Raw genomic sequence first — 72,089 nt, 5'->3', positions numbered from 1 at the left:
CCCCTCCCCTTTCCAGGTGGCTTCGTTAACATTGGAATTTCCTGAGCCAGAGAGTAAACTGCTCTGCGTTTTTTCCTTCTTTCGTTTTCTTTTTGTCTTTTCCTAACCCATTCTCCTGGCCTGAGAGAAGCAACTACAAAAAACCCAGGGACCAAAAATCCTTCCCTAACTGGACTGAAAACACAGAACCAGCTCCAGCCAAGCATATATGTCTTGGGCTTTCATCCCTACAGGGAACAAGGTGGCTATTATAATGCAAAGGCTTTCCTGATAGGGATCTGACTGCAATTATTTTAGTGGATTTACTGGAAAGACAAGATTCCCAGGTCTGAAATCTCTGTGTATTCAACAGAGACCTCACTGACCCACAACAGGGAACTGAGGACTGAAGCTCCCCCTAGACCACCTAGCCTCCTGCCTTAGGGGTCTAAGGAGGGTGACACCTACCAATCTGTAGAGGTACTTGCACTGGGGGCCTAAGGTACAGCTACAGAGCCCTCCCACCAAGGTGCTTTAGGAATAGAGACACACCTACCTTACTGACATTTGGGGGAAGCCTGTCAGCATCCTGCTCCCCCTGGAGTGTGAACCCCAGCTGCTACCAGAATCTGGTGCACACAACTATCACCACTACTTCTCGAGGTGGATAGGTGACATTCTGCATCACACACTTGATGACGCGAAATCAGATTCTACTCAAGAATAGTGAATGGACTCAGGCTTATATATCTGGTAACAGCCCAAACCAGCTGGTAAAAGGACTTAAGTGAGTCAAGGGCTACAACACTCAAGACAGTGCAATCTAGTAGCCCATCTACGTATATTGAAAGAAAACAAAACAAGATAAGATTCAGTGAGCAAATATAGAATAAATCACTACAATATCTTAGTGATGGCTCGGAGACAGCAGTCGATATCAAACCACGTAAAGAAGCAGACTATGACTGCTTTTACAACTCCCCAAACTAAAGAATCAAAATCTTTCCCAAATGAAGATACAATCCTGGAATTGCCAGATACAGACTATAAAAAACTAATTTACAAAATGCTTCAAGACATCAGGGATGACCTCAGAAATGAAATAAGGCAATCTACAGAAAAAGCCAAGGAACACACTGATAAAGCAGTTGAAGAACTCAAAAAGATTATTCAAGAACATAGTGGAAAAATTAATAAGTTGTAAGAATCCATAGAGAGACAGCATGTAGAAATCCAAAAGTTTAACAATAAAATGACAGAATTAGACAACACAATAGGAAGTCAGAGGAGCAGTCTCGAGCAATTAGAATGCAGACTGGGAAATTTGGAGGACCAGGGAATTAATACCAAGATAGCTGAAAAAAAAATCAGATAAAAGAATTAAAAAAAATGAAGAAACCCTAAGAATCATGTGGGACTCTATCAAGAAGAATAACCTGCATGTGATTGGAGTCCCAGAACAGGGAGGGACAACAGAAAACACAGAGAGAATAGTTGAAGATCTGTTGGCAGAAAACTTCCCTGACATCATGAAAGACGAAAGGATATCTATCCGAGATGCTCATCGAACCCCATTTAAGATTGACCCAAAAAGAAAAACACCAAGACACATTATCATCAAACTTGCCAAAACCAAAGATAAAGAGAAAATTTTAAAAGCAGCCAGGGATAAAAGAAAGGTCTCCTACAATGGAGAATCAATAAGAATAAGTTCAGACTACTCAGCAGAAACCATGCAGTCAAGAAGGCAATGGGATGACATATACAGAGCACTGAAGGAGAAAAACTGCCAGCCAAGGATCGTATATCCAGCAAAACTCTCTCTGAAATATGAAGGTGAAATTAAAACATTTACAGATAAACATAAGCTTAGAGAATTTGCAAAAATCAAACCAAAGCTACAAGAAATAATAAAGGAAATTGTTTGGTCAGAAAACCAATAATATTAGATACCAGCACAACAAAAGGTCACAGAACAGAGCATCCTGATATCAACTCAAATAGCGAAATCACGAAAACAAATTAAGATTAATTAAAAAAAAAAAAACGCTCGAAACAGGGAATCATTGAAGTAAATATGTAAAAGATCGCAATAATCAAAAAGAGGGACTAAATACAGGAGGCATAGAACTGCCATATGGAGAGGGATACAAGGCGATATAGGACTATACCAGTTAGGTTTTTACCTAGAAAAATAGGGGTAAATATTAAGGTAACCACAAAGAGGTATAACAACTCCATAACTCAAAATAAAAACCAAGAAAAACATAACGACTCAGCAAACATAAAGTCAGAGGAACACACAATTTACAAAGAAGAAGTCTCAGCACAAAAAAGTAAGTAGAAAAATGAAATTATCAACAACACACATAAAAAGGCATCAAAATAACAGCACTAAACACATACTTATCTATAATTACGCTGAATGTAAATGGACTAAGCACACCAGTAAAGAGACAGAGAGTCTCAGACTGGATAAAGAAACATGACTCGTCCATATGCTGCCTACAAGAGACACACCTTAGACTTAGAGATACAAACTAAAACTCAAAGGATGGAAAAAAATATATCAAAGAAACAATAAGCAAAAAAGAGCAGGAGTAGCAATATCAATTTCTGACAAAATAGACTTTAAAGTTAAATCTAACACAAAGGATAAAGAAGGACACTACATAATGATAAAAGGGACAGTTGACCAGAAAGATATAACCATATTAAATATTTATGCACCCAATGACAGGGCTGCAAGATATATAAAACAAATTTTAACAAAACTGAAAAGTGAGATAGACACCTCCACAATTATAGTAGGAGACTTCAACACACCACTTTCGGAGAAGGACAGGACATCCAGTAAGAAGCTCAATAGAGACACGGAAGACCTAATTACTACAATCAACCGACTTGATCTCATTGACTTATACAGCACTCTCCACCCAACTGCTGCACAGTATACTTTTTTTTCTAGTGCACATGGAACATTCTCTAGAATAGACCACATATTAGGTCATAAAACAAACCTCTGCAGAATCCAAAACATCAAAATATACAAAGCATCTTCTCAGATCACAAGGCCATAAAAATGCAATCAATAACAGAAAAATTAGGGAAAAGAAATCAAATACTTGGAAACTGAACAATACCCTCCTCAAAAAAGACTGGGTTATAGAAGACATTAAGGAGGGAATAAAGAAATTCATAGAATGCAACGAGAATGAAAATAGTTCCTATCAAAACCTCTGGGACACAGCAAAAGCAGTGCTCAGAGGCCAATTTATATCGATAAATGCACACATACAAAAAGAAGAAAGAGCCAAAATCAGAGAACCGTCCCGACAACTTGAACAAATAGAAACTGAGCAAGAAAAGAATCCATCAGGCACCAGAAGAAAACAAATAATAAAAATTAGAGCTGAACTAAATGAATTAGAGAACAGAAAAACAATTGAAAGAATTAACAAAGCCAAAAGCTGGTTCTTTGAAAAAATTAACAAAATTGATAAACCACTGGCCAGACTGACTAAAGAAATACAGGTAAGGAAACAAATAATCCGAATAAGAAACAAGATGGGCCACATCACAACAGAGCCAACTGAAATTAAAAGAATCATATCAGATTATTACCAGAAATTGTACTCTAACAAATTTGCAAACCTAGAAGAAATGGATGAATTAAAAACACTACCTACCTAAACTAACACAATCAGAAGTAGAACAACTAAATAGACACATAAAAAAAAAAAAAAGAGATTGAAACAGTAATTAAAAAAACTCCCAACAAAAAAAACCCTGGCCCAGATGGCTTTACTACAGAGTTCTACCAAACTTTCAGAGAAGAGTTAACACCACAACTACTAAAGGTATTTCAAAGCCTAGAAAATGATGGAATACTGCCTAACTCATTCTATGAAGCCAACATATCCCTGATACCAAAACCAGGTTAAGACATCACAAAAAAAGAAAATTACACATCTATATCCCTCATGAACATAGATGCAAAAATCCTCAACAAAATTCTAGCCAATAGAATTCAACAGTGTATCAAAAAAATAATCCACCAGGACCAAGTGGGATTTATACCAGGTATGTTTTATGCAGGCTGCTTTAATATTAGAAAAACCATTAATGTAATCCATCACATAAATAAAACAAAAGACAAAAACCACATGATCTTATCAATTGATGCAGAAAAGGCATTTGACAAAGTCCAACACCCATTTATGATAAAAACTCTCACCAAAATAGGAACTGAAGGAAAATTCCTCAACATAATAAAGGGCATATGTACAAAACCAACAGCCAACATCACTCTAAATGGAGAGAGCCTGAAAGCATTTCCCTTGAGAACAGGAACCAGACAAGGATGCCCTTTATCACTGCTCTTATTCAACATTGTGCTAGAGGTCCTAGCCAGAGCAATTAGGCTAGACACAGAAATAAAGGGCATCCGGATTGGCAAGGAGGTAGTTAAATTATCTCTATTTGCAGATGACATGATCTTATGCACAGAAAACACTAAGGAATCCTCCAGAAAACTACTGAAACTAATAGAACAGTTTGGCAGAGTCTCAGGTTATAAGATAAACATACAAAAATCACTTGGATTCCTCTACATCAACAAAAAGAACATCGAAGAGGAAATAACCAAATCAATACCATTCACAGCAGTCCCCAAGAACATAAAATACTTAGGAATAAATCTTACCAAAGATGTAAAAGACCTATACAAAGAAAGCTACAAAGTACTACTACAAGAAACTAAAAAGGACCTACTTAAGTGGAAAAACATACCTTACTCATGGATAGGAAGACTTAACATAGTAAAAATGTTTATTCTACCAAAAGCCATCTATACATACAATGCACTTCCGATCCAAATTCCAATGACATTCTTTAATGTGATGGAGAAACAAATCACCAACTTCATATGGAAGGGACAGAAGCCTCGGATAAGCAAAGCATTACTGAAAAAGAAGAAGAAAGTGGGAGGCCTCACTCTACCTGATTTTAGAACATATTATACAGCCACGGTAGTCAAAACAGCCTGGTGCTGGTATAACAACAGGCACATAGACCAATGGAACAGAATTGAGAACCCGGATATAAAGCCATCCACATATGAGCAGCTGATATTTGACTAAGGCCCGGTGTCAGTTAATTGGGGAAAAGATAGTCTTTTTAACAAATGGTGCTGGCATAACTGGATATCCATTTTCAAAAGTATGAAACAGGACCCATACCTCACACCATGCACAAAAACTAACTCCAAGTGGATCAAAGACCTAAACATAAAGACTAAAACGATAAAGATCATGGAAGAAAAAATAGGGACAATATTAGGAGCCCTAATACAAGGCATAAACAGAATACAAAACATTACCAAAAATGACAAAGAGAAACCAGATAACTGGTAGCTCCTAAAAATCATACACCTATGCTCATCTAAAGACTTCATCAAAAGAGTCAAAAGACCACCTACAGACTGGGAAAGAATTTTCAGCTATGACATCTCTGACCAGCGCCGGATCTCTAAAATCTATATGATTCTGTTAAAACTCAACAACAAAAAGACAAACAACCGAATCAAGAAATGGGCAAAGGATATGAACACACACTTCACTAAAGAAGATATTCAGGCAGCTAACAGATACATGAGAAAATGCTCTCGATCATTAGCCATTAGAGAAATGCAAATTAAAACTACGATGAGATTCCATCTCACTCCAATAAGGCTGGCATTAATCCAAAAAACACAAAATAATAAATGTTGGAGAGGCTGCAGAGAGATTGGAACTCTTATATACTGCTGGTGGGAATGTAAAATGGTACAACCACTTTGGAAGTCTATCTGGTGTTATCTTAGACAGTTAGAAATAGAACTACCATACAACCCAGAAATCCCACTCCTCGGAACAAACCCTAGAGAAATAAGAGCCTTCACATGAACAGATATATGCACACCATGTTTATTGAAGCTCTGTTTACAATAGCAAAAAGCTGGAAGCAACCAAGGTGTCCATCAATGGATGAATGGCTAAAAAAATTGTGGTATATTCACACAATGGAATACTACACATCGAAAAAGAACAGTGATGAATCTGTGAAATAGTTCATAACGTGGAGGAACATGGAAGGCATTATGCTGCGTGAAATTAGTCAGAGGCAAAAGGACAAATATTGTGTAAGACCACTATTATAAGATCTTGAGAAATGGTGTAAACTGAGAAGAACCACATACTTTTGTGGTTACCAGGGGGGGAGAGAGGGAGGGTGGGAGAGGTTTATTTACTGATTAGTTAGTAGATAAGAACTACTTTAGGTGAAGGGAAGGACAATACTCAATACACAGAAGGTCAGCTCAACTGGACTGGACCAAAAGCAAAGAAGTTTCCAGGATAAACTGAATGCTTCAAAGGTCAGCGGAGCAAGGGCAGGGGTTTGGGGACTATGGCCCAAGGGGACTTCTAAGTCAATTGGCAAAATAATTCTATTATGAAAACATTCTGCATCCCACTTTGAAATGTGGCATCTGGGGTCTTAAATGCTAACAAGCGGCCGTCTAAGATGCATCAATTGGTCTCAACTCACCTGGAGCAAAGAAGAATGAAGAACACCAAGGTCACACGATAACTAAGAGCCCAACAGACAGAAAGGGCCACAGGAACCAGAGACTTACATCATCCTGAGACCAGAAGAACTAGATGGTGCCTGGCCACAATCGATGACTGCCCTGACAGGGAGCACAACAGAGAACTCCTGAGGGAGCAGGAGATCAGTGGGATGCAGACCCCAAATTCTCATAAAAAGACCAGACTTAATGGTCTGACTGAGACTAGAGGAATCCCGGCGGTCATGGTCCCCAAACCTTCTGTTGGCCCAGGACGGGAACTATTTCCGAAGACGACTCATCAGATGTGGAAGGGACTGGACAATGGGTAGAAGAGAGATGCTGATGAAGAGTGAGCTACTTGTATCAGGTAGACACTTGAGACTGTGTTGGCATCTCCTGTCTGGAGGGGAGATGGGAGGGTAGAGAAGGTTAGAAACTGGCAAAATTGTCCCAAAAGGAGAAAGTGGAAGGGCTGACTCATTAGGGGGAGAGTAAGTGGGAGTATGGAGTAAGGTGTATATAAGCTTATATGTGACAGACTGACTTGATTTGTAAACGTTCACTTAAAGCTCAATAAAAATTATTAAAAAAAAGTACACTATATGCTGTATAAGAAGACAAACATTTGAATAACTGATGTTAGATAAGAAATGTACCTAACTGTTCTGACTTATTTACAAATTCGACTTAAAGACAGATTTAGGAATGGAACTCGTTTGCAATCCTGGGATTGCCTGTATTCCATTAAGGCAAGAGACATCCCTTGTACCCATGATGGATAGACTTCAGCAGAGTTCGTAGACTAAGACTACGAAGAAAGGTGACCTGTTTCTGAATATCAGCCAAGGAACTCCTTATGGATTACAGCAGAGTATTGTCTGACTCGCATGCTTTAGACATGTCATCAGGAGGGTTCGATAAAGGAAGAGAACATCACGTTTGGTGAAGTAGAGGGCCAGCAAGGATGAGGAAGACCCTTGGTGAGATGGACTGACAAAATAATCACAACAATGGACTCAAACATGTTTACAATTGTGAGGATGATGCAGGACTAGGCAATATTTTGTTCCATTGTATATAAGGTCTCTATGAGTGGAGTGAATACAGCAGTAGTTATTTATCTACCTCTACAGTCTTCTTTCGGGTTGGCTGCTTATGGGTGATGGGATACATGGTAATATCTACAAAGACTGAGATCACAAGAACAATCTCACACATCCGTTGTTCACAAATAAGTGTTATGTCCTAAGCAATGTTTATGGGATACCATGTCAATGGATGGCTTAGTTTATAAGCCTCAAACACTGTTGGAGGCACTGTAGACACAGAAGGCACAATCTATATCTGAAGAAATAATAATTTCCATTAAGTATCTATAATTAACTTTCAATAGGGATACTATCCTGCATTAACCAGGTAAAATGAATGTAATCACAACTATCCTTAAAGGTGGAAGAGAGAGGCAGAAGAGAAAGGCGGATATAGTAATGGGAGAATTGTCAAATATATGCAGTGTGGCTAACTTTGAAGATTTAGAAAGGGGGTCATGAGCCTTGGAATGTGGGTGACCTCTAGAATCTGGAAAAGCCTAGAGCCTCCAAAAGAAACACAACCATATGACACCTTGATTTTAGCTCAGTGAGACCTATGTCAGACTTCCAACCTAGAGGCACTTAAGACAATAAATTTGCGTTGTTATAAGCCACTACATTTGTGGCAATATGTTACAGCAGAGGTAGCTAACTAGTACAAGACCTTAAAACATATATTTAAAGAGTCAACTACAGATGCCCTTGGCAGAACACCAAATCTCAAATTATTGGTGAATTCCCTCATGTCAAAAATTTTTCAATTTTCATGCTTATACTCTGTCGTCATGTGCTAACGCCGCCAAGATAAACTCCCACAGTAAAGTGTCTCCTCATTTCTCACCATGTGTGTTAGCTAGTTACTGCAATTCCCCCATGCATATCATTTCTAAAAGAGCAAGGATTTTACTTTACTGCTTTGGCTTCGCTGAGACTTGCCCCTAGTTACCGTTTGGAAGTAATTAGATCTAGGAGGAAGCTCTGGGGGAGAAAAAATACCTTTGTATGACAACTGCTTCAGATGAGGTAATTGCATGGGATCAGGGGAAGGGAAGATTATTCTCTCGCATAGGGTAGCCAACCAAGAAATAGAGAATAATTTTCGGGTTCATGGTAATTACTTTTCTCTATAAAATTTTAGCTCTCAGTGTCCTTTTCTTTCTCTTTCAGGACACTGCATCCAACAAAGGAAATTCTTGTGTCTGCATCATCAGTATTCTTTGCACTTCTGCCATGTTTATTATAAAATTCTGACTCTGATCTAGAGCACAATGCCTGCAAGAGACTTGGTGGCAGTGGTAGCAGGGGTTCTATATAAAAAGCATGTCCAGAAGACATAATAGATGGAGTGTTTCTGAGGAGACACCTACCTTGGATTAAATGCACACTCCCTTTTTATCTTTTCCTTACCGTGAAATAGAAGAAGACATCAGCTAAAATTCAGCCAACTGAAAAATATTATTATGCAAATCTTTCAATATTTAAATCAAACTGTAGCTTCTGTAATCAGTGGTAAACTACCTGGGATAGATTTTACCTTGAAATTCACAGAAACTAAAAATTTAAAAAAGTATGTGTATATGGCACTATAGTTCATTATAGAATCTACAGTTCCTTATCTACACAGAAAAAAGAGATACGTATTTTCTCAAGCTAAAGAAATGTCAAAGCTCTTCGTACATAAAACTGACACAAATTTAGTAACTTTAATACAATTTACTACAAAAAAATCAATATAGAATTCTCAAATAAAAATTTCTGTATGGATAAAAATATAAATAAGAAATTAGATTCTTAATGATTATGTAACTACAGACTGTAATGTCAGATGGATAGTGACAAAGTGGCATACATTCCCACTGCAGAAACATACGTTTCATATACATGTTTCAATACTCTCTATTCAAGTTAGTCTCTTATCTGGATTGTATTGAAAACTCACTAAAATTTTCCATCTGTAACACGACGAATTTGTTTCAAAGCCCAAAATTCCTCCACTGGACTAAAACATTCAGTTTTGAGAAGAGAAATTCCACCAGGATAGGAATTTAAGCATATAGAGGACTAACTGTAATCATAATAAAATAAACTAACAAAAAATCTATTGTCTTCAAGTTGATACCCACTCATGGCAACCTCACGTGCTACTAAGGAGAATTTTTCCACAGGGATTTTTGGCTGTAATCTTTATGGAAGTGATTCGCTAGGCCTTTCTTCTGTAGTGCTACTGAGTAGATTTGAATGTAAGTCTTAGGGTAATAGGGGAGCAACACCAGAAATCAACATGAAGGAGGATAGAAAAAATACCAGATCAAAACCACAAGTGGTTCTAGTTATCCAAGAGAGGTAGAGAGACAGTAGTGAAAAATCTAAATTGGCCTGGCATATCTGTTTGTACCTGCTTTTGTTTCAACACTAACTGACTCAGCACTAACCAGCATATGTGTTCATTTTACCCAGTTTCCTGAAGAAAGTAGCACTTATTCCCCAAGTTAAGTTTCTATGAAATTCACAGTAAGACTATTATATGCTTTCTAGAATTATGCTCGGTCAACGTAAACTATGAAGAAGGATTTGAAATTTCCATTTATCTTTGGTCTTCTGAGATCAGTTTTTTTTCCATAGCTTCCTCATGGCATTTTTCACCTCAGCATTTCTCAGTGTATAAATCAGAGGGTTAAGCAAGGGTGTTCCAATTGTATAAAACACAGTTATCATTTTATCCATGGGGAAGGTGGTTGCGGGGCGTGTGTATGCAAATATACAAGGAACAAAGAACAAGATGACTACGATGATATGCGAGATGCAGGTGGAAAGGGCTTTTTTCCTCCCTTCAGCACTGTGATTTCTCAGAGAATGCAAGATGATAACATAGGAGAACATCAGCATTACAAAACTCATTATGGAAATGGCCCCACTATTGGACACCAGCAGCAGATTGGCCACATAGGTGTTTGTACAGGCAAGTTTCAACAAGGGGTGCAAGTCACATAAATAGTGATCAATCACATTGGGACCCCAGAAAGGTAAACTCAAGGTCAGAAAAATCTGAACTGAAGAATGCACACAGGACGCTACCCAGGCTAGAGCTACCAACACACTGCAGACCCGCCGGTTCATCATGCTCATGTAGTGCAGGGGTTTACAGATGGCCACATAGTGGTCAATGGCCATCAGAATAAAGATCAAGATCTCCATGCAGCCAAAGAAATGAAATGAAAAGATGTGGATAATGTACTCACTAGAAGAGATAGTGATGTTCTTCTGAAGGATATCCACAATCATTCTAGGGGCTATGGCAGTACAGAAGCGAGTATCAGATAAGGATAAGTAGAAGAGGAAAAAGTACATTGGACTCCCAAGTGCCCGACTAGTCTTAAGGGTGATGATAATCAACGAGTTGCCCAACAATGTCCCTAAGTAGGAAAGCAAGAAACGGATAAGCACTATTTTCTTTTTAACAGGATCTTGTGTCAACCCAAGCAGAATGAACTCAGTCACATTATTATTCAGCAGCATCATTTCGTGAATGAGGAGAAGGCACAAGTGTGAAATCGTTTATCTGAAAAAAATAAAAAATACAGGAATTAATGTATGGTGCTGTGCAACAGTGTGAAATGTCTTATGCAAATTAATTTGTGGTGCTATGTGATGTTATGGGATATTTTGAGTAAAAAAATTTTTCCTCATCAGGGACATTCTAGCTGTTGTCTTAATGAGTCACTTCATTTCTTTGTCCCTCAATTTTTAATAACCACTTCATAAGGTCATTTTAAATCTCAAATAAGTTAGGAAGGATACTTCCTATATCACTCTTAAAATGCAACTTCTTGTTAATTTGACATATTTCTGCTCTTATTAATTTGATTTATTTGATAAATAAAAAATCAGTGGATATGATGCCAGTATATTATTTACTTAATAGTTTTCACATTCAATAGACCTTGGGACCCATCCTTTGAAGTGTTGGTTTATCAGGCAGCATTTAGGATATATTTGTCTTCTTTTTGATTTTAAGGTTATAGATATAAAGTCACACACTGTTCCTGTCAATATAATGTCTTATTTCTTCATCTATTTATGTATTACATATTTATGATACATATGTATATGAATGTATTTTACTTATAAATACATAATAAACAAACAAACAAAAACATTGCCACAAAGTGGATTCTACTCATGGAGACCACATGTGTTACAGAGTAGAACTGCTCCACAGGGTTTTTTTTTTTGGAGATAATTTTTATGGAAACATCACCAGGGCTTTCTTCCTCAATGGTGGTGAGTAGGTTTGAATCCTAAATCTTTAGTTTACTAGTTGAGTACAAACCATTTACACCACCCAGGGACCAACAAATATACGACCCAGTAATTACTGAACACTCATTTCCAGATATTCCAGCTTGAAAAAGGGAGCAAGAAACACTTATTTACCCCATTGCTGTGGAGCCAGTTCTGAACATAGCAACCCTATAAACACCGCCTTTTAAATAATCTGCTTTTACCTCAAACACCTTAATGATATTTAGTACTTGATATATTTTAAAAAATATAAAAGAATGTTCTTCGATAATTTGCAAAAGATACCTAGTTGTCCCAATGGTACATGGTTAAAGCACTCCTCTGCTACCCAAAAGATCAGTGTTTCAAATCCACTAGCCACTCTGTGGGAGAAAGATGTGGTAGTCAGCTTCCATAAAGGTTTACAGCCTTGGATACCCTATGGGTCAGTTCTCCTCTGTCTTACAAGGTCATTATGAGTTGGAATTGACTGAATGGCAGTGAGTTTGGAAGGAGGTATTTCAAATATCTCTATTTCTATTTTTTTCTTCCAATTTCTGAAAAGCACCTCTTAGAGCACTCAAAGTCCCTGAGGTTACATTTTGAAATTACAAGTGGAAGATGATAGCTTGATAGTTCATGTTTCACAATAAAGGTTTTTTGCTTAAACATTTTAGATCGGGGGCAATAGGAGTGGGGGTGTCACCAGACATACCAGGCACCTGGTATAGAATCAGACGGTCAACAAACACAAGTATAAATATTGGAAAAATTTTCTGTTTTAGTTGACGTTTCTTATTAATGTGAAATAGTGGACTTTTCAGTAACTGATGTTAGGAATTTGAATCTCCATCTGAAAAAAAAAATATTACCTCATTATTCAAAAAGATATATATTCCAGATGGTTGAAAGGTACAAATGTATCAAACCAAATTAGAAAAAAAATTTGGAAGAAAATCTATATTTTAGGGTAGCAAATTCATAAAGAAAAATTGTAATACATTAACACTTCTGTATGACAAAACTCAATACGAACAAAGAGTTTTAAAAAGAGGCAGAATGGGATTAAATATTTACAACTCCTACAAGTCAGTAATATAAAGACTAACATTAGTAACATTAGTAACCCAATTTTAAGGAGCCCTGTAGGCACATTGGTTAAGTCCTCAGCTGCTAACCTAATGGTCAGTGGTTCAAACCCACCCAATGGCTCTGCAGAGAAAAGACCTTGGGATCTGTTCCCATAAAAATTTCAGCCTAAGAAACCCAATGGAGCAGTTCTACTCAGTCACAAAGGATCACTATGAGTCAGAATCGACTCCACCACATACAACGACCGCCACCACCACACAATTCTACAAACAGCAAAGCATTTGAATAAGCAATACAAAAAAGAACATTATAAGTGGTCAATGTGCACATATAAAAATACTCAAACTCATTAAAATCATGGAAACACCAATTGAACAACAATGAAAGACTCATAAGTTTTGTAAAAACCAGACCATATCAAATTTTGATGATGATTTAGGAAATCAGCATGAGATCTAGTAAAATACCCCCAGAAAGCATTCAAAAGGATATACATTGCAGCTGTGCTAAAAATTGGGATAACTGGAAATGATTTAAATACATAACAGTAAGACTATATAGATAGCAAGAAATATGTCTTTGCTATTAAAAATTAGGCAGAAGTTTAAAGATTGGATCTATATGTCCATCTAACATGGATAAATCACTGAGATATATTGATGACTTTTAAAAATTGATAAATTGTACAAAAATAATGACAGTATGATAAGTTGTAGGTTGAAACAAAAATCTATAGAGAATGCTATATAGTCTCTATGTGTAACTGTGTGCTTATAAATGCATTGAAAAAGAAGTGGAAGGAAATCTTTACCTCTGGGGAAGAAAGGGAGTAATGGCCAAAGGGAATTTTAGTGTTCTAAATATTGTGATTCCTCTATTAGGAGATTATGATATTACTTTTATAACTAAAGTTAATTAAAAATTCATTAATTTTAGTATGGCTTAAGAAGAATGCATTATATGATGAATGAAATACACAAAATAAAACAGAAACTACAATCCAGTAGCAGAATTCAGTGAACTTTTACATAACTTGTTCTTTCTTAGTTATTGTATTGTTTCCTCTATTCCTTTAGTAAATGTATATGTAGACGGTATTCTCCAACCATTGTATTCCATGAACTTCCACTATTTGAATTTCAGGTTCATATAAAACGTCAGTATAACTAGCCAGGTACATTTCTGTACCCTATTCCTCTATAGGTAGATATTTGAGGTAAAGAAACTGGTGTTTCCTTCTGTTGTAGATAGGGTGGTTATGAGTAGGAGCAGGCTTCACGGCACCTAACAGCAACAACCACCACATAGGTAGGTACCGAAAAAAAAAAAAAAAAAAAAAAACCCAGTGCTATCGAGTCGATTCCGACTCATAGTGACCCTATAGGACAGAGTAGAACTGCCCGCATAGAGTTTCCAAGGAGCGCCTGGCGACCCTTTGGTCAAACTGCCGACCCTTTGGTTAGCAGCCGTAGCACTTAATCACTATGCCACCAGGGTTTCCACATAGGTAGATAGGTAGGTACTACCATGATCACTGTGTGGGTATCTAGTTCCTCATCACTAAATGAGAGTGTAGTCTTCAGGAAATCTTCCAGCCACTGAGAATTAATCTTTATTAATCAAGTGCTTTACTAAGTCAATTATTGATTAACCAAAATTATTAATTAATATTTTCATCATTTCCTTACTATTTTTTATTCTACTTATTGCTTATAACATTCAATCATTTGACAATGTTTTCAAATAAGCATAGCTTTTTAGCATTGCCATTCTATCTGAAGTGGAGTAAATAGCTTTCCACAATTTCCCTTAGCCTCTTGTCCCCACATCAAACAGCCCCAAGTTAGGAGCCAGGATTTCAAGATAGCATTCCCATGGTCAGCTTTCCATTAGAACAAGTCTCTTTACTTTGACTTGTAAACTAATAAACATTCCAAATTGTGACCAAAATTAGAAGAATCTAAAGATTATAAATATACTTAACAACCGGGTAGATTTTCTGAGTATTCATGGAAAAATATTATTTTAAGAGTAGATTCTATGGATATTGAAACAGACAGCTTTAAATGGATTTAGCTACCCCAAAAAAAAAAAAAAAAAAAAGAAAGGAAAGGAGGAGAGAAGAAGAGGAAAGAGAATGGAAGGAAAAAAAAGGGAAGAAACTCACATTTATGGTGCCTGTCAATTCCAATCAACATTTGAAGGGATATTCTTGAGTTTCTGAACTCATGACAGCATACAGAAAAAAAAAAAAAGAAAATTCCAAATCAAAATAATAAATAAATCCCTTTTAAAAAAAGCAGTGAAAAAATCTTCATGCTTGATATCTAGATGTGAAATTATATTTAAAATGAGTATGTCAAAATGCTATATGTTTAGTCATATTGAGAATCAGACCTATGTAACAAAAGTTCAGGGAAATGTCAGACGCAGCTGAGATTTTGCGCTTGCTTTCTTTGCTTCAATACAGCACTGAGCAGCGAGCACCAGTTCACTATGTGCGTGGGGTCTGGGGGCTCCTGGAGAAACTGCGCTGACAGCGTTAGGAGGAGCATTTAAAGGCACCTGAGGAAGCTGAGTGCAATCCCACCGGTATTCCCTATGGTAGGTCTTAGACGAGACTAGGAAAAATAAACTGTTTGTTGTTGTTATTTAAGTTGTTTATTGGCTTAGCTTTTAAATGTGCTTTTAAAAATTCTTTTAAATGGTATCAAATATATAATGTTAAATATTTAGGTTCTAAGACCAATGACCAAAAAATTAAAAAAAAAAAAATAGCCTTATTTCATTCTATGCAGGGAATAAACCCTAATGCTTGAACTACCAAAGCAGACGATTTATTTGTACTGCATTTATACTTCTCTTTTAATGCACATAAAGTCAAACTTAAATGCACTTTCTATTTTCCTTTTTTAAATAGATATCCTGGTGGGTGCAAGGGTAGATACGTGTGATTGAGTAGCAGGATTCTTACCCTCCATGTAGGAGATACTGGTTTGATTTCTGGCCAAAGCACCTCATGGACAGCCACTACCCATTTCTCAGTGGAAGCTTGTATATTGCTATGATACTGCCCAGATTTCAGGGAATCATTCAGATAATATGGACTAGGAAGAAAGGCCTGGTGATCTCCTTCTGAAAATCAGCCAACAGAACCCTATGGGTCACAATGATTCAATCTGTGTGGAGCTTTACTGAACAGCAGTTCACAACAATAAATCGAGTGATATTTGTCACAGTACAGTAGCATCCCTTTTAGGGAAAATATATAAATTCAAAGTGGGAGGAAAATTTCAAAATATTTTTCTCAAACTCAAGGGCTAAGATAATTTTTTTTTTTTTTTAAATCAGAATCTAGAAGATTCTGATTCTGAGAAGTACCGTGGACTGCCAAGAGAACGAACAAATCTGTCTTAGAAGAAGTACAAACAGAATGCTCCTTGGAAGCAAGGATGGCGAGACTGCGTCTTACGTACTTTGGACATGTTGTCAGGAGGGATCAGTCCCTGGGGAAGGACATCATGCTTGGCAGAGTACAGGGTCAGAGGGAAAGAGGAAGACCCTCAACAAGGTGGACTGACACAGTGGCTGCGGCAATGAACTCAAGCATAACAAGGATTGTGAGGATGGCTCAGGACCGGGCAGTGTTTCGTTCTATTGTGCATGGGGTTGCTATGAGCCGGAACTGACTCGATGGCACCTAACAACAACAACAACAATTCTTCCCCTTTGTTTTAAACTTTTCCATTCTAATTGCCGGTAATTACCAATACATCTTGACTGCATGTTTGATCAATTTCAGGCTGCAGAGCTTGGTAAAAATCTTCAATTTCTTCATTTTTGGCATTACTGGTTGGTGTGTAAATTTGGATAATCATATTAATTGGTCTTCCTTGTGGGCATATGGATATCATCCTGTCAGCAACACGGTTGTACTTCAGGATGTATCTTGAAATGTTTTTTTTTTTTTTTTTTAATTTTTTTGTTGTAATTTAGGTGAAAGTTTACAGAACTAGTTTCTGATTAAACAGGACACATACTGTTTTATGACATTGGTTAAAAACCCTATGACATGTCATCAGTCTCCCTTCCCAAACTTGGGCTCCCTATTACCAGCTTCCTTGTCCCCTCCTGCCTTCCAGTCCTTGCCCCAGGGCTGGCGTATCCCTTTAGTCTTGTTTTGTTTTATGGGTGTGTCCAATCTCTGCCTGAAGGGTGAAACACAGGAGTGACTTCATTACTGAGCTGAAAGTGTGTCTGGGGGCCAAACTCTCAGGGATTCTCCAGTCTCTGTCAGGCCAGCAAGTCTGGTCTTTCATTTTGAGTTAGAATTTTGTTCTACATTTTTCTCCAGCTCTGTCCAGAACCCTCTGTTGTGATCCCTGTCAGAGAATTCAGTGGTGGTAACCGGGCACCATCTGGTTGTACTGGACTCAGTCTGGTGGAGGCTGCGCTAGATGTGGCCCCATTAGTCCTTTGGACTAATCTTTCCTTTGTGTCTTTAGTTGTCTTCATTCTTCCTTTGCTTCTGAAAGGGGGAGACCAGTGGAGTATCCTAGATGACCGCTCATAGGCTTTTAAGACCCTGGACACTACTTACCAAAGTAGAATGTAGAACATTTTCTGTATAAACCATATTATGTCAACTGAGCTAGATATTCCCTGAGACCATGGTCCCCACAGCCCCCAGTCCAGCAATTCAGTCCCTCAGGGAATTTGGATGTGTCTACGAACCTTCTATGACCTTGCCTTGTACAAGTTGTGCTGGCTTCCCCAGTATTGTGTACTGTCTTACCCTTCGCCAAAGTTAGCACTTACCTACTGTGTATTAGCTATTTTTCCATACCCGCCCCTCCCCTCCCTTGTAATCATAAAAAATTGTTTATTTTGTGTGTAAACCTTTTCATGAGTTTTAACAGAAGTAGTCTCAAAATATTTGTCTTTTGTGATTGACTTATTTCACTCAGCATAATGACCTCCAGATTTGACAGATTCAATGTTGCTCTATATCGTTGTGTAATACTCTGTTGTGTGTATGTACCACAGTTTGTTTATCCATTCAACTATTGATGGGCATCTAGGATGTTTCCATCTTTTTGCTATTGTGAACGATGCTGCAATGAACATGAGTGCCCATATGTCTATTCGTGTGACGACTCTTATTTCTCTAAGATATGTTTCTGGATCATATGGTATTTCTATTTCTAGCTTTCTAAGGAAGTGCCATATTGTTTTCCAAAACCGTTGTATCATTTTTCATTCCCACCAGCAATGCATAAGAGTTCCAATCTCCCTGCAACCTCTCCAACATTTGTTATTTCCTGTTTCTTTGATTCATGTAAGGCCAGGGTAAGATGCTGTCTCATTGCGGGTTTGATTTGTTTTTCTCTAATGGCTAGTGATTGCTAGCATTTTCTCATGTGTCTGTTGGCTGCTTGAATGTCTTCTTTGGTGAAATGCCTGTTCATTTCCTTTGCCCATTTTTTAATTGGATTATTGTCTTTTTGTTGTAGAGGTGTTGGATTTTCTTGTAGATTTTAGAGATTAGACCTTTGTCCCATTTGTAATAGTCAATTTTTTTTTTTCCCCCAGTCTGTAGGTTCTCTTTTTACTCTTTTGGTGAAGTCTTTTGATGAGCATGAGTGTTTAATTTTTAGAAGATGCAGTTATTTAGCTTATCATCTGGAGTTCATGTGTTATTGGTTAACATCCTGTTAATGTTGTGTATTAGGGCCTCTAGCATAGAACCTATTTTTTCTTCTATGAACTTCATAGTTTTTGGCTTTATATTTGGGTTTTTGATCCATTTTGAATTAGTTTTTGTATATGGTGTGAGATATGGGCCCTGTTTCATTTTTCTGCAGATGGACATCCAATTTTGCCAGCATCATTTGTTAAAAAGGATGTCTTTTCCCCATTCAATGGATTTTGAACCCTTGTTGAAGATCAGGTGACCATAGGAGAATGGGTTTACATCTGGGTTCTCAATTCTGTTCCATTGGTCAATGCATCTGTCGTTGTACCGGTACCATGCTGTTTTGAATACCATAGCTGTATAGTAGGTTCTGAGGTCATGTAGTATGAGTCCTCTTACTTTATTCTTCAATAGTGCTTTAATTATCCAGGGCTACTTCCCTTTCCATATGAAGTTAATGATAAATTTTTCCAACTCTTTTAAAGAATGCTGTCGGTATTTGGATCGGGGATTGCATTGTATTTGTAAATTGCTTTGGGTAGAATTGTCATTTTCACAATGTTATGTCTGCCTGTCCATGAGCATGGTATCTTCTTCCATTTATGCAGATCTCTTTTGTTTCTTGCAGTAGTGTTTGGTAGTTTTCTTTGTATAGGTCTTTTACATTCCTGGTTAGATTTATTCCGAAGTATTTTGTTTTCTTAGGGGCTACTATACATGGTATGACGTTCCTTATTTCCTTTTCATCATTCTCTATTGGTGTATAGGAATCCAGCTGATTTTGTATGTTTTTCTTGTATCCTGCTCCTCTACTGAATCTTTCTATTAGTTCCAGTAGTTGTGGACTCTTTTGAGTTTCTATGTATAGTATCATATCACCCACAAATAGGGACAGTTTAACTTCTTCATTACCAATTTGGATGTCCTTTATTTCATTTTGTTGCCTTATTACTCTAGCTAGGACATCCAGCATAATGTTCAATAGAAGTGGTGATAAAGAGCGTCCTTGTCTTGTTCCTGATCTCAGGGGGAATGTTTTCACCCTCTCTCCATTAAGAATGATGTTGGCCACTGGTTTTGCATAGATGCCCTTTATTATGTTGAGAAATTTCTCTTCTATACCCATTTTATTGAGAGTGTTTATCAGGAATTGGTATTGGATTTTGTCGAATGCCTTTTCTGCCTGGATTGAGATGATCAGGTGATTCTTTTCTTTCCTTTGATTTATGTGGTGGATTGTGTTGGTTGAATTTCTAATGTTGAACCATACTTGCACCTGGTATGAACCTTACTTAGTCATGGTGTCTTATTTTTTTGATAATAAACTGAGTTCTATTGCTTAGAGTTTTATTGAGAACTTTCACAACTGCACTCATGAGACATATTGGTCTATAATTTTTCTTTTTTGTGGCATCTTTGCCTGGCTTTGGTGTTAGGGTTATGCTGGTTTCATAGAATGAATTCAGAAGTATTGCTTCCTTTTCTATATTCTGAAAGAGTTTGAGCAGTACTGGTATAAGTGCTTCTTTGAATATTTGGTAGAATTCTCCAGTGAAGCCATCTGGGCCACGGCTTTTTTTTTGGGTGGTGGAGTGGGGGGGCGGGTATTATCTTTTCAATTTCTTCTCTTGTTATGGGTCTGTTCAGATTTTCAATATCACTTTGTGTTAGTTTGGGTAGGTAGTACGTTTCTAGAAATTCATCCATTTCCTCTTGGTTTCAAAAATTTTGGAGTACAGGTTTTCATAATACTCTGTTAACGATCCTTTGTATTTCAGTTGGGTGAGTTGTAATACCTCCCTCCACCCTGCCCCATTTCATTTATTATTTGGGTTATTTGCATCCTCTTTTGTTTTTCTTTTGTCAGTTGGCCAGTGGTTTGTCAATTTTATTGATCCTTTCAAAGAACCAACTTTTGGTTTTGTTGATTCTTTCTATTGTTTTCCTATTCTCTATTTATTTCCACTCTGATCTTTGTTATTTCCTTTCTTCTAGTGGCTGTGGGCTTCTTTTGATGTTCTCCTTCTATTTTTTTCAAGCTGTATAGATAATGCTTTGTTTTCATTCCTTTCTTCTTTTTTGACATGTGCATCTATTGCTATAAACTGACCTCTCTGGACTCCCTTTGCTGTTTCCCAAAGGTGTTGGTACAATGTGTTTTCATTGTAGTTTGACTCTAGGAATTTTTTTGATTCCATCTCTTATTTCATCAATTAAAAAACCAGTGGTTTTTAAGCTGAATGTTATTCAGTTTCTATGTAATCGAATTTTTTTTTTCCTTGCTTTTCCTGTTGCTAATTTCTACTTCAATGGTGCTGTGGTCAGAGAAGATAATTTGCATTATTTCAATTTTTTGGATTTTGTTGAGGGTTGTTCTATGGCCTAAGATGTGGTCTAACTAATCTGGAGAATGTTCCATGTGCGTTGGAAAGGAGTGTGTACTTTGCAGCTGTTGGGTAGATTGTTCTATATATGTCTATGAGGTTATGGTGGCTGATTGTACCCTTTAGCTCTTCTGTATCTTTGTTGAGTTTCTTTCTAGATGTTCTGTCCTTTACTCAGAGTGGTGTGATGAAATCTCCTGCTTTTATTGTGGAACTGTCAATTTCCCTTTTCAGTGCTGTTAGAGTTTGTTGTATTTTGGAGCCTTGTCATTGGGTGCACAGACATTTATCATGGTTAAGTCTTCATGATGGATCATTCCTTTACTCATATAGTGAGTGCCCTTCTTTCTCTTTTATGGTGAATTTTGTTTTTAAGCCTATTTTATCTGAAATTAGTATTGCCACTCCTGCTTCCTTTTGGTAGTTATTTTTTTGATATATATTTTTCCGTCGTTTGATTTTTAATAAATTTACGTCTTTGTTTCTAAGGTGTCTCTTGTAGACCCATATTGATAGATCCTGTTTTTTAATCCATTCTGTCACCCTCTGTCTCTTTATGTGTGCATTTAGACCATTTATATTCAGTGTAATTGTTGATAGGTGTAGGTTTATTGCTGTCATTTTGTAATGCTTTTTTTGTGATGCTCACATTTTCTTTGTTCCTGTTACTCTTCTGTGCTGATTTCCTTTTGTTTGTGGATTTCTTTTTGTAGATTTTGTTTTTATCGAGATTTTATGTTTTCTTCCTTATTTTGATGAGTATATTTGTTAACTTTCTTTGTGGTTACCTTGTATTGACCCTTATCTTCCTAGGTTTGAACCAGTTTATTGTTACTTGGTATCACCTTGCCTTCCTCTCCATTAGACAGCTCTATACCTATACCGTTTATTCCCTCCTTTATTGTTCTGACGTTGTTGTCATTTACAGATTAACCTCTCTGGTTCCCTTTTGCAATTCTTTTGGTTTGGGGTAGTTCTTGAAAGTTCATTTCCTAGGTTGTTATCTGGCTGGTACAATCTTGCATCCTAGATACAGGCTGTAGTCTGATATGTTTGTTCTCAGACTGAAGGATTCCCTTCAGTAATTCTTTTGTTTGGTTTTTATGTATTCCCCTAATTTCTGTTATCCAGAAATGTCCCCATTTCACCATCATATGTGAGTGAGAGTTTGTGGGATATATTATTCTTGGTTGGCATTTGTTTTTTTTCTTTCAAGGCTTTATATATGTCTTCCCATTGCCCTCTTGTCTGCATGGTCTCTGCCAAATAATCAGAGCTTGGTCTTATTGTTTCTCCTCTGTATGTGACTTTTTATTTTTCTCGAGCTGCTCTCAGGTTATTTTCTTTGTTTTGGGTTTTAGCGAGTATGATTATGATTTGCCCTGGTGATTTTCTTTTAAGGTCTAGCCTGTGAGGGGTTCGTTGAGCTTCTCAAATGGTCAGCTTTTCATCTTTCCTGATATTAAGGAGGTTTTCTGTCAGCAATTCTTCATGGGTCCTTTCGGTGTTTTCCATTTTCTCCTCCTGTTCTGGAACTCCGATCCCTCCCAAATTTTTGCTTTTGATTACACCTCACATAATTCTCAGGATTTCTTCAATTTCACTGATTCCACCTTTCATCATTTAAAACCTACTCCTAGCCCTTCTACGACACTGTCCATTTCAGAAATTTTGCTGTTTATCCTTTGGAATTCTAATTGTTGCTTTTGTATGATTTCTAGTTGTAAATTTATTTTGGCATTTGGTTCCTATATAATTTTCCTGAATTCTTTAATTTTTTGTCTGTATTTTCCATGAATTTTCCTGCCTTTTCCAAAAATTTGTGTATTTTTTCTTCATTTTTGTCTGCATCTTGTTCAACTCTTGGATAGCTCTGAATATTAGAGATTTGAATTCCCTGTCAGGTACTTCTAGTGCCTTTTCTTCTACTGGAAAGTCATCCTGTGTTTTATTTTTGATGCCTACTGGTACCATTCTGTCCTTTTTTTTTTTTTTTATGTTTTGATGTCTGTTGTCTTCAGGACATTCAGTAATTATTTTCTTCATTTAGGGATTGTAGATCTGTTTGTTTCATCCTACTTTTTTTTTTTTTTTTTTTTATTAGGTTGTGTCTGAGGTGAGCTGTGCTTCTTTGTTGTTTCCTTGTCTGTGGTCATGATAGTTTTCACCCCCTTTTCCAATAGCCAGGGCCAACTGCTCAGCTACAGTACAGCAGGGAAGGTCCAGCTGAAACGTAGGTGCTGGGATGGGTTGTTTGTGGCATGTACTAGGGCCACAATGCAGGACAGGAATCAGTGCTGGGCAGGTTCCAGTAGCCCATGCCTGTGCTGGTAGGGGTGTTATTTTTAGCACATGGTGTAGGTAGGAAGGAAGGAAGGGGGAGTTTTTGATGTGAGTTAATATGGGTATGGGAAAGAGGAGAGAGGAAAGAGAAACAGGAGCCAAAAAGAAAGAAACAAACAAACAAAAAAATGTGGTGAGGGAGCTTGCTGTTAGAGTGGAGAGATGAGAAACTGAAAAGTGGAGAAAAACAAAAAGGAAAGAAAAGAAAAAGGGAAATAGAAAAAAATAAGTAACTAAAAAGTATGGAAAAAAATAAAGAAAAGCCCCCAGGTGTCCCACTAGTGCAGCTGAAAAGACTGAAGAAGTGGCTCCTAGGCTGCACAGTATAGCCTGGCTAGGAGGGAGTATAGATGTCACACAGTGCTGGTTATTTGGGACACAGGAAAAGAAGGTATGTATAGAAAGACCAGAACTGAGAAATGAAGACAGGCAGAAAGGAAAAAAGAGAGAAAAAAGAAATGCTCCCAGGGGCTGCACAGACTGGGGAAGTGGCTCCTAAGCCATACAGTGCAACACAGCTAGAAAGGGCTCCTACGCCATGAAAAGAAAAACAAAACAAAGAAAAAAAAAAAGGCCCAGGAATCCCACCAGTGTGGTGTCACGGACAGGGGGACTGGTTCCCGTTCGGGCTGTACTTCACAGCCTTTCAAGAAGCAAAGCTGGTATGTGGAGCCAGGTGTTCAAGAGAAATGAGGGTGTGGTGGTGGAAGGCACAGTAGAAACCAAAATAAATGGCAAAAAGCAACATCATCAACAGACACCTGGCAATCAGGGAACTGGCCAGTGTGGGCAGGCTGAATCCAAGCGCTCCAGACTGAAGTAATTGCCTCCCTACCAAGACACTGTGGCTGGTGGGGAGCAGAGGAGGCCAAAGGTGGGGGAAAAAGGGTGGTTACTAAACCCACCCCCAGTGCCCTTGAGTCGATTCCGTCTCATAGTGACCCTATAGGATGGAGTAGAACTGCCCCATAGAGTTTCCAATGAGCGCCTGGCGCATTCGAACTGTCAACTCTTTGGTTAGCAGCTGGAGCACTTAACCACTATGCCACAAAAGAGTGGTTATTAGGAAAGTGTATATCAGAAGTAGATTTCCAAGTCCCTCTAAGCCTGCCTTAGTCTGGAAACTCAGCTGAAACCTGTCCACCTAGGGTGACTCTACTGGTATTTGAATACTTGTGGCATAGCTTCCAACCTCACAGCAACACGAAAGCAACCACATTACCACAAACTGACAGACATGTGGGGAATTTTTTTTGATTAACTAATGAAATATTTTCAGAATGTTTAGCTGTTAAGAGTCAATGCTAAACAAATATTCTGGTTTGTCACATTTTGGATTCTATTACCCTTTTCCTCCTCCCTTCTCATCACAGTGGTTTGTACCAGGGATGGATTCTGACCTAGAGCAGACACTCCATAAAATGGCCAATCGCCTAAATTTAGTCTACTCTACTCAATTATAAGAGCAAGCTTATTCAAGTTTCCTCTTTGACATTCTGACTAGGTAACCTGACAGGTTGGATGGAAGAGATAAAAGTTTGTAGAATACATGAAAGTAGATCCTTTGTCTTGAAAACCAAAGGTACATGCAAGCAGACATTTTGAGAAAACAGAGAACATAGTACCCAAAACCCAAACCAAACCCAGTGCCATTGATTTGATTCTGGCTCAAAGTGACCCTATAGGACAGAGTAGAACTGCCCCATAGAGTTTCCAAGGAGCACCTGGCAGATTCAAACTGCTGACCCTTTGGTTAGCAGCTATAGCACTTAACCACTACGCCACCAGGGTTTCCAAAGAACATAGTAGAGAGTAAAAATGATCTCCAAAATACCAATTGTAATTCTATTATGACATGCAAGAAGTGAAACAACTAATTGATCCCAACATTCTTTCATGATGAAGAGCATATAGGAGATGAACTTTTAGTAGCAAATGAGTGGAAAACTATATAATAAGTTATTCTTGTTGTTGTTAGTTGCCCTCAAGTCAGTTTGGACTCATAGTGACCCTATGTACAACAGAAGGAAACACTGCCCGGCCCTGCACCATCATCACAATTGATGTTATGCTTGACCCCGTTGTTGCAGCCATTGTGCCAATCCATCTCGTTGATGGTCTTCCTCTCTTTCGTTGACACTCCACTTTACCAAGCATGGTGTCCAAAGTAAGTGAGATAAAGTCTCACCACCCTTGCCTCTAAGGGGCATTCTAGCTGTACTTCTCACAAGACTTAATTGTCTTCTTTTGGAAGTGCATGGTATATTCAATATTCTTCACCAACACCATAATTCAAAGGCATCAATTATTCTTCACCCTTCCTTATTCGTTGTCCAACTTTCACATGCATATAAGGTGATTGAAAACACCATGGATTGGGTCAGGCACATCTTGGCCCTTGAAGTGACGTCTTTGCTTTTTAATGCTTTAAAGAGGTCTTTTGCGGCAGACTTGCCCAACACCATACATCTTTTGATTTCCTGACTGCTGCTTCTATGGGTGTTGATTGTGGATCCAAGTAATGAAATCCTTGAAAACATCAGTATTTTCTCCATTTATCATGGTGTTGATCATTGGTCCAGTTGTGAGGATTTTTGTTTTATTTATGTTGAGGTATAATCCATACTGAAGTCTATAGTCCTTGATCTTCATTAGTAAGTGCTTGAAGTCCTCTTCACTTTCAGCAAGCAAGGTTGTGTCATCTGCATAACATAGGTTGTTACCAGATGCCCCTTCCTTCTTCATGTATTCCACCTTCTCTGATTATTTGCTCAACATACAGATTGAATAAAATATGGTCAAATGATACAACTTGATGCACAACTTTATTGGCATTAAAACATTCAGTGTCCCCTTGCTCTGTTCGAACAACTGCTTCTTGTTCTTTGTGCAGGTAAGCATGTGAGCACTGTAAAGAGTTCCTGAATTTCTATTCTTTGCAATGTTATCCATAATTTGTTCTGATCCACCCAGCTTAATGCCTTTGCATAGTCAATAAAATAGGCAAACAAACTCAACTTCAAGAACTATATCAGACAGTGTTTCACCACATTTCATAAGGTTTTCACTGGCTGATTTTTTTCAGAAGTAGATCACCAGGACCTTCTTCCTAGTTTGTCTTAGCCTGGAAGCTCAGCTGAAACCTTTCCAATATGGTGACTGTGATGGCTAAGCTTGTGTGTTATTGAATAATGGCTGCAAAGCTTTCAGCCTCACAGCAACATGCAAGCCCCACATATGACAAATTGACAGACAAGTGGGGGTTACAATAAGTGGTAGGCCTAAATATAACATTAGTTTGCTTAGAAAGCTAAGGTGAGAACCTTTGAGAACCTAACCAAAAAAAAAAAAAAAAAAAGAAAAACTAATCCATTGCTGTTGAGTTGATTTCTATAGACAGCAACCCTATAAGACAGAGTAAAACTGCTCTACAGGGTTTCCAAGGCTTTGATCTTTATGAAAGCAGACTGCCACAGCTTGGTAGATTTCAACCAATGAATTTTCAGTTAGCAGCTGAGCACTTAACCACTGCACCACCAGGGCTAAATGTCTACTAACAATAGGAATAGAAAGCCTGAAGTTTTAAGTTTAGCCTTGATTGCTAAGAAAAACAGAAGAGTCACTTTGAATTTCAATTGAAATTCAAAGACATATTTCTGTTGACCTTTCTTCCAGTTCACGAATCCTGCCATCCTACCTAGAAACAGAAAGTCTCAAGTTGTATTTAAAAGTGAAGAAATGAAAAAGCTCTTTGGAATCACTAAATCTGTGGGCAGGATTTGTATATTTTGGGAGATAACTTTCAGATAATCAGGTAGTGCAATATAGGTCAAATATTTTCCCCTGGAAAAAAAAAAAAAAAAAAACCTCACCTGCCCCTCAACACCTTCCCATCTGCTACCTGGGATATGCACATGCTAGAGGTGGATTAGTGATGTCGTGTGTGCCTGGAGGCTGGAATTTTGGGAGGAGGTAGAGGAAAGGACCTCACAGTTCATTATGTAGACTTTTACTTAATCCTTGTATATGCAGCTGCACACTTCCTGATATTCCCCCACAGTTATCTCAGAAATTTTCTAGCTCGATTCTTATCTACTAATGATTATAAAATAAATTTTGCCCTTGAATCAATTCTGATTCATGATGACCCCCGGTGTTCCACAGTACAATTGTTTTCTATAGGGTTTCAATGACTGTGATCTTTTGGAAGTAGATCGCCAGGCTTTTCCTCCAAGGCTCCTCTGGATGCATTCAAACCTGTGATCTTTTGGTAATAACCAGACATTTAACTGTTTGCACCACCCAGGGACTCCACCTATGACTATAAGTATATGGTTCTTTCTTAATGGAAGAAATAAGCAATTCATAGTGATTACCTTTTTACAAAAGGATGAGAAAGAGATAATTAGATTTTTTTGCATTTTGTACATTTTTGAAATGTTTGGATTTTCAAAAATTATGCATGCATTACTTCATATTTTCATGTCAACAGAGTCATCCAGATGGTGAAATTATACACTATGTTTTCATCTTTTTATGCCATTGTATTATACAAAAGGAAACCATAAGTTCATATTTAAAAAAAAAAAAACAGCTTTTCTGTTAAACATGAAGGCTATCCATAAAAATTTATTTCCTTTCTCATCTAAACTCTCACTGAAATGAAAGTGAAGAAGGAAATGACCAAAAAAAAAAAAAAAAAACTAAACAGGACATACTAGTTGCTGAAAGAGTGCCACGCATTTTTCAAAGCATAATGGTAGGTAACTGACTTAGCAGAACAGAGGAAGATACAAGCACTTGAGGAAGGATAGAAAAAAAGAAGCAAGTTAGTTCACCTGGAAAGCTCCTGAGATGTTACATGCTTGAAGCATCATGTTTCACAGAATGTAGAGGTGAAACTTACACTGGATTACTGGAGGGTTATTTTATTTCTAGACTATACAGGTGGTCCCAGAGTTATAGGCACTGGACTTACATACGACCAGTACTTATGAACGAACCCAGGTAAAGCTAATTATATTAAAAATTTGAGGTACGTAAAATGGCTCACAATAACATGTGGGCACTATTGTGTAATGAATATCAAAACATTCTTATTATTAATGTACTATTCCTTTAAAAATGTTTTAGGGTATTTGGAAGAGTTTCCTTTTTTATGCTTAGAAAAGTACACTATACACTGTATACTAAGACAAACTTTTGAGTAACTGATGTTGGATACAAACTGTGCCTAACCGTTCCAACTTATTTACAAATTTGACCTAAAAACAGATATAGGAATGGAACTCCTTTGTAATCCTGAGACTGTCTGTATTCTACACAGCCAGGAGACATCCCTTCTACCCATGATGAACAGGTGTCAGCAGAGCTCATAGACTAAGACTGGGAAGAAAGGTGATCTATTCCTGAAAATTGGCCAATGAACACCTTATGGATTACAACAGAGTATTGTCTGACTCACATGTTTTGAACATGTCATTAGGAGGGTTCAGTCACTGGAAGAGAACATCATACTTGGTGAATCAGATGGCCAGCAAGGATGAAGAAAACCCTTAATGAGATGAATTGGCATAATCATCACAAAAAATTGACTTGAACATACCTGCAATTTTGAGGATGTTGCAGGACTAGTCAATATTTTGTTCTGTTGTGTATAATATCTCTATGAGTGGAGTTGATTCAACAGTAGTTATCTATCTATCTCTACTGTTTTCTGTCAGGTTGGCTGCTTATGGGTGATGGTATACATGAAAATATCTACAAAGACTGAGATCACAAGAACAATCTCACACTTCTGTTGTTCACTAATGGGTGTTATGTCCCAGGCAATGTTTATGGAATACCATGTCAATTGATGACTTAGTCTATAAGACTCATTCACAGTTGGAGGCACTGCGAAGGCAGAAGGCACAACCTATATCTGAAGTATTTATCATTGCAATCCATATCTGAAGAAATAATTTCCATTAAGTATTTATAATTAAGGTTACAGACAAAATTAAGGTTGCTAATCATAGGGGTATTATCATGTATTATCCAGGTAAAATGAATGAAATCAAAGTATCACTTAAAGGGGAAGAGAGAGGCAGAAGAGAAACATGGGGTTGTGATAATGCAACAATCATCAAATATATGCAATGTGGCTGACTTTGAAGATTTAGGAAAGGGGTCATGAGCCAAGGAATGTCGGCGGCTTCTAGAAACTGGAAAATTCTAGAGCCTCCAAAAGAAACACAACCATACTGACACCTTTATTTTAGCCCAGTGATACCTATGTCAGAATTCCAACCTAGAGGGGTTAAGACAATAAATTTGTGTTGTTATAAGCCACTACACTTGTGGCAATATGTTACAACAGAAGTAGAAAACTAACACAAGACCTTAAAACATATAGAGTCAGCTCCATATGTCCTTGCCAGAACACCAAATCCTTATGTCAAAAATTTTTCATTTTCCAGACTTACGCTCTGTCCCCTATGCTAACACCTTTAAGATCTTCTCCCATAGTAATCTTCATTTGTCACCATGTAAATTAGCTGGGTACTGCAATTCCCCATGTAAATCATTTCTGAAAGAGTAAGAATTATACTTCACTGCTTTGGCTTTCCTGAGACCTACCCCGGTTAATGTGTGGAAGTAATGCGATATAGGAGGGAGCTCTGGGGGAGAAAAAATATCACTGTATGACAACTACTTCAGATGAGGTAATTGCATGGGATCAAGGCAAGGAAAGACTATTTTTTCACATGGGGAAGCCTACCAAGGAGCTGCAGAAAAACTTTTGGATTCGTGGTTGTCACTTTTCTCCACAAAATTTTAGCTCCCAGAGTCCTATTCCTTCCCTATCAGGACACTGGTTCCAACAAAGGAAGTCTGCTGAGGCTGCACCTTCGGTCTTCTTTACAGTTCTGCCCTGGTTATTATAAAATTCTAACTCTTAGCTACAGCAAAATTTCTGGATTTCCAGGAGACATAATAAATGGAGTGTTTCTGAGGAGACCCTTACATTGGATTAAATGCATGCACTCTTTTTATCTTTTCCTTATCTTGAAATACAAGAAGATATCAGCAAAAACTGAGGCAACAGGAAACTACTACTATGCAAATCTTACAATAGCAGAATCAAACTGTAGCTTCTGTAGTCAGTGGTAAACTACTTGGAATGGATTTTGCCTTGAAATTCACAGAAACTAAAAATAAAAAAATGTGATGCTTATGTCACCATAATTCATCATAGAATCCACAGTTCCGTATCTACACAGAAAAATAGATACCCTTTTTCTCAAGCTAAAGAAATGTCATAGCTCTTGGTACATAAAATTGATACAAATTTAATAACTTTAATACAATTTACTACAAAAATAAAGTATTCTTAAATAAAAATTTCTGTATGGATAAAAATAAAAACAATAAATTAATTTGAAATTAGGTTCTTAATGATTATGTAATTAGAGACTGTGGGTCAGGTGGATAGTGACAAACGTTGGTATCCAAACTCACTGTAGAAACATACATTTCATATTCACTTTTCAGTCCTTTCTACTATTCTCTTCTCTGGATTATACTGAAAACTCACTAAATTTTTATCTCTGACAGAAGATATTTCTGTTTCAAAGCCTCAAATTCCTCCTCTGGATTATCACTTTCATTTTTGAAAATTTCTCAGGATAGGAATTTAAGCATATAAACAGCTAACTGAAATCATAATAAAAACAACAAACCAACAACAACAGCAACAAAATCCATAATCACGAAGTTTATACCACTCATGTCAACGTCATGTGTTACCGAGGAGAATTTTTCCATAGGGTTTTTTGGCTGTACTCTTTATGAAAGTGATTACCAGGCCTTTCTTCTGTAGTGCTATTGAATGTATTTGAACGTAAACCTTTAAATTAGTGGTGGAGTGACACCAGAAATCAACATGAAGAAGGACAGAAAAACACTAGATCAAAACTGCAAGTGGTTCTAGTTGTCCAAGAGAGTTAGAGAGACAACAGTAAAAAATAAAAAGCAGTTGGCCAGACATACCTGTTTGCACCTGCTTTTGTCTCTTCCTCTACTTAAAACTGACTCAGCACTAACCAGTGTGTGTGTTTATACTACCCATTTTCCTGAAGGAAGTAGCACTTTTCCCACAAAATAGGATTCTATGAAATCCACAATAAGAAGATAATATGCTTTCTTGAATTATGGTAGGTCAATGCAAACTATGAAGAAGGATTTGAAATTTCCATTTATCTTTGGTCTTCTGAAATCAGTTTCTTGCTCCACAGCTTCCTCATGGCATTTTTCACCTCAGCATTTCTCAGGGTATAAATCAGAGGGTTAAGCAAAGGTGTTGTAAATATATAAAACACAGTTATTTTATCCATGGGGAAGGTGGTTGCTGGGCGTGTGTACATAAATATACAAGGAACAAAGAACAAAATGACTACAATGATATGGGAGATGCAGGTGGAAAGAGCCTTTTTCCTTCCTTCATCACTGTGGTTTCTCAGAGAATACAAAATGCCAACGTAGGAGAACGTCAGCAATACAAAACTCACTATACAAATGGCCCTGCTATTGGACACCAGTAGCAGGTTGGTCATATAGGTGTCTGTACAGGCAAGTTTCAACAAGGGCTGCAAGTCACATACATAGTGATCAAGCACATTGGGACCACAGAAAGGCAAACTCAAAGTCAGAAAAATCTGAACTGAAGAATGCACACAAGACCCTACCCAGGCTATAGCTACCAACACACTGCAGACCCGCTGATTCATGATGCTCATGTAGTGCAGGGGTTTACAGATGGCCACATAGCGGTCAACGGCCATCAGGATAAGGATCAAGATTGCCATGCAGCCAAAGAAATGAAGTGAAAAGACTTGGATAACGCACTCACTGAAAGAGATAGTGCTATTCTTCAGAAGGGCATCTACAATCATTTTAGGGTCTATGGAAGTAGAGAAGCAGGTGTCAGATAAAGGTAAGTAGAAAAGGAAGAAGTACATTGGACTCTCAAGTGCCCAGCTGGTCTTGATGGTAACAATTATTAGTGAGTTACCCAACAATGTCTCTAAGTAGAAAAGCAAGAAAAACACAAACACTATTTTCCTTTTAACAGGATCTTGTGTCAACCCAAAAAGAATGAACTCAGTCACATTATTATTCAGCAGCATGGTTTCGTGAATGAGGAGAAGGTACAAGTATGAAATGGTTTATCTGAAAAAAACAAAAAATACAACAACCATCACCACATAATTTTACAAAAGAGCAAAGAGTTTGAATAAGCAATACACACATGAACTGGCCAATGAGCATATATAAAAATACTCAATCTCATTAAAATCAGGGAAATACCAATTAAAAATGAGATACTCCTAAGTTTTGTAAAAAGCAGACCACATCATATTTTGCTGATGATTTAGGAAATCGGCATGAAATCTAGTGAATTATTCTAAAAAAAATTCAAAAGGCTGTACATTGCAGCCTTGCTAAGAATTGGGATAACTGGAAATGATTTAGATAGCTAACACTAATAGTATGCAGATAACGTGAAATATGTCCCTCCTACTGAAAATTAGGCAGAAGTTTAAATATTGGGTCTATATGAACATCTAACATGGATAAGTCACTGAGATATATTGATGACTTTAAAGATTAATAAATTGCACAAAAATAACCGCAGTATATGTTGAAACAAAAGAATATGGAATGCTAGATAGTTCCTGTGTGTACCTGTGTGCTTATAAATCCACTGAAAACAATGTAGAAGGAAATTTTCACCTCTGGGGAAGAAAGGACGTAATGACCAAAGGGAATTTTAGTGTTATAAACATTGTGATTCCTCTATTGGGAGGCTATATTATAACTTCTTTAATAAAGTTAATTAAAAATTTATTAATTTTAATATGGTTTAAGGAGAATGTATTACATGATGAAAGAAATTACACAAAATAAAACAAAACCACAATCCAACAGTGAACTTTTACATAACTTTTTCTTTCTTAGTTATCGTATTGTTTCCTCTATTTCTTTAGTAAATGTATATACAGATGCTATCCTCTAACCATTATATTCCATGAATTTTCACTATTTGAATTTCAGGTTCATGTAGTTCTGGCCCCTATTACACTACAGGGAGATATTGGAGATAAAGAAACCAGTGTTTCCTTCTGTTGTGCATAGAGTGGTTATGAGTAGGAACAGGCTTCATGGAACCTAACAGCAACAGCAACAACCACATAGGTTGGTCGGTCGGTCAGTCGGTCCGTCGGTCGGTCGGTAGGTCGGTAGGCACTATTATGACTACTCTATTGGCATCTATTTCCTCATCTGTAAATGAGGAAGTATAGTCTTCATGAAATCTTTCAGCCACTAAAAAATCAATCTATATCAATCAAGAGCTTTACTAAATTGATTATTAATTAATCAAAATTTTCAATTAATATTTTGATCATTACTATTTTTTTGCTTATTGTTTTTAATATTCAATCATTTGATAATGTTTTCAAATATACAGAGCTTTTTAACATCGCTGTTTTATTTGAAGTAGAGTAAAAAGCCTTCCACAGTTTCCCTTAGCCACTTGTCCCAGCAACAAACAGCCCCAAGTTAGGAGCCAGTTTTCCATTAGAACAGTTCTCTTTACTTTGACTTGTAAACTAATAAAAATTCCAAGCTGTGACCAAAATTAGAAGAACCTAAAGATTATAAAATATACTTAACAATCAGTCATATTTTCCGTGTATTCATGGTAAAATATTATTTTAAGAGTAGATTCAACAGATATTCAAAGAGACAGCTTTTAATGGATTCAGGTATGCAAAAAAAGAAAGGAAAGATGAGAAGAGAAGAAAAGGAAAGGGAATGGAAGGGAAAAAAAGGGAAGGAACTCACGTACATGTTATCTCTCAATTCCAATCAATATTTGAAGGAATGTTCTTGAGTTTCTGAACTCATGACGGCATACAGGAAAAACACCAATTCTCTATCAAAATAATAAACACATCTCTTTGAAAAAAATAACAGTGGAATAATCTTCATGCTTGATATCTAGAGTTGAAATTCTATTTAAAATAAATATATCAAAAAACTGTTTAGTCATAATGAGAATGAGAACTATGTTACAAAACTGCAGGAAAATGTGAGAGGCAGCTGAGCATTTTGCTCTTGCTTTCCTTGCTTTTTTTCTTTTCCTTGCTTCAGTACAGCAGTGAGCAGCGAGGGCCAGTTCTCTAAGTGCATGGGGTCTGGGAACTCCTGGAGAAGCCGCGCTGAAAGCATTAGGAGCAGCGTTTAAAGGTACTTGAGGAAGCTGAGTGTAATCCCACGGTACTCCCTATGGTAGGCCTTGGACAAGACTAGGAAAAATAAGCTCTGTTTGTTGTTATTTAACTTCTTTATTCTCTTAGCTTTAAATGTGCTTTTTTAAATTCTTTTGAATTGCATCAAATATATAATGTCAAATAATTACTACAGGTTTTAAGACAAATGACCAAAAAATTAGAACAAACAAACAAACCTTATTTCATTCTGTGCAGGGAATAAGCTCTAACGCATTCATTAACTTTATTGTCTTTTTCTGTTTACATTACAAAGGCCGATAACTTATTTTTATTGTAGATATTCTGCTTTTCTAATACAAATAAGATCAAACTTAAATGCACTTTTTTTTTATCGTAGACATCCTGGTGGGTGTAAGGGTAGACATTCGTGATTGAGTAGTAGAATTCTCACCTTCCATGTGGGAGATACTGGTTTGATTTCTGGCCAACGTACCTATGCAGAGCCACCGCTCATTTCTCAGTGGAGGCTTGTATATTGCTATGATACTGACCAGATTTCAGGGAATCATTCAGCTTAATATGGACTAGGAAGAAAGGCCTGGTGATCTACTTCTGAAAATCAGCCAGTGGAACCCTGTGGGTCACAATGATTCAGTCTGTCAGCCCTCATGGGGATGGCACAGGAACAGGCAGCATTCCATCCAGTGTGGGGGGGGGCTCACTGGGCGGCAGCTCACTACAACAAATTGAATGATATATGTCACAGCACAATAACACCAATTTTAGGAAAAATATACATATTTAAGGTGGAAGGAAAATTTGAAATTATTTTTCGCAATCCTGGGGGTTAATATAATTTTTTTTTTTTAATCTGGATCTAGGTGATCCCTGTTCTGAGAGTTATCAACTCAATAGAGAAAATTGTTAAGATTTTGGAAAAAGACTATTCAAACTCAATGGGAACACATTGAGCTTAGCAAACACGGCATGACTAGGTAAATTTTTTGATTGCTGTTGTTATTTGTTGTTAGGTGCCTTCAAGTCAGATCTGACTCATAGAGATCCCATGTACAGCAGAACAAAACACTGCCCGCTCCTGCACCACCCTCACAATCTTGTTATGTTTGAGTCCATTGTTGTACCATAGTGCCAATCATCTTGTTGAGGGGCATCCTCTTTTTCTCTGACCCTCTACTCTACCAAACACGATGTCCTTCTCCAGGGACAGGTCCCGCCTGTTAACATATCCAAAGTATGTGAGATGAAGTCTCATCATCCTTCCTTTCAAAGGAGCATTCTTGTTGTGCGGCTTCCAAGACGATTTTTTCATTCTTCTGGCCATCCATGGCATATTTAGTATTTTGACCAAGTCCACAATTGAAAGGCATCAAGTCTTCTTCGGTCTTCCTTTTTCATCACCCAGCTTTCTCCTGCAATAGAGGTGACTGAAAACAATATGGTTTAATCAGGCATACCTTAGTCCTTAAAGTGACAGCTTTGCTTTTTAACTCTTTAAAGTGTTTTTTTTTTTTTTTGCAGTAGATTTGCACAATGCAATCTGTCTTTTGATTTCTTGACTGCTGCTTTCATGGGTGTTCTTTGTGTATGCAAGTAAAACAAAATCCTTAACAACTTCAATCTTTTCTCCATTTATCATTATATTGCTTATTGGTCCAGTTGTGAGGATTTTCTTCTTCTTGATGTCAATGTGTAATTCATACTGAAGGCTATAGACTTTGATCTTCATCAGTTTTTTTTTTTTGTTTTTTGTTTTTTAATAAGTGCCTCAAGTCCTCTTCACTTTCAGCAAGCACGGTTGTATCACCTGCGTAATTAGTGTGCAGGTTGTTAATGAGTCTTTCTCTATACCCGATGCCCTGTTCTTCTTCACACAGCCCAGTTTCTAGGATAATTTGCTCAGTTTGCTCAGCATTCAGATTGAATAAGGATGGTTAAAGGATACAGTCCTGACCGTACATTTCTCCTGACATCAACCCATGTAGTGTTCTTTTTCTCTGTTCCAACAACTGCCTCTTGCTCTATGTACAATTTCCCCATGAGCGCAATTAAGTGTCCTGGAATTCCCATTCTTTGTAATGTTATCCATAATTGGCTATGATCCACAGAATCGAATGTCTTTGCATAGTTAATAAAACACAGGTAAACCTCTTTCCGGTATTCTCTGCTTTTACCCAGGATCCCTTCGACATAAGCAATGATATTACTCGTTCCACGTCCTCTTCTGAATTTGGCTTGAATTTCTGGCAGTTCCACGTCCGTGTACTGCTGCAACTGCTTTTGAATGATCCTCAACAAAATTTAACTGGTGTGTGAGTGACTCAGTGGTTAAGAGCTAAGGCTGCTAACTGAAAGGTCAGCAGTTTGAATCCTCCAGCAGCAACTTGGAAACCCCATGGGGCAGTTCTCATTTGTCCTATAGGGTCCCTATGTGTCAGATTTAGCTTGACAGCAATGGATTTTGCTAATATTAATGATATTGTTCCATAATTTCTGCAATCATTTGCATCACCTTCCTTTGGAATAGGCATAAATATGGGTTTCTTTCAGTCTCTTTGCCAAGTAGCTGGCTTCCAATTTCCTTGGCATAGATGAGTGATCCCTTCCAGTGCTGCATCCATTTGTTGAGCATCTCAATTGGTACTCCTTCATTCCTGGAGCCTTGTTTTCCCACAATGTTTTCAGTGTAGCTTTAACTTTTTACTTCAGTACTATTGGCTCTTGATCATATGCTACCTCATGAAATGTTTGAAAGTTGACCAACTCTTTTCAGTACAGGGACTCTGTGTATTCTTCAATTTCATTTTGATGATTCCTGTGTTGTTCAGTATTTTGCCCATAGAATCCTTCAATATTGCAACTCAAGAATTGAATTTTTTCTTCAGATCTTTCAGCTTGAGAAATGCAGAGCATGTTCTTCCCTTTTGGTTTTCTAACTCCAGGTCTTTGCACATGTCTTCATAATATTTTACTTTGTCTTCTACTTCTCTCCTTTGAAATCTTCTTTTCAACTGTTTTACTTCATCATTTCCTCTGTTCTCTTTAACCACATTCAAAAGCAAGTTTCAGAGTCTCTTCTGACATCCATTTTGGTCTTTTCTTTTTTTCCTGTCTTTTTAAGGAACTCTTGATTTCTTCATGTATGATTTTCTTATATCATGCTACAACTCATCTGGTCTTTGGTCATTAGTGTTCAATGCCTCAAATCTATTCTAGAGATAGTCTCTAAATTCAAGTGGAATGTACTCAAGGTCTTACATTGGTTCTTTTGAAATTGTTCTAAATTTCTTCAGCTTCAGCTTAAACTTATAGTATAAGCACTTGACGGTCTGTTCCAAAGCCAACCCTTGGCGTTGTTCTGACTGGGGATATTGAGCTTTTCCATTGTCTGTTTCCACAGATGTAGTCAATTTGATTACTGCAAGGTCCACGTGTATAGTTGCTCCTTATGTTGGTGAAAAAAATGCATTTGCAGTGAAGAAGTCATTGGTCTTGCAAAATTCTATCATATGATCTCTGGCATCATTTCTGTCACCAAGGCCATTTTTTCCAACTACCGATCCTTCTCCTTTGTTTCCAACTTTTCCATTATAATTGCCAGTAATTATCAATGCATCCTTATTGCATGTTTGATCGATTTCAGACTCCAGATCTTGGTAAAAATCTTCAATTTCTTCATTTTAGACATTATTGGTAGGTGCATAAATTTGAATAATAGTTATATTAACTGGTCTCCCTTGTGGGTATATGGATATTATTCTATTACTGACAACATCATACTTCAGGATGTATCTTGAAGTGTTCTTTTTGATGATGAATGCAACGCCATTCCTCTTCAATCTGTAGTTCTGGCATAGTAGGCCATAGGATTGTCTGTGTCAAAATGGCCAATATCAGTCCATTTCAGCTCACTAATGACTACGATCAATGTTTATGTGCTCCATTTCATTTTTGATGATTTCTAATTTTCCTAGATTTATACTTCATGCATTTCATGCTCCTATTATTAACGGATGATTGCAGCTGTTTCTTCTCATTGTGAGTTGTGCCACATCAGCAAATGAAGGTCCTGGAAGTTTGAGTTCCTCCAGGTTATTAAGGTGTACTCTCCTTTAAGGTAGCAGCTCTTCCCCAGCCATATTTTGAGTGGATTCAAGCCTGAGAGCTAATTTTCTGGCACAATATCAGACAATGTTCTGCTGCTATTCATAAGGTTTCATTGGCTATTCTTTTTTTCAGAAGTAGGCTGCCAGGAACTTTTAAGTTTGCCTTAGTCCAGAACCTTAGCTGAAGCCCGTCCACCAAGGGTGACCCTGATGGTATTTGAACACCTGTGGCATAGCTTCCAGACTCACAGCAACAAGAAAGCTACCACATTACCACAAACTGGCAGATGTGTGGGGAATTTTTTTGATTAACTAATGAAATATTTTTAGAATGTTTGGCTGTTAAGAATCAATGTTAAACATTCTGATTTGTCACATTTTGGGTTCCATTACCCTTTTCCTCCTCCCTACTCATCACAGTGGTTTATACCAGGGACAGATGCTGACCTAGGGCAGATACTCCATAAAATGACCAATGACTTCAATTTAGCCTACTTTTTTTTTTTTTTTACTCAATTATAAGAGCAAACTTAGGGCGGAGCCAAGATGGCGGACTAGGCAGATGTTACCTCGGATCCCTCTTACAACAAAGACACGGAAAAACAAGTGAACCGATCACATACATAACAATCTACGAACCCTGAACAACAAACACGGATTTAGAGACGGAGAACGAACTAATACGGGGAAGCAGCGATAGTTTCCAGAGCCTGGAGCCAGCGTACCAGTCAGGTACGGCACAAGCACAGAGACCTGCTCCACCCCCCTGAACTAACCCCGGGAGGGGGACCAGCCGGTTCCACGGGCGGTGTGGGACGCAGCCGGTAGGAGAAGTCCCCGGGAGGCAGTGACTGACCTTGGAGCAGAAAGAGCAGCATCCGAGCCGGGGAACCGTCCTGCAGGGATTTGGACTGCTCGCAGGTCCGCCATAAACACGGAGAGTTGCTCCACCCCCTGAACTAACCCCGGGAAGGGGACCAGCCGGGTCACGCTGGCGGCGCGGGACGCAGCCGCTAGGAGAAGTCCCCGGGAGGCAGCGACTGGTATTGGAGTGGGGAGAACAGCATTCCAGCCGGGACACTTGGTCGCGGCACAAGCACGGGGAGCTACTCCACCCATCTGAACTAACCCCGGGAGGGGGCCCACCTGGTTCACGGGGGCGGCACGGCCACGCGGCTGGAGGGACGAGAAGTCCCCGGGAGGCAGCGACTGATTTTGGAGTTGAGAGTGAACCGTCCCAGTAGGGGAGCCTTGACGCTGGGCGTGGGGCTGGAAGCGGAGGATCTGACCGTGACTCCAGCGGGCCAGACCCCCTGGGGGCAATCTCCACACAGCCAGCACACATAGGCGACGCGCCCGCGAGAATCTCAGATATAACAGTCATTCCAAGCAAGACAAGCAACTCTGGCTATATTCTGAGGTGCTACTCTCCTATCTCTCTGTTCCCTCCCCCACCCTCCACAGGCGGCTTCATTAACATCTGAATAGCCTGAGCCAGAGGGAGAACTCTGATAGGGATCTGACTGCAGTTTTTTTTTAGCCGAGTTTCTGGAAAAACTAGTTTCCCAGTGATGGCTCGGAGACAACAATCCATATCAAACCACTTAAAGAAGCAGACCGTGACAGCTTCTCCAACCCCCCAAACAAAAGAATCAAAATCTTTCCCAAATGAAGATACAATTTTGGAATTATCAGATACAGAATATAAAAAACTAATTTACAGAATGCTTAATGATATCACAAATGAAATTAGGATATCTGCAGAAAAAGCCAAGGAACACACTGATAAAACTGTTGAAGAACTCAAAAAGATTATTCAAGAACATACTGGAAAAATTAATAAGTTGCAAGAATCCATAGAGAGACAACATGTAGAAATCCAAAAGATTAACAATAAAATAACAGAATTAGACAACACACTAGGAAGTCAGAGGAGCAGACTCGAGCAATTAGAATGCAGACTGGGACATCTGGAGGACCAGGGAATCAACACCAACATAGCTGAAAAAAAATCAGATAAAAGAATTAAAAAAAATGAAGAAACCCTAAGAATTATGTGGGACTCTATCAAGAAGGATAACCTGCGGGTGATTGGAGTCCCAGAACAGGGAGGGGGGACAGAAAACACAGAGAAAATAGTTGAAGAACTTCTGACAGAAAACTTCCCTGACATCATGAAAGACGAAAGGATATCTATCCAAGATGCTCATCGAACCCCATTTAAGATTGATACAAAAAGAAAAACACCAAGACATATTATCATCAAACTCACCAAAACCAAAGATAAACAGAAAATTTTAAAAGCAGCCAGGGAGAAAAGAAAGGTTTCCTTCAAGGGAGAATCAATAAGAATATGTTCTGACTACTCAGCAGAAACCATGCAGGCAAGAAGGGAATGGGACAACATATACAGAACACTGAAGGAGAAAAACTGCCAACCAAGGATCATATATCCAGCAAAACTCTCTCTGAAATATGAAGGCGAAATTAAGATATTTACAGACAAACACAAGTTTAGAGAATTTGCAAAAACCAAACCAAAGCTACAAGAAATACTAAAGGATATTGTTTGGTCACAGAACCAATAATATCAGATATCAGCACAACACAAGGTCACAAAACAGAACGTCCTGATATCAACTCAAATAGGGAAATCACAAAAACAAACAAATTAAGATTAATTAAAAAAAAAATACACATAACAGGGAATCATGGAAGTCAATAGGTAAAAGATCACAATAATCAAAAAGAGGGACTAAATACAGGAGGCATTGAACTGCCATATGGAGAGTGATACAAGGCGATATAGAACAATACAAGTTAGGTTTTTACTTAGAAAAATAGGGGTATATAATGAGGTAACCACAAAAAGGCATAACAACTCTATAACTCAAGACAAAAACCAAGAAAAACGTAACGACTCAACTAACATAAAGTCAAACACTATGAAAATGAGGATCTCACAATTTACTAAGAAAAACGCCTCAGCACAAAAAAGTGTGTGGAAAAATGAAATTGTCAACAACACACATAAAAAGGCATCAAAATGACAGCACTAAAAACTTATTTATCTATAATTACCCTGAATGTAAATGGACTAAATGCACCAATAAAGAGACAGAGAGTCACAGACTGGATAAAGAAACACGATCCATCTCTATGCTGCCTACAAGAGACACACCTTAGACTTAGAGACACAAACAAACTAAAACTCAAAGGATGGAAAAAAGTATATCAAGCAAACAATAAGCAAAAAAGAAGAGGAGTAGCAATATTAATTTCTGACAAAATAGACTTTAGACTTAAATCCACCACAAAGGATAAAGAAGGACACTATATAATGATAAAAGGGACAGTTGATCAGGAAGACATGACCATATTAAATATTTACGCACCCAATGACAGGGCTGCAAGATACATAAATCAAATTTTAACAGAACTGAAAAGCGAGATAGATACCTCCACAATTATAGTAGGAGACTTCAACACACCACTTTCGGAGAAGGACAGGACATCCAGTAAGAAGCTCAACAGAGACACGGAAGATCTAATTACAACAATCAACCAACTTGACCTCATTGACTTATACAGAACTCTCCACCCAACTGCTACAAAATATACTTTTTTTTCCAGCGCACATGGAACATTCTCTAGAATAGACCACATATTAGGTCATAAAACAAACCTTTGCAGAGTCCAAAACATCGAAATATTACAAAGCATCTTCTCAGACCACAAGGCAATAAAACTAGAGATCAATAACAGAAAAACGAGGGAAAAGAAATCAAATACTTGGAAAATGAACAATACCCTCCTGAAAAAAGACTGGATTATAGAAGACATCAAGGAGGGAATAAGGAAATTCATAGAAAGCAACGAGAATGAAAATACTTCCTATCAAAACCTCTGGGACACAGCAAAAGCAGTGCTCAGAGGCCAATTTATATCAATAAATGCACACATACAAAAAGAAGAAAGAGCCAAAATCAGAGAACTGTCCCTACAACTTGAACAAATAGAAAGTGAGCAACAAAAGAATCCATCAGGCACCAGAAGAAAACAAATAATAAAAATTAGAGCTGAACTAAATGAATTAGAGAACAGAAAAACAATCAAAAGAATTAACAAAGCCAAAAGCTGGTTCTTTGAAAAAATTAACAAAATTGATAAACCATTGGCTAGACTGACTAAAGAAATACAGGAAAGGAAACAAATAACCCGAATAAGAAATGAGAAGGACCACATCACAACAGAACCAAATGAAATTAAAAGAATCATTTCAGATTATTATGAAAAATTGTACTCTAACAAATTTGAAAACCTAGAAGAAATGGATGAATTCCTGGAAAAACACTACCTACCTAAACTAACACATTCAGAAGTAGAACAACTAAATAGACCCATAACAAAAAAAGAGATTGAAACGGTAATCAAAAAACTTCCAACAAAAAAAAGTCCTGGCCCGGACGGCTTCACTGCAGAGTTCTACCAAATTTTCAGAGAAGAGTTAACACCACTACTACTAAAGGTATTCCAAAGCATAGAAAATGACGGAATACTACCCAACTCATTCTATGAAGCCACCATCTCCCTGATACCAAAACCAGGTAAAGACATTACAAAAAAAGAAAATTATAGACCTATATCCCTCATGAACATTGATGCAAAAATCCTCAACAAAATTCTAGCCAACAGAATCCAACGACACATCAAAAAAATAATTCACCCTGATCAAGTGGGATTTATACCAGGTATGCAAGGCTGGTTTAATATCAGAAAAACCATTAATGTAATCCATCACATAAATAAAACAAAAGACAAAAACCACATGATCTTATCAATTGATGCAGAAAAGGCATTTGACAAAGTCCAACACCCATTCATGATAAAAACTCTTACCAAAATAGGAATTGAAGGAAAATTCCTCAACATAATAAAGGGCATCTATGCAAAGCCAACAGCCAATATCACTCTAAATGGAGAGAACCTGAAAGCATTTCCCTTGAGAACGGGAACCAGACAAGGATGCCCTTTATCACCACTCTTATTCAACATCGTGTTGGAAGTCTTAGCCAGGGCAATCAGGCTAGACAAAGAAATAAAAGGTATCCGGATTGGCAAGGAAGAAGTAAAGTTATCGCTATTTGCAGATGACATGATTATATACACAGAAAACCCTAAGGAATCCTCCAGAAAACTACTGAAACTAATAGAAGAGTTTGGCAGAGTCTCAGTTTATAAAATAAACATACAAAAACCACTTGGATTCCTCTACATCAACAAAAAGAACACCGAAGAGGAAATCACCAAATCAATACCATTCACAGTAGCCCCCAAGAAGATAAGATACTTAGGAATAAATCTTACCAAGGATGTAAAAGACCTATACAAAGAAAACTACAAAGCTCTACTACAAGAAATTCAAAAGGACATACTTAAGTGGAAAAACATACCTTGCTCATGGATAGGAAGACTTAACATAGTAAAAATGTCTATTCTACCAAAAGCCATCTATACATTTAACGCACTTCCGATCCAAATTCCAATGTCATATTTTAAGGGGATAGAGAAACAAATCACCAATTTCATATGGAAGGGAAAGAAGCCCCGGATAAGCAAAGCACTACTGAAAAAGAAGAAGAAAGTGGGAGGCCTCACCTTACCTGACTTCAGAACCTATTATACAGCCACAGTAGTCAAAACAGCCTGGTATTGGTACAACAACAGACACATAGACCAATGGAACAGAATTGAGAACCCAGACATAGATCCATCCTCGTATGAGCAGCTGATATTTGACAAAGGACCAGTGTCAATTAACTGGGGAAAAGACAGCCTTTTTAACAAATGGTGCTGGCATAACTGGATATCCATTTGCAAAAAAATGAAACAGGACCCATACCTCACACCATGCACAAAAACTAACTCCAAGTGGATCAAAGACCTAAACATAAAGACTAAAACGATAAAGATCATGGAAGAAAAAATTGGGACAACCCTAGGAGCCCTAATACAAGGTATAAACAGAATACAAAACATTACCAAAAATGATGAAGAGAAACCCGATAACTGGGAGCTCCTAAAAATCAAACACCTATGCTCATCTAAAGACTTCACCAAAAGAGTAAAAAGACCACCTACAGATTGGGAAAGAATTTTCAGCTATGACATCTCCGACCAGCGCCTGATCTCTAAAATCTACATGATTCTGTCAAAACTCAACCACAAAAAGACAAACAACCCAATCAAGAAGTGGGCAAAGGATATGAACACACATTTCTCTAAAGAAGATATTCAGGCAGCCAACAGATACATGAGAAAATGCTCTCGATCATTAGCCATTAGAGAAATGCAAATTAAAACTACGATGAGATTTCATCTCACACCAGCAAGGCTGGCATTAATCCAAAAAACACAAAATAATAAATGTTGGAGAGGCTGCGGAGAGATTGGAACTCTCATACACTGCTGGTGGGAATGTAAAATGGTACAACCACTTTGGAAATCTATCTGGCGTTATCTTAAACAGTTAGAAATAGAACTACCATACAACCCAGAAATCCCACTCCTAGGAATATACCCTAGAGATACAAGAGCCTTCATACAAACAGATATATGCACACCCATGTTTATTGCAGCTCTGTTTACAATAGCAAAAAGTTGGAAGCAACCAAGGTGTCCATCAACGGATGAATGGTTAAATAAATTGTGGTATATTCACACAATGGAATACTACGCATCGATAAAGAACAGTGACGAATCTCTGAAACATTTCATAACATGGAGGAACCTGGAAGGCATTATGCTGAGCGAAATTAGTCAGAGGCAAAAGGACAAATATTGTATAAGACCACTATTATAAGATCTTGAGAAACAGTAAACCTGAGAAGAACACATACTTTTGTGGTTATGAGGGGGGGAGGGAGGGAGGGTGGGAGAGGGTTTTTTTATTGATTAATCAGTAGATAAGAACTGCTTTAGGTGAAGGGAAAGACAACACTCAGTACATGGAAGGTCAGCTCAATTGGACTGGACCAAAAGCAAAGAAGTTTCTGGGATAAAATGAATGCTTCAAAGGTCAGCGGAGCAAGCGCGGGGGTCTGGGGAGCATGGTTTGCGGGGACTTCTAAGTCAATTGGCAAAATAATTCTATTATGAAATCATTCTGCATCCCACTTTGAAATGTGGCGTCTGGGGTCTTAAATGCTAACAAGCAGCCATCTAAGATGCAGCAATTGGTCTCAACCCACCTGGAGCAAAGAAAAATGAAGAACACCAAGCCCACATGACAACTAAGAGCCCAAGAGACAGAAAGGGCCGCATGAACCAGAGACCTACATCATCCTGAGACCAGAAGAACTAGTTGGTGCCCGGCCACAATTGATGACTGCCCTGACAGGGAGCTCAGCAGAGGACCCCTGAGGGAGCAGGAGATCAGTGGGATGCAGACCCCAAATTCTCATAAGACGACCAAACTTAATGGTCTGACTGAGACTGGAGGAATCCCGGCGGCCATGCTCCCCAGACCTTCAGTTGACACAGGACAGGAACCATCCCCGAAGACAACTCATCAGAAATGAAAGGGACTGGTCAGCGGGTAGGAGAGAGATGCTGATGAAGAGTGAGCTAATTATATCAGGTGGACACTTGAGATTGTGTTGGCAACTCTTGTCTGGAGGGGGGATGGGAGGATAGAGAGAGAGGGAAGCCGGCAAAATTGTCAAGAAAGGAGAGACTGAAAGGGCTGACTCAAGACGGGGAGAGTAAGTGGGAGTAGGGAGTGAGATGTATGTAAACTTATATGTGACAGACTGATTGGATTTGTAAACGTTCACTTGAAGCTTAATAAAAGTTATTATAAAAAAAAAAAAAAAAAGAGCAAACTTATTCAAATTCCCTCTCTGGAATTCTGACTAGGTAACCTGACAAGTTGGAGGGAGGAAGGGAAAGCTTGTAGAATGCATAGAAGGAGATCCTTTGCCTTGAAAACCAAAGGCATATACACACAGATATTTTGAGAAAACAGAGAACATAAAGACAGTATAGAGTAAAAAAGTAAGATAAAAGAAAAGAGGCAAATCATGCAAAAACTCAGAGAACATAAAAGATGACACACTAGTACTCCCAGCATCCTGAGGTACTTTCCAGCTTCCCCCAAGTACTTGAGGGCTCTTATGATTAAAATTTTACAAAGTAAAATGATCAGCATACTATTTTTAATCACTAAATAGGTCTGACTGAAACTCAGTACCTGATACATTATCTCCAAAATACCAACTGTAATTTTATTATGACATGCAAGAAGTAAAACAACTAATTGCTCCCACCATTCTTTCATGGTGAGGAGCACATAGGAGATGAATATTTACTAGTAAATGAGTAGAGAACTACATAATAAGTTATTGTTGTTGTTAGGTGCCATCGAATCAGTTCAGATTCATAGTGACCCTATGTACGACAGAAGGAAACACTGCCCGGTCCTGCGACATCAGCACAATTGATGTTACGTTTGAGGCCATTGTTGTAGCCATTGTGTCAATCCATCTCATTGAGGGTCTTTTTCTCTTTCGTTGACCCTCTACTTTACCGAGCATGATGTCCTTTTCCAGGGACTGGCCCCTCCTGTTAATAGTCTCAAGTATGCGAGATGAAGTCTCACCATCCTTGCCTCTAAGGAGCATTCTGGCTGTACTTCTTACAAGACACATTTGTCTGTTCTTTTGGGAGTGCATGGTATATTCAATATTCTTCACCAACACCATAATTCAAAGGCATCAGTTCTTTTTCAACTTTTCTTATTCATTGTCCAACTGTCACACGCATATGAGGCGATTGAAAACACCATGCATGGCTTGGGTCAGGCACACCTTAGGCTTTAAAGTGACATCTTCACTTTTTAACACTTTAAAGAGGTCTTTTGCAAAAGATTTTCCCAATGCCATACATCTTTTGATTTCTTGACTGTTGCTTCCATGGGTGTTGATTGTGGATTCGAGTAATGAAATCCTTGAAAACTTCAATATTTTCTCCATCTATCATGATGTTGCCTATTGGTCCAGTTGTGAGGATTTTTGTTTTCTTTATGTTGAGGTATAATCCGTAATGAAGCCTGTAGTCCTTGATTTCCGTCGGTAAGTGCTTCAAGTCCTCTTCACTTTTCAGCAAGCAAGGTTGTGTCATCTGCATAACACAGGTTGTTACCTGATGCCCCTTTCTTCTTCATATAGTCCAACTGCTTGGATTATTTGCTCAACATATAGATTGAGTAATGTCTTAATTATCTAGTGCTGCTATAGCAGAAATACCGCAAGTGGCTGGCTTTAACAAAGAGAAGTTTATTCTCTCATAGCCAAGCAGGCTACAAGTCCAAATTCAGGATGCTGGCTCCAAGGGAAGGCTTTCTCTCTTTGTCAGCTCTGGAAGAAGGTCCTTGTCATCAGTATTCCATTTGTCTGTGAGCACCTCAGGCTCAGGGACCCCAGGTCCAAAGGAAGCACTCTGCTTCTGGTACTTATTTCTTGGTGGTATGATGTCCCCCACACTCTGCTTGCTTCCCTTTCCTTTTATCTCTTGAGAACTAAAAGATGGTGCAGGCCACACCCCAGGGAAAGTACTTTTTTATTGGATCAAGGATGTGGCCTGAGCAAAGGTGTTACATCCTACCCTATTCCTCTTTAACCACAGGCAAAGATTATAATTTATCATACATAGGAAAATCACAAAATGGAGGACAACCACACATGGCCTAACTAAGTTGACACAGATTTTGGGGGGACACAATTCAATCCATTACAAGTAAGTATGCAAATGATACAACCTCATGCATAGTATCCCCTTGTTCTGTTTGAACAACTGCTTCTTATTCTTTGTTCTGGAATTCACATCCTTTGTAATGCTATCCATAATTTTTTATGATCTACACAGTTGAATGCCTTTGCATAGTCAATAAAACACAGGCAAACACAGCTAATCTTCCAGCACTATAGCAGACAATGTTTCACTACTATTCATAAGGTTTTCACTGGCTGATTTTTTCAGAAGTAGACCACCAGGTCCTTCTTCCTAGTTTGTTGTTGCCTGGAAGCTCAGCTGAAAGCTTTCTACCACAGGTGACTGTGGTGGTTAAGGTTGTGAGTTATTGAATAAGGGTTGCATAGCTTCCAGTCTCACAGCAGCATGCAAGCCCCAACATATGACAAACCAACAGACACGCAGGGGATACAATATGCGGTAGGCCTAAATATAACATTAGTTTCCTTGGGATGAAAGGAGAGGTGAGAACCTTTGGGAACCTAACCAAAAATAGTAATAAAAAAAAAAAATCCATTGATGTTGAGTAGATTTCTACTCATAGCAACCCTATAGGACGGAGTATGACTGCTCTATAAGGTTTCCAAAGCTTTGATCTTTATGAAAACAGACTGCCACATCTTTCTCCTGTGAAAAGGCTGGTAGATTAGAGCCAATAACCTTTCAGTTAGCAGCTGAGCACTTAACAATAGTGCCACCAGGGGTACATGTCCATTAACAATAGGGATCAAAAGCCTTAATTTTTAAGTTTAGCCTTGATTGTTAAGAAAAATAGAGGAGTCACTACCCCCAATACATAAATTTAAATTCAAAGACAAATTTCTATTGACTTCTCTTCCAGTTCACTAATCCTGCAATCTTATCTGGAAAGAGAAACTCTCAAGTTGAATTTAAAAGTGAGGAAGTCAATAAGCTCTTTGGAACCTCTAAATGTGCGGGCAGGATGTGTATATTTTGGGAGATAACTTTCAGATAATCAGGCAGTATGATATAAACCACATATTTTCTCCTGAAAAAAAAAATCCACCCCTCTGCTACCTGGGATATGTACATGGTAGTAGAGGATTGATGAGCTAGTGATGTGTGGTTGGCTACTGGAATTCCACAAACTCACAGTGTGGACTTTCACTTAATCTTTGTGTATGAGGCAACATACTTCATCATTTTCCTCCCAGTGACATCAGAAAATTTCTAGTTCAATTCCTATCTACGCATCTATCTATTGATAACCAAAAAAAAAACCTACTCTTGTCGAGTGGATTACAACTCATAGCGACCCTATTGAACAGAGCAGAACTTCCCCACAGGGTTCCTAGGAGTGCCTAGTGGATTCGAACTACCGACTTTTTGGTTAGCAACCATAGCTCTTAACCACTACGACACAGGTTTTCCTATTAATAGGTAAGAAAAATGCAGTTGGCTTGAAGTCGATTCTGATACAAGGCGGTCCCATGTGTTTCAGAGCATAAATGTGTTCCATAGGGTTTATCAAAGGCTGTGACATTTTAGAAGTAGATCTCCAGGTCTTTCTTCTGAAGTTCTTGCAGATGGCATGAACTTCTAATCTTTTGGTTAATAGCTGAGCACTTAACTGTTTGTACCACCCGAGACTCCATTTATGGCTATAAGCATATGGTTATTTTGTAACGGAACAAATCAAAATAAACTACTAATAGTGATTACCTTTTTACAAAAGGATGGGAAAGAGGTACTAAGATTATTTTTATTTTGTACATTTTTGAATTATTTGGATTTTCTAAACTTATGCACATATTACTTCATATTTTCATGTAAATAGAGACATCTAAGTGGTAAAATTTTATACTGTGTTTTGTTCTTTTTATGTCTTTGTTTCATAGAAAAGAAAACCATAAATTCAGATTTAAAAATTAATACCATTTTCTGTTAAATATGATGAGCTATCCATAAAAACATTTTTATTCTTTCTCTTGTTTACTAAAATAAAAGTAAAAAAGAAAATTACCTGTTAGTCCACGATGATCAAAAAAAAAAAAAAAAAAAACACTCAGGAAATACCAGTTGCTGAGTTTCAGACATTTTTCAAAACATAGTGATAGGTACCTGACACAACTGAATAGAGAATGTTACAACCATCTGAGGAAGAATAGAGAAAAAAGCAAGTTAGTCCACCTGGAAAGCCCCAGAGATATTACAAGCTTGAAGCAACAGGTTCCACAGAATACAGGGGTGAAACATACAATGGATTATTGGAGGATTATTTTATTTTCTCATGCTATAAATCATATAGAGTGATGATGGGAAAGACCATCAATTATTCATTTGCAAGTTCAAGTTGAAACTGAAGAAAATTAGAACAAGTCCATGACACCCAAAGTACAGCCTTGGGTATATCCCATCTGAATTTAGAGACCATTTCAAGAACAGATTTGAAGCATTGAACACTAATGACTGAAGACCAGACCAGCAGTGGAATGACATCAAGGAAATCATACACAAAGAAAGCAAGAGATCATTTAAAAGACAGGAAAAAAAAGAAGAAGAAGAAAATAGATGTCAGAAGGGACTCTGAAACTTGCTCTTGAATGTAGTTAAAGGAATGGAAGGAATGATGAAGTAAAGGAGTTGAAAAGAAGATTTCAAATGAGGAGCAGGAGAAGAGAAAGTAAGTGTTATAATGACATGTTCAAAACCTGGAGATGGAAAACCAAAAGGGAAGAACATGCTCTGCATTTCTCAAGCTGAAAGAACTGAAGAAAAAATTCAGTTCTTGAGTTGCAATATTGAAGTATTCTACAGGAAAATATTAAAAGATGAAGAAAGCATCAAAAGAAGATGGGAGGAATATACAGAGTGACTATACCAAAAATAATTGGTCAACATTCAACAATTTCAGGAGGTAGCATGTGATCAGGAACCAATGGCACAAAGGGAAGAGGTCCAAGCTGCAGTGAAGGAGTTGGCGAAGAACAAGGCTCTAGGAATTGAGGAAATACCAGTTGAGATGTTTCAACAAATGGATGCAGCACTAGAAGTGCTCACTCATCTATGCCAAGAAATTTGGAAGAGAGCTACCTGGCCAGCCAACTGGAAGAGATTCATATTTATGCTTATTTTCAAGAAAAGTGATCCAATGGAACGCAGAAATTATCCAACAATATCGTTAATATCATGCACGAGTAAAATTTTGCTGAAGATCATTCAATAGCAGCTGCAGCAGTGTATTGACACGGAACTGCCAAAAATTCAAGCCATATTCAGAAGAGGACCTGGAACCAGGGATATCATAACTGATATCAGATGAATCCTGGCTGAAAGCAGAGAATACCAGAAAGAGGTTTACCTGTGTTTTATTGACTATGTGGGGATATTTGACTGTGCTGTGTGGACCATAACAAATTATAGATAACATTAAGAAGAATGGGAATTCCAGAACACATAATTGTGCTCATTAGGAACCTGGACATAGACCAAGAGGCAGTCATTTGAACAGAACAAGGGAATCCTGTGTGGTTTAAAGTCAATAAAGGTATGTATCATGGTTGTATTCTTTCACCACACTTATTCAGTCTGTATGCTGATTAAATAATCCAAGAAGCTGGACTGTAAAAAGAAACGTGGTATCAGGATTGGACAGAGACTCATTAACAACATGTGTAATACAGATGATACAGCCTGCTTGCTGAAAGTCCACTTACTGATGAAGATCAAAGACCACAGCCTTCACTGTGGATTACACCTCAACATATAGAAAGAAAACAAAAATCCTCACAATTTGACGGATAAGCAACAATGGGTGCAAGTATAAAAACAATTGTGAGGATGGTGCAGGACAGGACAGTTTTTTTTTTCTTTTGTACAATAGGAGGATTATGAATGGGAACCAATTTGATGGTAAAAAAAAAAAACAAACAAACAAACAACATATACGTAAAGCCAAGAAAAATCTCTTCTACCCATAATGGACAGGTTTCAACAGAGCTCCTACACTAAGACTAGGAAGAAAGGTGATCTATTTCTGAAAATCATTCAATTAAAACTCTATGGATTGCAACAGAACTTTGGCTGACTTGCTTTCTTTGTACACATCATTAAGAGGACCCATATCTAGAAGAGAATACCATGTCTGGTGAAGCAGAGTTAAAGCAAGTATGAGGGAGAGCCTCAGAGAGATGGGTTGACAAAACAGATGTAACAATGAACTTGAACATGCCAGCATTGGTGAGGATGATGTAAGACCAAGCAATATTGTGTTCTGTTGTACAAAGGTCTCCATGGGCAGAGTCTATTCAAGAGCATCCAGCTATCTATCTCTACTCTCTTCTCTCAGGTTGGCTGTTTATGGGTGATGCAATACATGGTAGTATCAATATTCTGAGATCATGACAACAATTTCACACTTCTGTTGCTCACAAATGCATATTGTGTCCTAGACAATCTTTATGGGATATCATGTCAATGAATCACATAGTCTGTAAGCCTATGTGTAGTTGGAGGCATTGTGGAGAAATAATCCACAACCTATATTTAAAGTATTTATCATTTCAATCTATATCTGAAGAATTTATAATCTCCAATAATATTTATAATTAAGGTTACAGACAAAATTAAGATTGTTAATCATCTAACTTTAAAGTAGGAAGATTATCTTGTATTATCCAGGTGAGCTCAGTGTAATCACAAATATCCTTAAAGGTAGAAGAGAGAGGCAGAAGAAAAAGAGGGAGGTGTGGCAATGGAAGAATGGTCAAAGATATGCAATGTGGCTGACGTTGAAGATTTAGGAAGAGAGTCATGATCCCAGAAAGGGGGTGGTTTCCAGTTTCTTGGAAAATCCTAGCGTCACCAAAAGAAACATAACCATAATGACACTTTAATTTTAACCCAGTGAGACCTACGTCAGACTGTCAACCTTGAGAACTTAAGATAATAAATTTGGGGTGTTTTAAGCACTGTATTTGTGGTGATTTGTTACAGCAGCAGTAGAAAGGCAATACAACACCTTACAGCATATACTTTAAAAAGCCAGGTTCAGCTGTCCTTGGTAATTCATCAAATTGCAAATCATTTGTGAGTGCCCTCATGGCAAAATTTTTTTCTATCTCCATACTTATTTTCTGTCCTCCTATGCTAACACCTTCAAGATTAACTCCCGTAGGAAAGTGTTCCCCATTTCTTACCACACATATTAGCTAGGTACTGTAATTACCTCATATATATCATTTTTAAAAGAGTGAGGGTTGTATTTTACTGCTTTGACTTTCCTGAGATTTGCCTTTGGTTACTTGTTTGGAAGTAATAAGGGATATAGGAGAAAGTTCTGGAAGAGAACAATTATCATTGCACAACAACTGCTTCAGATGATGTAATCACATGGGATCGAGACAGGGAAGATATTTCTTCCCTCACAAGGGGGAACCAACCCAGAGGATCCAGATAATTTTGGGGGTTATATACCTACCCTTCTGCAAAAACATTTCCCTGTTTTATCTCTGAGAGTCCCGTTCTTTCTCAGTGGTTTCAGCAAAGGGTATGTTGAGGCTGAACCTTCAGTCTTCTTTGCAGTTCTGCCACTTTTATTATAAAATTATGACCCTGATCTAAAGCACAATTTCTGCCTGCAAGAGACTTGGTGACAGTGGCAGCAGAGGTTTCATACTGAGTACATGCCCAGGAGACATAGGAGATGGAGAGTTTCTGAGTAGACACCTACATTGTATCCAATAAACACTCCCTTTTTGTCTTTTCTTTTTCTTGAAATAGAAGAAGACATCAGTAAAACTTTTCTAACTGGAAACTAATGCTGTGAAAAACTTTCAATAGCAGAATCAAACTGTGGCTTCTCTAATCAATGATAAATGACTTGGAATAGATTTTACTTTGAAATTCACAGAATGTGAAAAAAATAAGTGATGTATATACGTCACTATAATTCCTCTCAGAATTTACTGATTTCCATGTCCACACAGAAAAATGGATGGTCTTTTTCTCAAGCTACAGAAACTGCAAAGCACTTGGTACAATGAAATTGATGCATATTTAATAACTTTAATAAAATTTAGTACAAAAATAGAAATGGAAGTCTCAAATAAACAAAAACATTCAGGTCTAATTTTCTTCTATATAGATAAAAATAAGAAATGAAACTGAAATTGGGTCCTTAATGACCATGTCACTAGAGTCTGTGGTGTCAGTTTTCTCTACTCAGTTTATTCTCTTTGATTTGTATTGAAAACTCACTGAAATTTCTATCTGTGGCTTATTTATTTCTTTTCCAATGCCCCTAATTCCTCCTCTGAATTATCATATTCAGATTTGAAAAGGGAAAATCTACGAGGATGGGATTTAAGAATATAGAGGCTAACTGTAATCACAATAAAAACAAACAAGCTCATTGTGGTTTTTTGACTGTAATCTTTACATAAGTAGGTTTACCACACCCTTTTCTCCAGAGCACTGCTATACCACAAATCAACGTGAATAAGGACAGAGAAAACACCAGATCAAAATTACAAGTGGTTATACGCATCCAAAGGATACAAAGAGACCACTGTGAAAAATCTAAGGCTATGGGCCTTGCATACCTGTTTGTACCTGGGAGGTCTCTTCCTCGACATGAAGTTGAGTCAACACTAACCAGTGTATACGTTCAGATTGCCTATTTTCCTGAAGAAACTAGCACTCATTCCCCAAGATAGGATTCTATTAAATACAAAATAAGAAGATACTATTTTCTGTTGAATTCTTATAGGTCAATTCAAGCTATGAAGAAGGACTTGAAACTTCCATTCATCTTTGGTCATCTGAAATCAGTTTCTTGCTCCATAGCTTCCTCAAGGCATTCTTCACCTCAGCATTTCTCAGTGTATAAATCAGAGGGTTAATCAAAGGTGTTCCAATTGTATAAAACACAGCTATCATCTTATCCATGGGGAAGGTGGTTGCTGGGCGTGTATATATAAATATACAAGGACCGAAGAACAAAATGACTACGATGATATGGGAAATGCAAGTGGAAAGGGTTTTTTTCCTCCCTTCGGCACTGTGGTTTCTCAGAGAATGCAAGATGATAACATAGGAGAACATCAGCATGACAAAACTCACTGTGCAAATAGCCCCACTATTGGACACCAGCAGTAGGTTGATCACATAGGTGTCTGCACAGGCAAGTTTCAACAAGGGTTGCAAGTCACAGAAATAGTGATCAATCACATTGGGACCACAGAAAGGCAAACTCAACGTCAGAAAAATCTGAACTAAAGAATGCACACAGGCCCCTACCCAGGCTATAGCTACCAACACACTGCAGACCCACCGGCTCATGAGGCTCATGTAGTGCAGGGGTTTACAGATGGCCACATAGCGGTCAATGGCCATCAGGATAAGGATCAAGATCTCCAAGGAGCCAAAGAAATGGGCTGAAAAGACTTGGATAATGCACTCACTAAAGGAGATAGTGTTATTCTTCAGAAGGGCGTCCACAATCATTCTAGGGGCTACGGAAGTGGAGAAGCAGGTGTCAGATAAGGATAAATAGGAAAGGAAGAAGTACATTGGGCTCCCAAGTGCCCGGCTGGTTTTGATGGTAACAATTATTAGGAAGTTACCCAACAACGTTCCTAAGTAGAAAAGCAAGAAAAAGACAAACACTATTTTCCTTTTAACAGGATCTTGTGTCAACCCAAGCAGAATGAACTCAGTCACATTATTATTCAGCAGCATGGTTTCGTGAGTGAGAAGGTACAAGCGTGAAACGGTTTATCTGAAAACAATAAAAAATATAGGAATTAATGTATGGTGCTATGCAACAGTGTGAAACATTTTAAGCAAATTAATTTCTGGTGCTATGTGATGTTATGTGATATTTTGAGCAAAAATAAATATTCCTCATTAGGGACATTCTAGCTGTTGTTTCTTTATGAGTCACTTCACCTCTTTGTCCCTCAGTTCTTAATGATCTCTTCATAGGGTCATTTTAAATCTCAAATAAGCTTATGAAAGATACTTTTGTAAATCACTCTTAAAATGCAACTTCTTGTTAACATGTGTCCACTGTCATTAATTTGATTTATATGATAAATAAAAAATCAGGATATATGATGCCAAAGTATTATATACTTAAATTTTTTCACATTCAATAAACCTTGGGGCCCATGTTTTGCATGGTGGGTTTGTCAGGCAGGATTCAGGATACATTTGTCTCTTTTTGAATTTAATGTTGTAAATATAAACTCACACACTATTGCCTTCCACATAAATGATGTTTCATTTCTATACATATTTATGTACTATATATTAGCAATGCATACTTACATAAACATATATTACTGTTATGATCACTGTATGGACATCTATTTCTTCATCAGTAAAAGAGGAATTACAGTCTTCATAAACTCTTCTACCCACTAAGAATTAATCTTTATCATTCAAGTGATTTACTTAATTATTAATCAAAATTATCAATTAATATTTCCATCATTCACTTGCAACTTTTTGTTTATTGCTTATAATATTCAATCATTTGATAATGTTTCCAAATATACATAGCTTTTTAGCATTGCTGTTCTATCTGAAATAGAGTAAAAAGCACTCCACAGTTTCTCTTAGCCTCTTGACCCAGCATCAAACAGCCCCAAGTTAGGAGCCAGGATTTCAAGACACTGGTTCCACAGTCAATTTTCCATTAGAACAGATCTCTTTAATTGGACTTATAAAATAATAAAAATTCCAAACTGTGACCAAAATTAGAAGAATCTAAGATTATAAAATATACTTAACAACCAGATATAGTTTCTGAGTATTCACGGAAAAATATTATTTTAAGAGTTGATTCTCTGGATATTCAGACAACTTTAAATGGATTCAGGTATGCAAAAAAAAAAAAAAAAAAAAAAAAACAAAGTAAGGAGGAGAGAAGAAAAGGAAAGGGAAAGAAAGGGAAGGAACTCACATACATGTTATCTGTCAATTCCAATCAATATTTGAAGGAATGTTCTTGAGTTTCTGACCTCATGACAGCATACAGGAAAAACACCAATTCTCTATCAAAATAATAAATACACCTCTTTGAAAAAAAATAATAACAGTGGAAAACTCTTCATGCTTGATCTCTAGATTTAAAATTATATTTAAAATAAATATATCAAAAAACCGTTTAGTCATAATGAGAACGAGAACTAAGTTACAAAACTGTAGGAAAGTGTGAAATGCAGCTGAGCCTTTTGCTCTTTCTTTCTTTGCTTCAGTACAGCAGTGAGAGGCAAGCGTCAGCTCTAAGTGCACGGGGTGTGGGGACTCCTGGAGACGCTGCGCTGAAAGCATTAGGAGGAGCATTTAAAGGCACGTGAGGAAGCAGTCCCTATGGGGGGTCTTGGATAAGGATAGAAAATAAACTCTGTTGTTGTTATTGAACTTGTTTATTGGTTTAGCTTTTAAATGTGCTTTTTAAAATTCTTTTGAAATGCTTCAACTACGAAGTGTTAAAAATTTAGTGTAAGTTTTAAGACTAATGACCAGAAAATTAAAAAATAAAATAGCCTTATATCATTCTATGCAGGCAATAAACGCTAATGCATTCATTAAATTTATTAAGAGTCTTTCTCTGCTTTCATTACCAAGGTGATAATTTATTTGTATTACAGTTATTCTGTTTTTTTTTTTTTTTTTTCTTTTAACGCAAATAAGGTCAAACTAAAACACACTTGTTATTCTCCTTTTTCCTTTTTTTTGGTTATAGACTTCCTGGTGGGTGTGAGGGTAGAACTTTGTGACTGAGCAGTAGAATTCTTACCTTTCATCTGGGAGACTCTGGTTTGATTCCTGGCCAATGCACCTTGTGCACAGCCACCACCCATTTGTCAGTGGAGGTTTGTATACTGCTGTGATGCTAACCACATTTCAGCGAATCCTTGAGATTAATAGGGACTAGGAAGAAAGGGCTGATGATCTCCTTCCGAATATCAGCCAGTGAAGCCCTATATGGATCACAACGAGTCAATCTGTAAGCCCTCATGGGGATGACGCAGGACCAGGCATTGTGTGTGGGGGCTTACTGGATGGCAGCTCACAACAACAAATTGAATGATATTTGTCATAGTACAGTAGCACCCATTTTAGGGAAAAATATATAAATTCAAGGTGGAAGGAAAATTTCAAAATATTTTTCTCAAACCCAAGGTAATTTTTTTTTTAATCTGAATCTGGAAGATTCCAATTCTGAGATATTTTTTCAATTAGAAGAAAGTTGTGAAGATGTTGGAAGAAGAATATTGAAAACTCAATGGGAACAAATTGATCTTAGAAAACATGACATGACTATGTACATTTTTATTGTTGTTGTTAGGTGCCTTCAAGCTGGTTCTTACTCACATATATCCCATGTACAATAGAACAAAACACTGCTGGCTCCTGCTCCATCTTCACAATAGTTTTCATGCTTGAGCCCATTGTCGCAGCCACTGTGTCAGTCTCTCTCATTGAGGGTCTTCCTCTTTTTCGCTGACACTCTACTAAACATGATGTCCTTCTCCAGGGACTGGTCCCTTCTGATAACATGTCCAAAGTATGTGAGATGAAATCTCATCATCCTTCCTGTCTAAGGAGCATTCTGGTTTTGCTCCTTTCAAGACACATTTGTTTTCCTTCTTCTGGTAGTCCATGGTATGTTCAATATGCTTTGCCAACACCATAATTCAAAGGTGTCAAATCTTCTTTGGTCTTCCTTTTGCATTACCTAGCTTTCACATGCATATGAGGCCATGGAAAACAGGATGGCTTGGATCAGGCAAACCTTTGTCCTCAAAGTGACATCTTTGCTATTTTTTTTTAAATAATTTTTATTTTGCTTTAAGTGAAAGTTTACAAATCAAGTCAGTCTGTCACATACAAGCTTATATACACCTTACCTCATACTCCCATTTACTCTTCCCCTAATGAGTCAGCCTGCTCCCTTCTTCCAGTCTCTCTTTTCGTGAAAGTTTTGCCAGTTTCTAGCCCTCTCTACCCTCCCATCTCCCCTCCAGACAGGAGATGCCAATACAGTGTCAAGTGTCCACTTGATACAAGCAGCTCACTCTTCATCAGCATCTCTCTCCAGCCTATTGTCCAGTCCCTTTCATGTCTGATGAGTAGTCTTCTGGAATGGTTCCTGTCCTGGGCCAACAGAAGTTTTGGGGACCATGACCGCTGGGATTCTTCTAGTCTCAGTCAGACCATTAAGTCTGGTCTTTGCTTTTTAACACTTTAAAGAGGTCTTTGCAACACATTTGTCCAATTATATGGGTGTTTTGATTTCTTTCCTGCTGCTTCCAAGTGTGTTGATTGTGTATGCAAGTAAAATGAAAACCTTGATAACTTCAATCTTTTTTCCGTTTATCATTATGTTGCTCATTGGTCCAGTTGTGAGGATTTTTGTTTTCTAATTTTTTTTTAATGTCAATTCATTGTGTAATTCATACTGAAGGCTATAGTCTTTGATCTTCATCAGTAAGTGCTTCAAGTCCTCTTCACTTTCAGCAAGCAAGGTTGTGTCATCTGCATAACGCAGGTTGTTACTGAGTCTTCCTCCAAACCTGATGCCCCATTCTTCTTCATATAGTCCAGCTTCTCTATTATTTGCTCAGCATACAGATTAAATAGGTATGGTGAAAGAATACAACCCTTTCCTGACTTTAAACCAATCAGTATCCTCTTGTTCTGTCTGAACAACTGTCTCTTGATCTATGTAAAGGTTCCTCATGAGCACAATTAAGTGTTCTGGAATTCCCATTCTTCGCAGTGTTATCCATAGTTTGTTAAGATCCACACAGTCAAATGTCTTTGCATAGTCAATAAAACACAGGTAAACATCCTTCTGGTACTCTCTGCTTTCAGCCAGGATCCATCTGACATCAGCAATGATATCCCTGGTTCCACGTCCTCTTCTGAAACTGGCCTGAATTTCTGGCAGTTCCCTGTCGATATACTGCTGCAGCCATTTTTAAATGATCTTTAGCAAAATTTTGCCCAGAGAATCCTTCAATATTGCAACTTGAGAACTGAATTTTTTTTTTCAGTTTTTTCAACTTGAAAAATGAGATGTTCTTCCCTTTCAGGTTTCTAACTCCAGGTTTTTGCATATGTAATTTTAATAATTTAGTTTGTATTCTTCTGTTCACCTTTGAAATCTTCTTTTCAACTCTTTTACTTCATAATTTTTTTCCAATCCCTTTGACTACTCTGTGTTCAAGAGTAAGTTTCAGAGTCTCTTTTGACATGCATTTTGGAATTTTTTTTTCTTTTCTATCTTTTTAATGAGCTCTTGCTTTCTTCATGTATGTTGTCCTTGATATTATTCCACAATTCATCTGATCTTTGGTCATTAGTGCTCAATGCTTCAAATCTATTTTTGAGGTAGTCTCTAAATTCAGGTGGCATATACTAAAATTCATACTTTGGCTCTCATGGAATTGTTCTAATTTTCCACAGCTTCAACTTGAACTTGCATATGAGCACTTGATGGTTTGTTCTGCAGTCGGCCCCTGGCTTTGTTCTGGCTGATGATATTGTCTCTTTCCGCAGATTTAGTTGATTTGATTCCTGTGTATTCCATCTAGCAAGCCCACAAGTAAAATCGCCATTTATGTTGTTGTAAAAAGATATTTACAATAAAGAAGTTGAAATTGCAAAATTATATCATATGCACAAAGGTCTCCATGGGTGGAGTCTATTCAAAAGCATCTGTCTATCTCTACTCTCTTCTATCAGCTTGGCTTCTTATGACACATGGAATACATGGTAACTCAATAGTCTGAGATCATGACCACAATTTCACAATCTGTTGCTCACAAATGCATATTGTATCCTAGGCAATGTTTATTGGATATCATGTCAGTGGATCACATAGTCTGTAAGCCCTCAAACATTGTAGTTGGAGGTACTGTGGAAAATGAAGCCACAATATATATCTGAAATGTTTATCATTTCAATAGACATCTGAAGAATTTATAATTTCCAATAAGTATAATTAAGGTTATAGACAAAATTAAGGTTGCTGATCATCTAACTTTAAAATAGATTATCCTGTATTATCCAGGTGAGTTCAGTGTAATCACAAGTATCCTTAAATGTGGGAAAGAGAGGCAGAAGAGAAAGAGGGAGATGTGGTAGTGGAAGAATGGTCAAAGATATGCAATGTGGCTGACTTTGAAGATTTAGGAAGGGGTCATGATCCAGGGAAGCTGGGTGGCCTCTAGATTCTGGGAAAGCCTAGAGCCTCCAAAAGAAATGCAACCACACTTACACCTTGATTTTAGCCCAGTGAGACCTATGTCATATTTTCAACCTAGGGAACTTAAGATAATAAATTTGGGGTGTTTTAAGCACTACATTTGTAGCAATTTGTTACAGCAACAGTAGGAAACAATACAATACCTTAAGGCATATACTTTAAAAAGCCAGCTCCAGATATCCTTGCCAAAACATCAGATTGCAAATCATTGGTGAGTGCCTTCATGTTAAAAATTTTCAACCTCCAGACTTATAGTCTCTCTTCCTATGCTAACACCTTCAAGATTAACTCCCATAGTAAAGTGTTTCCCCATTTCTCTTCATACATATTAGCTAGGTACTGTAATTACCTCATGTATATCATTTCTAAAAGAGTAAGGGTTGTATTTCACTGCTTTAACTTTCCTGAGACTTGGCCCTGGTTAGTGTTTTGGTTGTAACAAGGGATATAGGAGGAGGTTTTGGAAAAGAGCAATTATCGTTGCACAACAAGTGCATCAGATGATGTAATCACATAGAATCAAGTCACGGAAGACTTTTCTTCCCTCATATGAGGGAGCCAGCTCAGAGGATCCAGATAATTTTGGGGCTCATGGTTCTCACCCTTCTACACAAACATTTCCCTGTTTCAGTTCTGAGAGTCCCATTCTTTTTCTATCAGGACACTGGTTTCAACAAAGGAAGTATGTTGAGGCCGAACCTTCAGTCTTCTTTGCAGTTCTGCCATTTTTATTATAAAATTCTGACTCTGATCTAGAGCACAATTTCTTTCTGCAGTAGACTTGGTCACAGTGGTAGCAGGGGCTCTATATTAAGTACATGTCCAAGGGATAGATCAGATGGTGTGTTTCTGGGTAGACAACTACATTGCATCCAATACACACTCCTTTTTTCTCTTTTCCTTTTCCTGAAATAGATGAAGACATCACCAAAACTCTTCCAACTGGAATCTGCTTCTATGAAAAACTTTCAATAGGAGAATCAAACTGTAGGTTCTCTAATCAATGATAAACTCCATGGGATAGATTTCACCTTGAAATTCATAGGCTCAAAAAAAAAAAAAAAGTGATGTATATATGTCACTATAGTTCCCCTTGGAATCTACAGCTTTCCATGTCCACGAAGAAAAATAGATGTTCATTTTATCAAGCCAGAGAAATGCTAAAGTTTTGGTACAATAAAATTGATAAAAATTTGTAAGCTTTAATATAATTTAGCACAAAAGTAGAATTTAGAAGTCTCAAGTGAACAAAAATATTCGTGTCAAATTTTCTGTACAGATAAAAAGACAAATAGAAATGAAATTGAAATTGGATTTAAATGATCATGTAAATAGAGACCGTGCTGTCAGATGGGTAGGGACAAAAGTTGGTGCTATCCCCACTGCAGAAACATGCATTTCATATAAACATTCAGCCCTCTCTACTCAATTTATTCTCTTCTCTGATTTGTATTGAGAATGCACTAAATTTTTCTGTCTGTGACACATGTATTTCTGTTTCAAAGCCCCAAATTCCTTCTCTGGATTATCACATTCAGTTTTGAAAACAAAAGCTACCAGACTGGGAATTTAAGAATACAGAGGCTAAATGTAATCACAATAAAAACAGCGAACAAATCCGTTGTCATTGAGTTGATTGCAACTCATGGCAACCCCTATGTGTTTTTTTGGGTGTAATCTTTACAGAAGTAGAATCACCAGGCCCTTTCCTCTGTAGCAATGCTTGGTGTGGAGTCCAACTACCAACCTTTATTTAATAGTACAGCAACACCACAAATCAACATGAAGAACAGAGAAAACACCAGATCAAAATTACAAGTGGTTATAGGCATCCAACAGAGACAGAGAGACCATTGTGAAAAATCTAAGGCAATGGGCCTTACACACCTGTTTGTACCTGGTGTGCTCTCTCCCTCAACATGAAATTGAGTCAACACTAACCACTGTATGTGTTCATATTGCCTATTTTCCTAAAGACAGGAAAGTACTAAATCCAAAATAAGAATATACTATTTCCTGTTGAATTCCTCTAGGCTGATTCAAGATATTAGGAAGCATTTGCAACTTCCATTCATCTTTGGTCATCTGAGATCAGTTTCTTGCTCCATAGCTTCCTCATGGCATTCTTCACCTCAGCATTTCTCAGTGTATAAATCAGAGGGTTAATCAAAGGTGTTCCAATTGTATAAAACACAGCTATCATCTTATCCATGGGGAAGGTGGTTGCGGGTCGTGTATATATAAATATACAAGGACCGAAGAACAAGACGACTACAATGATATGGAAGATGCAGGTGGAAAGGACTTTTTCCTCCCTTCAGCACTGTGGTTTCTCAGAGAATGCAAGATGATGATATAGGAGAACATCAGGATGGCAAAACTCACTGTGCAAATGGCCCCACTATTGGACACCAGCAGTAGGTTGATCACATAGGTGTCTGTACAGGCAAGTTTCAACAAGGGTTGCAAGTCACAGAAATAGTGATCAATCACATTGTGACCACAGAAAGGTAAGCTCAGGGTCAGGAAAATCTGAACTAAAGAATGCACACAGGCCCCTACTCAGGCTATAGCTACCAACGCACTGCAGATTTGCCAGCTCATGAGGCTCATGTAGTGCAGGGGCTTACAAATGGCCACATAGCGGTCAACGGCCATGAGGATAAGGATGAAGATCTCCAGGCAGCCAAAGAAATGGAATGAAAAGACTTGGATCATGCACTCACTGAAAGAGATAGTACTATTCTTCAGAAGGGCATCCACAATCATTCTAGGGGCTGTGGAGGTAGAAAAGCAGGTATCAGATAGGGATAAGTAGAAAAGGAAGAAGTACATTGGACTTTCAAGTGCCCGGCTGGTCTTGATGGTGATGATAATCAACAAATTACCCAACAATATCCCTAAGTAGAAAAGCAAGAAAAAGACAAACACTATTTTCCTTTTAACAGGCTCTTGTGTCAACCCAAGCAGAATGAACTCAGTCACATTATTATTCAGCAGCATGATTTCATGAATGAGGAGAAGGTACAGGTGTGAAATGGTTCATCTGAAAAAAACAAATGATACAGGAATTAATGTACGGTGATATGTAACCGTGTGAAATATTTTAAGCAATTTAATTTGTGGTGCTATGCAATGTTACTGATATTTTCAGCAAACCTAACTATCCCTCATCAGGGACATTCTAGCTCTTGTTTCTTAATGAGTCACTTTACCTCTTTGTGTCTCAATTTATAACAACCTCTTCACAGGACAATTTTAAATCTCAAATAAGCTTATAAGAGATACTTTCTTAAACCACTCTTTAAATGCAACTGCTTGTTAGCTTTAATATTTTTCTGCTCTTATGAATTTGTTTTACTTGAGGGATACAAAACCAGGATATATGGTTCCAACTTGTTTATTTTTTTTCTTATTCAGTAGACCTTGGGGCCCATGGATTGCATTGTTTCTCACTCAGCATTGAGGACATATCTGTCTTCTCTTTTGAGTTTAATATTATATATATAAAGCCACACACTATTCTCATTCTTATAAAGAAAATCTTATTTTTACATAGATGTAGGCATTCCATATTAGCGATGCATTCTTGTATAACGTATATTACTTATAAATGTACAATAAGCCAAAAAAAAAATTGTTGCCATCAACTCAATTCCACCTCATGGAGACCCCATGTGTCACAGAGTAGAACTACTCTAGCGTTTTCTTAGCTATAATTCTTACATAAACAGATCACCAGGCCTTTCTTCCACGGTGGTGCTGGGTGGGTTCGAACTACCAACCTTTATGTTCACAGTAAAGTGCAAACCGTTTGCTCCTCTTAGGGACCAAAAAATATATATGGCCCAGCTATTTACTGAACACTCTTTCCCAGATATCCCAGCTTAAAAAAAGGAGTAAGAAACATTCATTTACCCCACTGTATTCAAGCTGCTTCTGACTCATAGTAGTCCTATAATACTTATTAAACCAAAACCAAACCTATTGCCATTGATTCGATTCCTACTCTTAGCTACCCTTTAGAATAGAGTAGAACAGCCCCTGTAGGGTTTCCAAGGAGTGGCTGGTGGATTCAAACTTCTGACCTTTGGGTTAGCAGCTGAGCTCTTAACCACTGTGCCACCAGTGCTCCATTAGCTTCTAACTAATCTATTTTTACCTTTGAACACCTTACTGATATTTTGTACTTGACATTTGCTAATAAGCACAAATGAAATTTTTTTGACAATTGGTAATATTGCAAATATTCCCATTTCTATTTTTTTTCCTTCAATTTCTGAAAAGCTGAAAAACACCTCTTAGAGCACTTAAAGTCCTTGAGCTTATATTTCCAAGTTAAAAGAGGTGTGATGATTGCTTAATAGTTCATGCTTCCAGTTTTTAGTTTAAGCATTTTAAATCTGGGGCAATAGGAGTGGGGGTTGTTACCAGACACACCAGGCAGTTTGTTGTAGGATCAAAGCGTGACTGTAATTCCCAATAAAGTTTGTATTATCCTTGTAGTTGAAAACCCCATGTCCCTAGAACAGAGCAGAGAAGCAGAAAAGGGAGGGCAATGTGGTTAGAAGAGGGATTGTGGATAACCAGTAACTGACTTCTTTATTAAATTTGTTTTCTGTCCTGCCAAATTTAATGATTATTATTGAAATTTGAAATGTAGCATCTTTCAGTGAAGACTTCTTTTACAAATTTAGACAGAAATAATCAAAGCCTTCACTTTCAAGAGCAAAAGTTTTTTTTTTTTTTTTTTACATCTTTCTCATCACTAGGACATTGGAAGGGAGGCCGTATGCACGTAAAGACATATACTGAAATGTTATGTATTTAAATATAATACAGAAGACTGAATTATGTTATTGTGTTCTTCCCAAGTCACGTCCATACCTCTAATACATTGTCTAGAAAGTTATGAGTTGGCCAAAATCCAGACTGGGTTAGTCAAAGTAGACTAGCTTTCTTCTTCCTTTGTAAATTCTCTTTTCCTCAACAGCCTTCAAATAAATCTTATCTTCCTCCAAAGTAAAACCTACCCTTGCAAAATTTCCCAATAAAGTTACTCACTTTGGAGTGCCCAGAATAAAACATAATTTTCTTTGGACTATGTGATTCTGAGCAAGGATAAACTGTAAGAAGCCTGATTCTCGGTATCTTAACCATTACCGTAAGTTCATTCTCCTCATTATTCATTTTTAAATGAATGATACATCATAAAATATTTGTATTTGAAAACACGGTAGGTGTTGAAGGTAAGGTGATAGAAAAGTCTCATTCATCTTCAATAGTCTGTGATTTTGGTCACTCCTTTGAGAGTGGTGTTTTGGGTTTGTATATTATCAATCTCATTAGGTTATCCATTTCTAAAACAAGTTAATTTTCTACATATATTTTGACATAAATCTCTAAGTTAAATTATGAATCATAAATACTTTTTATTAACTTGTTTATAATTTTGAGTTCTAGAAGTTTGAAATCAAGGTGCCAGCTCTAGAGGACGGTTTATTCTCTCATGGGCTCTGGGGGAAGGTCCTTGTCTTGGCTCCTTGGCGATCTTCATGTGGTATGGCATGTATCTTCCCTGATCTCTCCTTGCTCACTGCCTTGTTCAATCTCTTTTATATATCAAAAGAAATTGATTTAAAACATTCCCTACACTAATACCATCTCATTAACATATCAGAGAAAACCCATTCACAAATGGGATTAGAGCCACAGGTATTGGGGATCAGCAGTCTTAAAGCTCATTCATATGCCAAACAAACCCAGATTACTTTAATCGTACATTTATTAATATCCTTTAGAAACATATTCTATGACCTCAAGTACACGTATTTTTTTGGACAAAGGAATTTTAATCTACAAAATATCATGATCTAGAAGAGCATGAATATAGTTCCCAAATTGAAAATATTCATTGAATTCTGTTTCTAATAAGGATATATTCATCATGCAATGGGAGCATGGGAGTAAGGATTAGTAAGTGTATCTGTGGGAACTTCATAATGGAAATAATGTAAAAGCCAGAGGTTAGAAATGAATAGGGATGAAGCTCTCAAAACCCATCTTGCTATTTCTGTTCCTCTTTTTCTTATCCAACCGCTTCCTCCTTCTCAAAACGTCCTGACCCAACTACAGAGGAACCTCCTTTAGGCAGCCTTCAATGCTCGTCTGGTGATGAAGGAAATTCTCTCTCCTACTTTCTACAAGCTTTCTTTATAACATTCTTGTAATTTTACACATTTTCACTTCCAGTACACTTATATGTATGGAATTGTTTTAGTTTCCTTCCTCAAATAAGATTCTTGGAAAACTATGAGCTCTCAGAATTTATTTTCCACTGTTTCAAATCAAACGCCTTATACAATGTAGGTGCTTAGTAAATGCTTTTGAACTGAACTTTCCCTACCTCGTAAAATGTACTAATACATATTACTAATTACTATGTAATATTACTAATAAATTATACTGCTATTCTGATTACAAGGAGCCCTGGTGGCACAGTGGTTAAAACACTTGGCTGATAACAAAAAGGTCGGTGGTTGGAACCCACCAGCTGCTCCTCGGGAGAAAGATGTGGCAGTCTGCTTCTGTAAAGACTACAGCCGTGGAAACCCTATAGGCAGTTCTACTCTGTCCTATAGGGTCACTATGCATTGAAATTGACTCAAAGGCAATGAGAATTCTGATTATGAAATATATTCACACCATTCATTTAATGGGGCTTTCTTTCTATCATATGTAGCATGAAAGACAGACAAATATACTCTGAATTTTTAAAGCTGGGGGATAAAGAGATAGATTTTAAGTAACTTGCCCCTATGAGTTGAAATTGACTTGATGACAATGGGCTATGGTTTTATGGGTTAGTGAATCAGCTCTATAATCTGTAGTAGAAGATAATGCACTTTACACTGCACCACACTGCCATATAAGACATTGACATCCATGAAGATGAAACCTTAAGCATTTTTTTATATGAATACTTGACCCTTGTTGTTAGCTGTCGATGAGTTGCTTCCAATTTATGTCACCCCATGTGTGTGAGAGAAGGTTAACAGGTTGTCCCATGATTCTTTGGCTCTCAAAAGTCCAGTGTAAGGGGTGGTATAGTCTGCCTTTTGAGCTCCTCACTCTATGTAAGTGAATCCCTTGAATTTCGATATCTGCTAAAGAGATACCTTGGAAACATTCTGACTTGAGGACCAAAGGTTGCCATAAAATTCAATATACATTACCTATCAGTGGAAACCCTAGTGGGGTAGTGGTTAAGAGCTACAGCTGCTAACCAAAATATCGGCCGTTTAAATCTACCAGGTGCTCCTTGGGAACCATACGGGACAGTTCTATTCTGTCCTATAGGGTCGCTATGAGTCGGAATCCACTTGACGGCAGTGGGTTTGGTTTTGATTTATGCTTCCAATATTCGGTTGCTCCAAACACAATGACATTAGTATTTAATTGCTCCTCTTACTAAATTTTATCAGACAGAGAAGCAGGAGTATTACATAGGCACAATGGTAACAAGGTGTGAAAAGGAAGTAGGTCAGATAGGGACAAATATTGAGTGAAAGGGATGATATTTACCCAAAATATTTTCAGGAACTACTCTCCCACATACAAGGCATACTATTCTTCAAAGTAATTATATAGTTTTTAGCCTCCTTATCATTATGTTTGCTCTGAAGTTTCTCTGAGATGTCATTCTTCAATTTTTTAAAATAAATCTCAGAAGAGAGTCAACTGCAGGTTATATTCTTTCATTTTGGAAACATGCAAGGAGTAATTTTCTATACTGTGATAGTACAATATTCTATTTAATGTAGTCACTTGGAGGTGAAAAATCTGGCATTCTCAAAAAACTATGTCAAGGTCATCACATCCATTAACTTTTTATCTAATTTCTTATTAGACACAACCTCTTCTAACTTTCCAGTACTCGAAGCTCTTTGCTACAATTCATTGCTACCTTACAACAGAAGCATTTGTGAACTTCTATACGCTCTATCATCTCAAGAAGCAATAGCCCTGGGCTTCATCCATCTCTCCCCACACAGCAATGATGGCTTTTCACATACCAGATGCTCATAAAATATTTGTTGAATTCAAAAGATAGATTTTCCTCCTCAAATTTGTATTTTCTTCTATTTGTTTCCTAAGTTAATGGTAAACTTTTACAAACACTGAGTTGTTAATTTTTTTCCTTGTTCCTTTCTCAGAGGATATGGCAGCAGTATAGTGACAAAACATAAGGAAGTCTATTAGAATATCATGCTGAATTACTCTGTAATGACGTCTTTCTGAGTTGATAAAGATGGAAATAATCATTTACTTACCTGTTAGTAGACTGTCTAAGTTACTATCAAGTCTGTCTATCCTTTTTTTAAGTAAGCATTCTCATAGAATACTGGGGGGAGAAAAGCTCTCTGCATTCTAGAGGGAATATTTTGAGATATAATGTCAGTTATTATCATTCTAGAAAGTATTATTCCCTAAAGTTTTCCTTCCTGTGCTAGTCAGAAACATCCCAGGTGTTGTACTAAGCTTACCTTTTTGCTTATCTATTTAGTCTATAAGAATACCAAGTTGTTGTTCGGTACCATCCAGTTGATTCTGATTCATAGAGACCCTACAGGACAGAGTAGAACTGCCCTCAGGGTTTCCAAGGTTGTAATCTTTAGGAGAGCAGATTGCTAGGTCTTTTCTCCCACAGAGCGGGCGATTGGTGGGTCCTAACCAACAGCCTTTGAGTTAGCAGCCCAGTGCTTAACCATTGAGCCACAAGGGCAAATTAACCCCCTCATACTCAGAAACCAGAAAAAAAAAAAGTTTGTTAGTTGCCTCAGGCAGATCAAAGGTACCAAAGAATAAAAGAAAAAAGACAAGTGGTAATGAAAGTTGTGTAGAAAATAGGGAAAAGAAAAAATGACGTCGTTGGTAAGAGAAGGAGATCACAAAAAGAATTCCTGTTCCACCCAGTGCCCTAATTGCCCTTCACTGCATTAAAACCCGTTGCCATCTAGTTGATTCCAACACATAACAACACTATCGAACAGAGTAGAACTGCCCAATAGCGTTTCCAAGGAGCAGCTGGTGGATTTGAACTGTGGACCCTTTGGTCAGCAGCTGAGCTCTTAACCACTGGCCAGCAGGGCTCCCCTTCGTGCATTAGGAGATAGATTTGTCTGGCTCTTACAATTTATTTGCAAGGAGAATTCAAGGAAGTCACTGTGGCATTCTGAAACCAGAGATTCTATACTGTGGGCTATAAACATCCTCCATCAAGGAACCAGATTTACAGCAAAGGGTCTAAGGAGACAATTATATATAAATATAATAACTATAGAGAGAGAGCCCTGGTGGCACAGTGGTTAAGAGCTCAAACTGCTAACCAAAAAGTTGGCAGTTCAAATCCACTGGCTGCTCCTTGAAAACACTATGAGGTAGCTCTACTCTGTTCTGTAAGGTCACTATGAGTTGGAATGGACTTGGTGGCAACAGGTTTGAGTTTTCATTGGTGTATATAAATATATATATATATATAGTTATAGTTTTACAGTTATAGTAGTTACAGTTATTGCTATAGTTATAGTTATAACCATAGCTATAGCTATAGTTATTATATAGTTATTGTTATAGTTAGTATAGTTATTTATACATAATTATTCACAACCTAATAGATACTTTAGATTTATCTAATTAATTTCCATTTGTTTTACTAATTCACCTTAGTAAAAAGTCATTTAATGGAGAATACTGTTTTACTGAAATAATTTTACTTCATCAAATATTTATTGAATAGTGGGAATTCCAGGACACTCAATTATGTTCATGAGGAACCTGTGCATAGATCAAGAGGCAGTCGCTTGAACAGAAGAAGGGGATACTGCGTGGTTTAAGGTGAAGAAAGTTGTGCATCTGGGTTGTACCCTCTCACCATACTTATTAAATCTGTATGCTGAACAAATAATCTGAGAACCTGGGCTATATGAAGAGGAATGCAGCATTAGGATAGAAGAACGACTCATTAGCAAGATGCAATATGTAGATGACACAACCTTGCTTGCTGAAAATGAAGAGGACTTGAAGCACTTCCTGATGAAGAATAAAGCCCTTCAGTGTGGATTATACCTCAACATAAAGAAAACAAAAATTTTC

At 37.6% G+C, this 72,089-nt stretch overlaps 3 protein-coding genes and 1 pseudogene across 3 annotated transcripts; all 4 read right to left on the bottom strand.

The window, feature by feature from the left end:
- Window positions 1–10,284: 10,284 nt before the first annotated feature.
- Window positions 10,285–11,199, bottom strand: LOC135232088 (olfactory receptor 4C16-like). The gene has a single exon (XM_064289377.1). It carries the CDS (start codon window positions 11,197–11,199, stop codon window positions 10,285–10,287), a length of 915 nt encoding a protein of 304 aa, XP_064145447.1.
- Window positions 11,200–31,715: 20,516 nt separating this feature from the next.
- On the bottom strand, window positions 31,716–32,645 carry LOC100661892 (olfactory receptor 4C16-like). The gene has a single exon (XM_064289376.1). It carries the CDS (start codon window positions 32,643–32,645, stop codon window positions 31,716–31,718), a length of 930 nt encoding a protein of 309 aa, XP_064145446.1.
- Window positions 32,646–55,362: 22,717 nt separating this feature from the next.
- On the bottom strand, window positions 55,363–56,470 carry LOC135231891 (olfactory receptor 4C16-like). Its single transcript, XM_064289095.1, has one exon. It carries the CDS (start codon window positions 56,387–56,389, stop codon window positions 55,457–55,459), a length of 933 nt encoding a protein of 310 aa, XP_064145165.1. The 5' UTR covers window positions 56,390–56,470; the 3' UTR covers window positions 55,363–55,456.
- Window positions 56,471–64,005: 7,535 nt separating this feature from the next.
- LOC100674206 (olfactory receptor 4C16-like) lies at window positions 64,006–65,092 on the bottom strand (annotated as a pseudogene).
- Window positions 65,093–72,089: the final 6,997 nt, after the last annotated feature.

This window comes from Loxodonta africana, chromosome 7 (genome assembly GCF_030014295.1).
Source record: "Loxodonta africana isolate mLoxAfr1 chromosome 7, mLoxAfr1.hap2, whole genome shotgun sequence".
Taxonomy (NCBI): Eukaryota; Metazoa; Chordata; class Mammalia; order Proboscidea; family Elephantidae; genus Loxodonta; species Loxodonta africana.
The sequence above is the reverse complement of the archived record's forward strand: the minus strand, read 5'-3'. Positions and strand labels throughout refer to the sequence as shown.

Excerpts from the sequence above, each read along its gene's own strand:
- LOC135232088 (XM_064289377.1), bottom strand. The coding sequence starts at position 11,199 with ATGATGCTGCTGAATAATAATGTGACTGAGTTCATTCTGCTTGGGTTG.
- LOC100661892 (XM_064289376.1), bottom strand. The coding sequence starts at position 32,645 with ATGCTGCTGAATAATAATGTGACTGAGTTCATTCTTTTTGGGTTGACA.
- LOC135231891 (XM_064289095.1), bottom strand. The coding sequence starts at position 56,389 with ATGCTGCTGAATAATAATGTGACTGAGTTCATTCTGCTTGGGTTGACA.